This window comes from Bombus pyrosoma, linkage group LG6, assembly GCF_014825855.1.
Source record: "Bombus pyrosoma isolate SC7728 linkage group LG6, ASM1482585v1, whole genome shotgun sequence".
Lineage (NCBI taxonomy): Eukaryota > Metazoa > Arthropoda > Insecta > Hymenoptera > Apidae > Bombus > Bombus pyrosoma.
In genome coordinates, this window is record NC_057775.1 from 1,006,878 (window position 1) to 1,077,979 (window position 71,102).

At 30.5% G+C, this 71,102-nt stretch overlaps 9 protein-coding genes and 1 long non-coding RNA gene across 20 annotated transcripts; 5 read left to right on the forward strand and 5 right to left on the reverse strand.

Moving 5' to 3' along the window:
- Positions 1-11,579: 11,579 nt before the first annotated feature.
- LOC122568050 (chymotrypsin-1-like) lies at positions 11,580-13,809 on the forward strand. The gene is made up of 4 exons (XM_043727360.1): positions 11,580-11,735; positions 12,012-12,343; positions 13,060-13,311; positions 13,590-13,809. The coding sequence occupies exons 1-4, from the start codon at positions 11,687-11,689 to the stop codon at positions 13,728-13,730; spliced, it is 774 nt and encodes a 257-aa protein (XP_043583295.1). The 5' UTR covers positions 11,580-11,686; the 3' UTR covers positions 13,731-13,809.
- Positions 13,810-14,114: 305 nt separating this feature from the next.
- LOC122568053 lies at positions 14,115-17,290 on the reverse strand. Of its 2 annotated transcripts, XR_006316955.1 has the most exons (4): positions 17,169-17,290; positions 16,534-16,635; positions 16,357-16,451; positions 14,115-15,280 (listed from the first exon to the last, which is right to left on the reverse strand). It is a non-coding gene; the product is annotated as an uncharacterized LOC122568053 (long non-coding RNA). The 2 variants fall into 2 exon arrangements; XR_006316954.1 differs by lacking the exons at positions 16,357-16,451; positions 16,534-16,635 and having other exon boundaries at positions 17,169-17,287.
- On the forward strand, positions 15,274-23,219 carry LOC122568047 (protein EFR3 homolog cmp44E). Its single transcript, XM_043727353.1, has 16 exons — positions 15,274-15,438; positions 18,458-18,534; positions 19,042-19,157; positions 19,395-19,557; positions 19,721-19,873; positions 20,000-20,106; positions 20,190-20,333; positions 20,452-20,530; positions 20,625-20,760; positions 20,832-21,103; positions 21,191-21,363; positions 21,459-21,819; positions 21,904-22,103; positions 22,185-22,284; positions 22,361-22,516; positions 22,584-23,219. Exons 1-16 carry the CDS (start codon positions 15,357-15,359, stop codon positions 22,734-22,736), a joined length of 2,472 nt encoding a protein of 823 aa, XP_043583288.1. The 5' UTR covers positions 15,274-15,356; the 3' UTR covers positions 22,737-23,219.
- Positions 23,220-23,440: 221 nt separating this feature from the next.
- Positions 23,441-25,380, reverse strand: LOC122568052 (peptidyl-prolyl cis-trans isomerase Fkbp12). 2 transcript variants are annotated; one of them, XM_043727362.1, is made up of 4 exons: positions 25,136-25,374; positions 24,763-24,810; positions 24,382-24,568; positions 23,441-24,039 (listed from the first exon to the last, which is right to left on the reverse strand). In XM_043727362.1, exons 1-4 carry the CDS (start codon positions 25,170-25,172, stop codon positions 23,982-23,984), a joined length of 330 nt encoding a protein of 109 aa, XP_043583297.1. In that variant the 5' UTR covers positions 25,173-25,374; the 3' UTR covers positions 23,441-23,981. The 2 variants fall into 2 exon arrangements, with proteins under 2 accessions (XP_043583297.1, XP_043583298.1); XM_043727363.1 differs by lacking the exon at positions 24,763-24,810 and having other exon boundaries at positions 25,136-25,380.
- Positions 25,381-25,880: 500 nt separating this feature from the next.
- On the reverse strand, positions 25,881-28,521 carry LOC122568049 (transmembrane protein 68). Its single transcript, XM_043727359.1, has 6 exons — positions 28,053-28,521; positions 27,619-27,754; positions 27,454-27,548; positions 26,998-27,359; positions 26,715-26,918; positions 25,881-26,593 (listed from the first exon to the last, which is right to left on the reverse strand). The coding sequence occupies exons 1-6, from the start codon at positions 28,099-28,101 to the stop codon at positions 26,486-26,488; spliced, it is 954 nt and encodes a 317-aa protein (XP_043583294.1). The 5' UTR covers positions 28,102-28,521; the 3' UTR covers positions 25,881-26,485.
- Positions 28,522-29,219: 698 nt separating this feature from the next.
- LOC122568048 (E3 ubiquitin-protein ligase MARCHF5-like) lies at positions 29,220-32,935 on the forward strand. 4 transcript variants are annotated; one of them, XM_043727358.1, is made up of 7 exons: positions 29,220-29,308; positions 30,340-30,565; positions 30,794-30,956; positions 31,046-31,254; positions 31,400-31,718; positions 31,775-31,940; positions 32,022-32,935. In XM_043727358.1, the coding sequence occupies exons 2-7, from the start codon at positions 30,388-30,390 to the stop codon at positions 32,178-32,180; spliced, it is 1,194 nt and encodes a 397-aa protein (XP_043583293.1). In that variant the 5' UTR covers positions 29,220-29,308; positions 30,340-30,387; the 3' UTR covers positions 32,181-32,935. The 4 variants fall into 4 exon arrangements, with proteins under 4 accessions (XP_043583293.1, XP_043583292.1, XP_043583289.1 ...); XM_043727357.1 differs by lacking the exon at positions 29,220-29,308 and adding an exon at positions 29,470-29,613; XM_043727354.1 differs by lacking the exon at positions 29,220-29,308 and adding an exon at positions 29,478-29,737.
- A 582-nt stretch (positions 32,936-33,517) lies between these two features.
- On the reverse strand, positions 33,518-35,173 carry LOC122568051 (2-aminoethanethiol dioxygenase). Its single transcript, XM_043727361.1, has 3 exons — positions 35,113-35,173; positions 34,585-34,921; positions 33,518-34,445 (listed from the first exon to the last, which is right to left on the reverse strand). The coding sequence occupies exons 2-3, from the start codon at positions 34,882-34,884 to the stop codon at positions 34,053-34,055; spliced, it is 693 nt and encodes a 230-aa protein (XP_043583296.1). The 5' UTR covers positions 34,885-34,921; positions 35,113-35,173; the 3' UTR covers positions 33,518-34,052.
- Positions 35,174-35,819: 646 nt separating this feature from the next.
- LOC122568230 (uncharacterized protein C2orf42) lies at positions 35,820-39,816 on the forward strand. 5 transcript variants are annotated; one of them, XM_043727746.1, is made up of 8 exons: positions 35,830-36,013; positions 36,478-36,522; positions 36,627-36,866; positions 36,946-37,269; positions 37,348-37,567; positions 37,644-37,849; positions 37,930-38,845; positions 38,950-39,816. In XM_043727746.1, the coding sequence occupies exons 3-8, from the start codon at positions 36,780-36,782 to the stop codon at positions 39,117-39,119; spliced, it is 1,923 nt and encodes a 640-aa protein (XP_043583681.1). In that variant the 5' UTR covers positions 35,830-36,013; positions 36,478-36,522; positions 36,627-36,779; the 3' UTR covers positions 39,120-39,816. The 5 variants fall into 5 exon arrangements, with proteins under 5 accessions (XP_043583680.1, XP_043583677.1, XP_043583678.1 ...); XM_043727745.1 differs by having other exon boundaries at positions 35,820-36,013; positions 36,478-36,866; positions 37,930-38,841; XM_043727742.1 differs by having other exon boundaries at positions 35,828-36,013; positions 36,478-36,866.
- An 816-nt stretch (positions 39,817-40,632) lies between these two features.
- Positions 40,633-43,733, forward strand: LOC122568231 (transcription factor BTF3 homolog 4). Its single transcript, XM_043727747.1, has 4 exons — positions 40,633-40,862; positions 41,418-41,789; positions 42,358-42,484; positions 42,564-43,733. The coding sequence occupies exons 1-3, from the start codon at positions 40,785-40,787 to the stop codon at positions 42,466-42,468; spliced, it is 561 nt and encodes a 186-aa protein (XP_043583682.1). The 5' UTR covers positions 40,633-40,784; the 3' UTR covers positions 42,469-42,484; positions 42,564-43,733.
- Positions 43,734-60,537: 16,804 nt separating this feature from the next.
- LOC122568251 (5-hydroxytryptamine receptor 1-like) lies at positions 60,538-70,963 on the reverse strand. Of its 2 annotated transcripts, none has more exons than XM_043727796.1 (2): positions 70,924-70,963; positions 60,538-63,625 (listed from the first exon to the last, which is right to left on the reverse strand). In XM_043727796.1, the coding sequence occupies exons 1-2, from the start codon at positions 70,930-70,932 to the stop codon at positions 62,990-62,992; spliced, it is 645 nt and encodes a 214-aa protein (XP_043583731.1). In that variant the 5' UTR covers positions 70,933-70,963; the 3' UTR covers positions 60,538-62,989. The 2 variants fall into 2 exon arrangements, with proteins under 2 accessions (XP_043583731.1, XP_043583733.1); XM_043727798.1 differs by lacking the exon at positions 70,924-70,963 and adding an exon at positions 69,277-69,326.
- Positions 70,964-71,102: the final 139 nt, after the last annotated feature.

Sequence of the window (71,102 nt, forward strand, 5' to 3'; positions counted from 1 at the left end):
ACGCCAAACAACTGATAATAACAGTAAAGATAACGATAACTAACGTTTTCCTTTTTGGCATGCAAAATTAAAGAATTAACTAACGTATAATTTCTGCTGAATTGTTATGACTACCATACTGCTGTCTTTATAACTCAACTCTCAAACAATTGTCTTCTTCATAGCATAAGTTGTCGTCGTCTCTACGATATTTATCTCGTCGTTGTAACTTTGATCTCTTTCCGAGTTCGATCAAAGATAGATATAAAATTAAAGAAAAATATACATTGAATGTCATTCATACAGCTTTGTCGTCTGACACGTTCGGATAAATAAAGTTCTAATAAAATCTCCCCATCGAACATTACCTTAAATTAACAAATTTACGTTTTAAGGAAAGTAACCTTTTCCATAATTGTTATTTTTTCATATATTATTTTACACTTAACTACACTTAACAATATTGTATCGCATTTATGACACTATATTAAAGGCAAGTATCACGCGAGATTGTTTATTGCACGAAGAAGTCTATCCGGTTGCTATTCCCGTGCTCTTCACATCAAAACTTCCATCACCACTTTCCAACCCTGCATACCAGCTATATTACTTTTAAACACACACACACACATATAATTTGACTCTTCTGTACTAGAAAAACGTCCTTAATCCAGACACACGTAATGAAGCAAAATTACAACGTGCCATCGAACGCAATCAACCCAGTACTACCAATTTTTCCAACGCTGTTCGCATGCTATAACTTTGGCCAAACTAAAACATGAAAAAAGATCTTCTTGATAAAGAATTCTCCTAACAAGAAGCTAACAAACACACTTTACATTCCCCGCTACAACCACGAATTACGTTAACAGAATTTTTCCCGAGCAAAGTAGCTAACATTGAAACGTCTCTCGCAAACGAGGTTCGATAAAAGGCCCTCGTTCCAGAGAATGCGTCTTTGATCGACTACTGGTATATACGTAGTTGTCCAATGGTCACAAAGGCGAGCAAACGTGCTGACCACGAGTAATGCAACGAAAGAAACGCTTTTCACAGTTGCATTACATACTACCGGAGGGTTTTATCAGCTAGCTGCCGCGATGGTCCACCAACGGTGGCAACGATCGAGGTTTTAACCTGTCTCCCTAATGAGCGAGCAGCCATTATGCACGGTCGCGAAAAACGTCACAGAGGTGTCAAACCAAATGTTTGAGAGTGGTTTCCCGGTAAAGGCTCAATGGGGCCCGTCCATCTTTCTGTCATCGTTGGCCTCGTGAATGGCGGGCAGCCGAGCAACGCTCGTCTTCTCGCTTGCGTCAGTGTTTGCGCTCGCGTTAATTTGTTTGAGGGACCACGAGCGATTCTCCCGCGTTCAGCGTCGGTCGCTTTGCGCACCCTGCCTTCGAAGATTACGAGTTGTCCACGACTGACCTGCTGTTTGCGAGATTTCTTCGTCATCTCAGATCGTACAACTCGGACAACTCACCTTCACTTAAATGACAGATCGATTGAATTTTTTCCAACGAGACAAATGCGTCGTGAAATTTAATCTGTATAGATGATAACTAGTATGCTGATCGTTTCGTTACGTAGTTGTAGGTAGCATAGTGGAACCATAGAAATACTCAGGAATTTAGAAATTACCAAAAAGTAAGAAGAGTTAGTATTGTGAGTTAATACGTATTATTTTATCTAAAGATGGTTAGCAGATATTGAAAAAAGTTAACGAGATATTGAAAAAATTGCTAAAGTCTGATAAACTTTAGATTACTACCCAATTGGGAATTAAGTTCTGTTTAAAAATCATGAACTACATTTACACGCAAAACACGTATTTTCGTCTCATTTTTATTTTCAAGGCAAATATAAGAATTTCATTATCTTTGATGTGTTCTCGTGAAGTCGTTATTACAGGCTGTATGAAAAAATGTCTAACAAAAAGAATGTTCAACAAATATCTTATCTTCTTTGTACTCCTATGTAAGTAAGGAAATATAGAACACTGTCGGGTAAATACAATTTTAACCTCTTTTAACCAAATATTATTCGCAGATGTACAAAAGTGTTCCCACCATTTTTCATTTCGTTCCACCCAAATATGTCCATCAATATTTGATTTCCTTGCGATACAATGCACATTGTTCTGCGTACTTAGCGAATAACCTTCCTTTCGGAAGTGGTTTTATATTCTTCATGCGCTTCGTGGCCTCGTTAGTGGAATAGTACGAAAGAATATAGTCGTAAAACGAAATGTAAAGATAGATAAGGCAAGTGCTAGATCAACGTCTAACACCTACGTCATTGGTGTTTCAGGAAGAATGAAAAGAGCGTAAAAATAAAGTACCATTTCATGCTAGAAATAATATTTGTTCATATCTCGTGTTAAATATTCTTATATCGAATAAACTATTGAAGCAACTATTTACATATAACTGACAACAAATAAATTTATGGAAGTAACGTACACCGTATAACTTTACACTTTACAGTTATAAATCGTGCATGTTTATCGTGCATTTCAGCTTTAAAGGAGTCGTTAGCATCAAAATATTACATATTTCAAAAGATAATTGGAAAAACATTCGATTTTTTCACTGTTCACAAATTATTTCATTACCGTAATCACATGCCACGGTTTTAAAAAATCCTATAACGCTTTATTCAAATTTTATTCAAATTGATTAACTACTATCTCCTCTTTTCATGATCGCTATAATATATCGTTCATGGATGTTTCATTACACGTTTCGGAAGCTCTCAATTTCAAAATTACATATTAACGTTTACATATCACTAGGATACGAGACATGAATCGAGAGAAACTTCTTATTAGGGATGCTTTACAAGATCGCTGATGATACATACTAGTCGACGAGAACGACAACGATCGACTTAATTAAACAAATTCATCAAACTGCAAGATAGACGCGAACATGCGGTTAAGCTCATAAGTGCACGGACACATTGATAAATTTGTAATAACGTACACAATTTTTATCAGGGTATACAAGTCAATAGCAAATTAATAACTACAAACAGTACTTACTGTCTTCGTATAAAGTCAGCACAAACTATAAATTTAAGTTACTTATTTGAAAAATTAGCAATAGTGTGTACTTTTTACGATTAAATATGCAATTCGTTAATGTACCTACTGATTTTGTAATATGAAAGAATATTTATATAAGTCATAGTATACAGTTAGCGCTGTACAATCTTAAACTATCTAACAAATGGAGATGTTCCTGAAATATCCTGTAATCTTCGTATACGTGTTCAGATTCGTTTCAAATTTTACTATTATAATCACGATAGTCGTGTCCCGTTACGATGCTAACGAAATTTCAAAAAAGTTTCGTATAACGCACATAATATATTCATAAAAGTATCTTGTACTGCATGTGCAAAACAGAGCCGCGCTTACTACGACAGACTTTATGCGAGTATCTTCGAATCACGCTCACGATCGACACCTTTCTCCATCTTTCTACATCCTTAACAATATCACCAATAGATTATCTGCGAGAATCGATGTGTGATTAATTATCGCGGAGTCATTGATACTTAATGAACCAAACGTGCACGATATATCGAAACGCAACACATAAGTACTTTTCGATACAGGAAAACCGATGCATCTCTAATTGTTCCCATGTAATGAATTTCATCCTTTGTAATTTGTTTAAATGCATTAAATATAGGCGCTCGATAGTGTTAAATTTATCTGTGCTTTATGAATTTTGTGCTTAATTTCATTGCGGTCAAACAAACGCAATTAGCAAAAGTTAAAACGCTATGATCATTGAATCGTGTTTGACTGAGTTTATGCTACTTCGAAATACGATTATTCCAAGTAAGAACAAGATTTTTGCACGATGATATCTTCGGTTGGTTTACTTTCTGATGCGGTTTAATCGTTTCCTATCCTATTATCGTTATTGAGTTAGAAAGTAGAGAAAGCTTGTGATCTACTCTAAACGCCAGCAACTTTAATAAACTTCGAATACAGGGTACTATTGAGGAAATAGTTGCATAAATCATTCACGGTGTTCCTACATTCGTGATTTTACCTGTTGAATCTATGAAAGGCCAACGTTGTGTTAATATAACATATCCATTTCAAATTTTCAAACTTTCATATTTTCAACGTTGTCAGTGTGCAGTAATATATATTTTTCATATATTTATATATTTTTTTATGCATTATTTCGTTGCTTTGTCGTTAACAAGCTAACGCTAGTACCCTGGAGCCAATCGTTTTGGAAGTTATTACTTTGCTATCCTTAGCATTTAGTACCTTGATGCTGATTAAAATTTTTTTAACAAATGATTCTGATATTGAATACACATTTTTGTTGAAATATCGCGTATACAAAATTTCGTAATTCGTATGTATATTTTTAAGAGATTATCATATAATCTATATGAATTCTAAATTACATGAAGTGTATTTGTATAATATAAATTGTATAAAAGAAACACTTCATTTATGTATTCTACTAATACAAATTCTCTTTGTGATCATCTAAAATTACGATTTCTTTCTAATTTGTTATCAATTCACTTGACATAGGATTTTAAGCGATACTCCTTAATTACTCATTATTTATACATATACCACGTTATATTGCTCATACTTTACATTTATATATGATAAATATCTATATGATAAAAGGAAATTGTTGATAATGGGATTAATGAAAAAGATTATTGATAAGATTAAAATTTTATACAATGGTTCATTAAACTCTATCTTTCTGTTTATTTCTTTTCTCAAATTAAAGAAATAAGAATGTCAGATAAGATTTCGATAAGATTTTATATCCAAACTACTACAACTTTCTTAATGAAATGAAATATTTCGATATTTTTCTTTACAATGTTTGAGCGTATCAAAGAATCATAAAATCAATATTTTCCTTGAGTAATGCACACTTTGTACGATTATTTCACGCGGATATCGCTTTATCATATACGTTAACACGCATTCATCGGAGTGTTTTACAGTCAAACGTGGTTCTTTCGCAATTGACATGTAAATTAACAGCGTTCTACGAATGCCTTTCGCTCGTTTTCCCACGTACGATCATATCGCGAGTTAATCCTTAACGCGTCTGCCAACAATGCCAGGCCAATGGATCGTTAATTTAACAACTCGTCACAGGACGATTGACACGAAATAAACATGCCTAAACCATTCCCACGATCGAACAAGCATATCCAACATTAGTTTACTAATCACTAATTTCACGTGTCCCACGATTTCTGCATGTTTATCATCGAAATCAACTTATATTTAGTAATAAATGTACTATTTCCTATTGTACACTAAACTACTATATATGCTAAATATACTACTTTTATACCTCTCGTCATAAATTTTATGTAGTATACAGTAATTGTTCTCTTTGTATTCGTTTGTTCGTATCACACTTGAATGTAAGTAGATGCAAACACGTAAAATATGTTATCCAAATAAGTTTTTTAAATACTTAATATGCTGATAAACAGTTACAATAATTTAATTATTACATACCTGACAGATATTCCCGATAATCTCATATATTTATTGTGCAATGATTTCTATAGTGATTTTCGTAGTATACGAACATCTTTCTCTTTTTCTCAATTCTATTCGTCAAATATATCGATTCTCGAATACCTGAGTTCCAGGTATTTGCTTCTTTACATAAGTGACTGATCGGCAATGTGCAAATTAAATGCACGTGTACAAGTTGCATTACGTTGATTGTGCAACTAGTTACTTTCGAATTCTAGTTCGACAGATCCTGGAATTTGTTGGCTTCGTTTTCTCCTTAATTTTAGCGATTTAACATGGCGCGTTTCCCGGTGAATCTTCGATTCTGAAATATCTCACGTAGATCGAATAACTCGCCAAGAATCCACTTTCATTCGACTGCCGTGTTCGAGAAATTGGGAGTGAAGCCTGAGGTACACAACTGTACGCGTGGTGTAAGAAAGTTACTTTACGTTTCTGGCATTTAGGTGGATCAGAATATTTTTAGAAATAGATCGCATGGATCGTATACATTTGTCGTAATGCCAACGTCCTAACAATTTGGCATAAAAATCTCGTAGATCATACGATATTATTTTTCGTGAAATAACCTCGTAGTTTTACATCTTGAAAAATAAAAAAGCTACTTACAAAAGCTATCAAAATATGCCCTACTATGCTTATACTACCGTGTATAAGTATTTGAACACTTCTAAATTACTGCAACTATGTAAAATACACTTCAAATAAAAGTCTTTAACCTAACGTTTGCCTCTGATCTTATTCCAGGCAACCATATGCATAGTTAGTAGATATTCGTGAAAACAATAGTTAATATTAATGAATATAAATTAAAAAGCAATAATTAAGAGTGCATGAGAGATTTTGCCAGAATTAATTCTCAGGAAGATTATCTCAGAATGATCAAGATATATGTTCCAACCACACTCTGAAAGTTTATATAGCTTTTTTCTATTGTCAGTTATTTATTAAAGATGGATATGAATAACTTGATCGATACAGGTGTATTCGTTGTTTCGATTTCAACGTAGCAGAAGATTTGATCCCAGTTATGACGAAAAATAAGGAATTAACGTAACTTTTATGGTAATATTAAAAATATAATAAAAATATGAATATTTTGAATGAATTGAGCGTCCAAATTCTTATGCACAGTCGTGTATGTGCCATTAATATTCGAAGCTTCGAGATTCCAAGTTTCCGTTTGAATTCCAACGTTGTTCGCAAAATTTCATTGTCTCTGCTGTTCCCACAGAATCGGCAGCCTCTATAATTCTGCATTAACGGTGTTATAAAGCACACCGGTCCGTGGCATTGCAACAGAGAACGTATACTCGGCTGTAGGTGAACATTAAATATCGCCAGCGAAGAAGCTTCACCTATATCGGAGAACTCTGCGAAAGCAGACTGAAAACAATGCGATACGAAGATTTCACGTGTCTGTGAACAGCATAGCGTGCGCGCACAGAACACAGATCAATGCTCAGGACGCAATCGTAACGAGAGTGGCAAGTTCTACCTTCACACATCACCGGATGGTATCAGATAGAACCTGTAGATCGTACGTCGACCTCAGCGGGGCGCCTTCGAATCCTAAAGTTCTGCGAATCTGATGAATGATACGACTGGAAATCGAGCGAATAAACAAGCACCGAATCATGTACGCCGACGAAGCTCGGCTGAATCGTATTGCAAACCAGGATCGATTTATTCGCGTTCTGTTCCATTCATTGATGCTGCTGTAATGCTCGCTAGTCGAGAAACGGATAACAATGACATCGTATGAAATAATAGTAATATGGGGTGACTAAATTGTGGGGAACCTACACAGGGTTGCTTGTAGAAGTCAATATAAGACGAAAATAATGCATAAAACTAGTTTGAGGCTTCGTGTACTGATTCTTGACATTTAAAAACCAGCGTGCCTTCTTTCGCTTAAACCTAGTTTAGATTAGTCAAGTTATTCGAATTTAAGTCGTTGACGACCTGATTGGAGCGTAATGGATCTAATCTAATCTAACAGAAAACGATACCCAAGGAAGTGGTTATGTATGTATGTAAAATGTTAATTACCATGTTAATTACTATTGTGAATATAATAAAAACATTATGTATATGGAGCATGTTTGCATCGAAAGTTAAAAAATGATCGACTCGCTTTAGGCAACTAATATCAATAACAAATGCGCAACTGGGAAACTTTACGTTATTTAGCAACGTAGTCGGAAATAGAGAGTAATTGAAAGCACTTCAACTTTACTTGCGACTGGAAAGCATATTCCAAGTTAATTAAAACAATAAACTCACTTTAATAAAATGTTCTATATTATTTGAAATCAAATGATTTGATTAAATAAGAATGAGAGTAGAAATTTGAAAAAATAGTTCAAATAAATAACAACTTTTCAGAGTAAAGGGATTTTATGTAATTTGAATTAATATGGATGATTCTTTGGGGTGGTGCACGTCAGGAATATTTTGGTCAATTTTTGTTTGTCAATAATTAATAAATAAAACCTGAAAAGTAATTTCTTTACTCTTCATTTTATTTTGTGTTATAGAAATAAGTTATTACATTTTTTACCATCTGTTATCGAACATCTTAAAGTATGGAGAATTTTAATTGTAGGAGAAATTTGACTTGTAGAAAGCTGGGAAAATATTTTTAAATTGATAATATTCTTCTTATGCATACAAATTTTATTGATAGAAATCGGTATATATCCTTCTGTATAATATCCTTACACATTGACATAATAACGCTACCGGTTCGCAATTTGAATATTATTATGTTATCTCCTGTTTATATTATCATAAGAAATTAGAAATTACAAATATACATGTGTTTTAAGAAATCTAATTTATCAAAGTAGTCGGCAAGGTATGGAAATATTTGTTTACCGTAAGTGTAAATGACACTTGTGAGTATGCTGTACCAATGACATTCTCAAATTTTAATTGTTGCCCATCGATTAAACTTTGTTATAATACTACCTTACGTTTATGAGCCAATATTATAGTTACAGGTTTTCAAACTTGTATTTTTGTATTTATAAATATTTTAGCAAGTCAGGTAGCCAATCGACATATATCCTTCATTTTACAATCTCAGCTTTCTATCAGTTTCTAAATTAATTTGATAAATTAATTTTTAATTTTCTCTTTGTTATTATCTATCGAGCATTATTCAAGTACTTAATATGATTTATCTTATCGATTGCTACATTTTCATTATTTCTAGCAGGCTTAATTTTATCATTCTTCCAACATAAAAAGTTTCTGTTCCTACATTTGTTTCTTGTTATTACATTTTTGACCCAACTTTTTTTTTAGTACCTCGATAATTTTATGTACACTGAATTATCACTGAAAAATTATACTTTGTCTAAATCCTAAGACATTCTTTAAGACGAAAATTTATAAATACAAATTCGCACATGTCAAAAATGTGTGTCACATATGGTTTCAGAATTTTTGTACGAACAACATTAACTATCTTCAAGGTTGATCAAATCTGCAAGATGTTGTGTATACATACAAATAACATATTCATATTTTATGAGCTGTAACACAGAAATCGATAGAATAAATTTTTTAATTATGAATCAGCATAGAAAATAAAGAAACAGAACTGTTTACTTCAAATGTAATCTATTGAAAACATCTCTGTAAATAACCAATGTTGTTTATAACATGCATATGTATACAAACTGCGTATTTAACTGGAGTTTGGATGCATAATTTCTATGCATATGTTATCTGTTTTCAAGGCTAATCATATTTATTGAAAATCCTATATAGGAAAATCACAGAACTTTATCATCATATCGATTTCATTGTTACAATGATTCGTCTCGCGTTAGTTGTCATTTTCATCACTGGCATTGTCCTCAACAGTAAATGAAAAATACACGAAACAAATTACTATGAAACGTAATACAAATCATTAAATTAATTAAAACTTCATTTGTTTCAACGATTACATTTTCTCCATATATGTACATATAGATTTCATAACTCGTTTCGTTCTTGCAATATGATAGCACTACATACTTAAGATTTATAACAACTTATTTTTTAGTAATTACGGCTCGAAATCAGAATAAAAATTATGCAGTTTTAATTTCAAATCGCTAGTAAAAACATTTAACTTTATACTTATTACCATGCAAAAATATACTTTTATAAATATAACTAAAAGAGTGAAACCTACGCGGAGATTTGTTTCGCCATCTGAATATTAGAATCAGGTGTTTATTCGAAAAATTTTGTATATTTTTGCGTATCCTGTGCACTCCATTATATACGCATACTTTTTTTACACATTTAAATTTCCCATCCGCATCCAAAATCCGCGATCTATTCATAAACTGTCTTCACTTATCCGGTGCGTGGATTGTAACGAACACCAAGGAATAGAAAGAAATTTATATATCAACAAAAAAGTGGATATTCCTTGTAAATATTTTCACCTAAACTTCTGCCGATGATTCCAAGAAATTGCTTGGGGCTAATGACGCGAGCAGTGGTCAATTTTCCTGTACTGTATCCCTAAGGGTGGACAATCATCACGTCTATGGTGATGGTATTATTAGTCAACTTCACATCTTAACAACATTCTTTGTCGAGATTCGTACTCTGCTCTAGTTGGGTTACGTATTTTTTTTGTCCATACAAATATTCTACTTTCTTGTAGCTACATGCTCTTCGTCTAAATATCGTCACAAATATCATACATATGTACCTCTCGTAGGATTTGAAATGTTTGATAAAAAGAAACAATGCTTTAGAATTGTTTGTTATTATTCTATATTGCTTATTGTTTTTTCACCTTCTCAGACCCATCGAATTTAACAAATTTCAAAAGGCTGTTCCACCTCGAGTTGCCAGACCAAAGGCAAATCCTAAAAATGGAAAGGTTCCCGACGTTTTACCATATTTGGTGGTTGGAATTGTCGATCCGAAGAAATATCAAAAGTTCTATGTTGGAGAAGACGTTATTTGCACATTCCGTAGCGTTGGGCATGGCACATGTAACATACACATCGACAAGTTTGCATCGATATTACGAGACGTGTCACGAAGGTTAAACCCCTTATCAATTGATAAATGCCCTAAATGAAAATTCAGAAAAAAGTGAAAAAATTGAATAATTTACAAAGAACAGACAGAGTCGATCAGTCTGGTTTTTGAGAAGCTTAAATAACATTAATTACGATCAATAAATAATCAAAATGTTCCATTATTAGATCTCAATATCAGTGAGCGTGGATTGCAAAATATAAAATCACTTTTTCTATTTCCTTTCAGAAGATAATTATTAACGATTATCTACGAAGATAATTAAAATCCTTTTCTTACAGGGTGACAGCAGTAGTCTATTGGTTTATAGGACTCACGTGGTTGCTGTTGTATCTCGTGCTATTTCTTACACAACTGATAAATTTGATATTTCCAACCAGCGACCATGACACCTTTTCGCTTATGCAACAAGCCATGAAATGACAATTTTAACAAAATTCATCCTATGTACTGTATAAAACCTTATAAATAAATAAGCAGTAATTTAAATAACTAAATTGTCAAATTTATTGGTAATAAACTCATAATATAACGTAGATATTATTTCATAAATAGTTTCTATATCGTATTCAAACATAATTATACACATTCTTTTTATTATTAAACTTTTCTTAAAAGTATTGTATTCGTACAAAACATAAAGTTGATAAAAACATATCAAGGTAAATATGTGATCTTTTCTAAGGTACAGAAACCATGAAAAACGTAAAAATATAAACATGACAGCCAGTAACAATAAAAACAGTGGAAGATAATCTTTACAAGAGATATCGAACCGAAATAGAATAACGTTATTTTAAAAGCGATAATTGTATTATTATAATACTTCGAATCGCATTAAATTATTTAGTACGCGTACGGTCAAGAGGTACAAGTGTTTGCTTCTAAGTAATCACTAAAATAGATAATTCAAGTACGACGTTGCTGTAATTTTTCTGTGTTTATGTGATTAACTTTCAAGCTTATCATGATATGTATCGATAACGATATGTATCCAAGTACCTATTTCAAACATCGATTCATATAAAAGGAAATCATTCACTTGTATCATTACACTCCAGTTTCAAAATTCTCCGAGTTACAATGACACGTCTCGCGTTAGTCGTCTTCATAATCGGTGTGGTTTTCGGCGGTAAGTAAATAATAGAAATTCAAAAAAATTAAATTCTAATAAAATAAATTAAAAAATTAAATTCTATTAATAAACTCCATTAAATTTGACTCTTTTTTAATAGTAACAAACGTTGAAATAATCCAATTATAATTCTCTTGTCTGTTCTGAATTCGCTAAAGTTGAATTTCATACTTTGCATATTACCTGAATAGAAACGAAATGAAAAAATAACAAGTACGTTACTGTGCATAATATTGTAATAAGAAAAATTAATTCGAAATTTTATTTATATAGACGTCTTCGCCAACAACCAAACGAACGAGATTGACGAGCAAATCGTCGGTGGCACTGATGCTCGCCTTGGTCAGTATCCTTATCAAGTATCGCTGAGACAAAATGGAAGACATTTCTGCGGTGGTACTCTCGTTACCAATAGACACGTAGTCACTGCTGCTCACTGCATCCACGGTATTGTGTCTCCTCCATTCAAGGATTTCACTGTTGTAACTGGTACAGTTACCCTCTCAAGTGGTGGTCAAAGCCATACTGTTAAGTCGGCCGTCTACAATCCCGATTTCAAGCCTAGCTCTGCCGATTCTTACAGAAATGACGTTGCTGTAGTCACTGTAAGTAAGAAATCGATATCGTTGAACGGAATAATATTTTACAACGTACAAAGTTCTTCACTTTTATCGAAATACAGCGTTAACATTAATAACGATAAAATACTTATTTCTAACTGTGAAAATAAATCCACGCCAACGATACAACGGTACATCGTCTACATCAGCGATATTATAATTTCACCCTCATAGTTACCTTCCTGTATAGTCATTCAAACCAGTAGTCATTGTTACGTTTCAGGCATACGCACTCCTTGTTACTTTATTTCTCTCTCTCTCTCTCTCTCTCTCTCTCTCTCTCTCTCTCTCTCTCTCTCTCACTCACCTACTCTTTTTCTTTTACACTATATAAATAGTTGTATATAATACACATTAAAATACTTTATTCCAATTGATTGTAATAACGAACGTATCTGAAAAGGAAAAAAAGATGCTACTCGACCGTTTCACAGTGAGAAAAATTGGGGCAGACAGTCAAATATGCAACATAATTATCGATATTTATTCCCTATGTGTATAAAGTTGAAAATGCATATATTTTTTTGTATCTAAAATCTTGTAGATAAAGAGACATGTAATTAGTTGCTAAATCATTAATTCTAAATTCTACGTCATCTTGTTATACTGACAAAGGGTTAAAACGCATGAAAACTCAAATAAAGCTGTTTCCTTTAACAAGATTTCACTTGCAAATATATCAATATTTGTAATAATTTCAGCTCGCTAACCCAGTTAGCGTAAACGCTAACCAGAAGCCAATTCCTCTCGTTTCTTCTGATCCACCAGTTGGTGCAACATTGAGAATGACCGGTTGGGGAAAAACCAGTGCTAACGCAGCCAACGTGCCTAATACCCTACAAACGACAACCGTAAATCTTCTAAACAATGCAGATTGTCAGAAGCGCCTGGGAATCCACATCTACCCTGGACAATTGTGTACCTATAACAAAAAGGGTGTTGGTATCTGTATGGTACGTACTAAATTTCAATTTTATGTTCTTCAAATTAATATGATCACATATCACAGCTAATATACACATTCATCGATATTCTACTTCAAGTATAAATTTCTAAAACTAAAAAATTGAATATATATACAACATTTCTTTCATATATATAATTTTACAAATACTTACACTCAATTCATATAATTCGCCATATAATTGTATGGTTATTCAAGGTATGAATTTAGAATCTGCTTATAATTTTCCAAAATTAGTTTCACGAAAAATATTTGTTCTGCCTACAGGGTGATAGTGGCGGTCCCCTTGTCTACAATGGCCAACTTGTAGGTATCGCTTCCTTTGTCATTCCATGCGCTGAAGGCTACCCTGATGCTTACACTCGTGTCTCTCAATACAAAAGCTTCATCAACAGAAATTTATTTTAATTTAGAGTCCAAAACTTAGATAATAATTATTGTACAATTCCTATTTTCTTTTTGTAAATAAACAGAACTACATTCACTATAGTGTCAATCGATTAATTTGATATCTTGTAAATTTTATTCTTTAAATTTATATACAATGAGATCAATTACTATCGTCAGTGAACGATGACGTCATCGACGCTGTTCCACTGTCCTCGCCGTCTTTGGTATCGCGGAACGTGTGGGTCAGTCAAAAGGCCCACTCGATTGCGAGGTTCCTTATAGAACTTTTACTGTATATCATTAACTCGCGCAATGCTTTATGTCAGGTATTATCGCCAAAAATTAAAATTTGATGTAACGACATTACAGTTCTCAGAAATAATATATAAATTCATCGGTTAATTTGCTTTATGCATTTCTTTATTTTACCTTCATGTTTGCTTTTACATATTATTCTTGTCCTGTACTAAAAATTAATTTACCTATTAGTTTCTAGTTTTAGTTTCTAGTTCTACAATCTACGTACAAATACATCGAGCTATTACTGCTATTCTAAGAATATCAGTCTAAGGTCTAACAAACTCAAGATACAATTTGTGAACTAATTTCGAAAAACGATGTTTTATCTCTTAAGAAAATACTGTGTACAACCTAGATTGTAAATAGCATTAATTAGGTATATCCTCCGGCTTGAAAATTTTTAGTATGTCTCGGTCTCAAAAGATCTTAAAAGACATCATAGAGATCATAAAAGATAATGACTACCTTTAGTAAATGACTGTTTTATTCATAATGTTATTCTTTGATAGTGTTGGAATTATAATTGGAAGACTGCGAATGTTTGTGCAAATTCATATTGCAGAGAATACAATTAGAAACGTAGATCCTCGATAGAAAATTGTTTCATCTGTCAAGTATTATAGGAAGCGCTATACTTTGAATATTTCATACATCTGTTCGTATTATGTGCATTCTGTGCAATTTCGTAATTTCAAATTTGTTATAAATTCATAAAAATTCGCAATCGTTTCAACGTAAAACAAATTCGTAATGATATTTAGAGATGAAATCTATAATTGTAATACATGCGATACCTTCCTCTTGTTTCTCGAACAGATATACGAAAACGTTTGTCGAAAAAGCAAAAGATGTTTCAAACACTCGGGCCGGATTGTATACACAGAGTTTCTAAGACAGTTCACATACTTTCGTGAGCCGCTGTATTTGGTCAGCCGTGACAATATTCCACCCTCTTTCGGCATTGATTTACATGGACCGCGACCCTGACGAGGATAAGCTTTATTAGCAGAGACGCCACGGGGTTGTTCTCCTCCCGCACCCTGTTCCACGTCGACAACCCTCTTGCACAGGCGCGTGTACATCGCGTGACGTAGTCAGGAAAAGTATTGCCAAGGGTAGCATCGTGCACGAAATGCGGGTTAGTAGGGCACGAGCGTCGCGACGCCGAGCGTCGACGTCGTGTCAGTACCACCCGTTCGGTTTCTTGCATTCCTCTTCATTCGTCGGTCTTTTATACAAAAAGTTACGTTGGCTTCAACGAATTAGATCTATAAAACGATTGAAAAAGGTGGAATTTTAATATTTTGGTGCAAATACTCATGGGATGTGAAGTTGGTGGAGGAGATGGCTATGATCAAATGCTGCCTCGAGACAGAGGTGCCTGACGTTTTCGAGATTCTCGCACGAAAGTGCACTGACCCAGGCTGTGAGTACAAATCAGTTGTTTTACGATAAAATGATAAACATTTTAGTTAAAAGTAAAAATTTTAGAAATGATATATGGTCTGCAGTATGTACAATAACTAGAAACAAAACTTCTATACAGCTGTATTTATCATAGCCGGTTACATATTAATTAATTAGGTTCAGGTATATTAAATTTCGTATCGTTTTGTGGCATCTGCGTGTGACTACAAAAATTTGCACTAAGAAAATGAAGTGTAAAATGTAATAAAAAAAACATTTTATTGGAAAATAACTGTATGTGCAAATGCTTCTTGCAGGCACTTTAAGTACGTATGTATTAGGACACTTACTTCGTTACATTTGTTAGAAAGTTAAATAAATTGTTAAAAAGCTTCCTCGATAAAAATAAAGTGGAAATTATCCACAAAATCGGTCAAAATCTGATTAATTCATTATCCATAAAATACATACTTGAACTTATTCAGTTGAAAGTTGTTAAAGGAATTACGATTGATGCAGTTTAATTTACTTTATATTTTCGCATAACATTCTTGGTAATTCCATAAAATTAACTTTTAGACTTTTATCTAGAGAGTTCACGAGTCAATAGGAAATTGACTGAAGCTGTGAACACGTGCTTTCGCACGGTTGTTATCGCAACTCGCAACAGTTTCCATGTAGTTTGACAAACCCACATCTGCGTTTATCGCTCTTTTGATATGACATTCGCAATCATAAAATTGTGCATGAAAAGCATACAAGAATTATTATATAAGTAGTTTGACAAGAGAGTTATGGAAGTAATGAAAAATAATCAGTTGTAAAGCTTTTCATTTCTTTGAACTTCTGCAGCTTTGTAGCGAAAATTGTGTATTTATGACGGCATTAATATAAGTCTATCGATTTATCGATGGTGTATATAAGTAATATTCATTACTTCGTATAAACTTTGAGGATATCCTGCACACTATATTATCTTGCAAGTGTTTCATGTTTCAATCAAATACCTCCGTACGACCTAGTTTAAGTGTCCTAAAAAGCAAACTGTATGTTGCAATATTTGCAAGAATACATAATATTTGAAATAAAATTTATTCGTATTATTTATATTTACTTATCTCGTAGTATTTTTACTATCGTAATTCGAAGGATGTTTCCGTGGCTCAGAATAAAACGAAAACCAAGAATGACAAGATTACATTGTAAGTTGCGTTTCCTGAGAAAATCAAATTTGAAAACTTGTTAAACACGCGTGAATTTAATTCATTTCCGACTGAACAAGACTAGACGATCAACTGAAAATTGTTCTAAAAATTGTGTAAAAATAAGTTAAGAATTTCTAATCAAGTGATTCTATAATTTTGTAACAAAATATTCGCTAAAAAACACACACACACACACACATTTGAAAATAATACAAAATTGTGTGCAATTGCAAAACAGCGTATAATAACCTCAAAATTTCAAGTTGATGTTTGACCAAATTAAACGATGACCGTGTCTTTATTGCATTTTCGTAATCAATTTCCTAATTTTCCAATATGTAACATTAATTTTACGACATAAATAGATGGTATAAATTGATTTTGGTATACTAAGTATGATAGAACAATTTTCATATAACCCTTATTTGCAAACGTGCAAACAGATAAACGCGCGATATTATATTGATTTTCGAAGCGCGCTGTCAACATTCGGAACATCTTGTCTTCCTGAATCGGTTTAGCTGACAGGCGTTCACGCTTTTACCTTAAAATAGTTTTTCCCCAGATAATGCACGTATATGTGTCTCATAAAGGTGAAGAATGCAGTTCGTTTATGTTTGTGCACAGTACACTGATTACGTTAAAGTGGAAGATCCAGATTCGTGGGTAACTAACGTTGATAATTGCGTAATTAATTTCTTTAATTGTTGGTAAGAATTGTCAATTTTAGTAAAAAGAAAGCGATTCTCTTATCTTCGATCCTTTATTGCATTTCTTACAACAAGTAAGTGCAAATTATGGACACCTGCATTTAGAAGTTTGAAGAATAGCGTTGACACGATTGAATACAGTGATTGGAACAATATACATTTTAATGGAATTATTTAAATATCGATGAGTATGTTTCTTTATTTTAATTGATTTAACTCCATCGTTTCTTTCATGAATAATATTTAAATCTTCTAGTAATTGATATTATTGTATTTATATTCCATATTATACTCATAATAACTGTATGCAATGAGGATAAAGATATCGTAGAATTACTAATAAATAGCGATAGTACTTACGTGTGTAATAATATTTAAATCTTCCAGTTATTCTACTTTTAAATAAGATGATGTTAAATAAATTGATATAAAATTTATAACTATAAGAAACTATATCTACGCTTCACTTGAAACGTAGTTAAAAACATAATATAATTAAAAATCTTTAAATAATATATTTCTTTATAAAATGAAAACAACATGAAACTTTTTCAATATCTTTTTTAAATTAAAATTCAAATGTTGAAAAAGTAAATCGTACTGCCATCTTTCGACTCTTACCTACATTTTGAAATGTAACTCAAGTCGACAAAAACGAAATAACTCTTACCGACCTTAAATTCTTCGTGACAAAATTTTGTCATGAAAGATAAATGTAAATTCGTCTATGATAAACTGTACAAAATGCTTATTTATAACTTAACTCATACACATTACAATTACTGTACAAATTAATAAACTCCATATAGTAGTATTTTACACTATTTTATAAATAAGAATTGCATATAGAGCAAATCGCATAATGATTTTTGGTAGCGGCTTAAAAGTACACATTCTATTGGTTACATCAGTCGATCGAAGTTTGTTCGAGTGTACAGTGGTTGTTCGATCGTAACGAAATGTTTGGTAAATATCGTGATTTTGTTTTGAAGCGTACAATTTTTTCGTGAAATGTCTTTTTCATATTTACCTACGATTAGTTAGTTTTCACCTATCATCCGATATATTTCACGGAAACATATTTTTCGCCCGTGTATATTTTCTCTCCTTCTATTTCTGTCAGGTTGTTGCTGGTGCTGTTCAGCTTTACGCCCACGATATAAAAGACTTGTTGACAATATTTTTCCTGTAAATCCTCAGGTAAACTTTATATTTTTGATATATTAACAAACTTTCATAATTATTTTATATTATCTGTCACAATAAATATATCATATCGCAGTTTCATTACGTAATTCATATTTTTCATGTATGTATTAATCTATATCATTAAATTCATTTAAAAAGAATATTGTTATCTTATTGAACAATATAAGGGCGAGATATTTGTTGGGTAATTAACCATATTTATTAAAATATTAATTGGCTTACTCATTTGTAATTTCTTTTTTCTAAGTGAACTGAATTTTGTGTCAATTCTCACATAGTATACAAATATTTTGTTTATGTACAAATATGTTATTATTAAAAGATTTATATGTATAAATACAAGAAGAAGTGTATCATGATAAAATTATTAATACACATACGATTGACATTTAGTCTTGATTTTATTGATTTTTAAATTTAAAACATCAATCTTGCTGTCTAATATTATAGAAATTAACATTTAGTACTTTTTATATACATCAATATTTTTATAATTAGGATGGCTTAGTAAAAAATAACATGGAGAAACTGACCTTTTATTCATTAAGTAGCCCTGAGAAACTAGACAGGATTGGAGAATATTTGTTTCAAAGGGCTTCCAGGGACATTTACAGGTATGATACAAACAACTTAAGTGATAGAGAATTGCATATAATTAATTTAATAACTGTGAAAAATGCACACTCATGTGATCAATGTAAATTCTTGTTTACTTATGCTATATGCCAGTCATATAAATAACTATATGTCATTCATCATTATCTTACAAAATATTAATTTCTTATCTGGATGTATTAGGTATTTTTATATTTGAATAAGAAAATATATAAATAAACATATTTATAATACAGGAGAAGAAATGGATTTGTTGTCATTGCTATGGAAGCAATGGATCAGCTTTTAGTAGCATGCCATGCTCAGACTTTAAATTTATTTGTTGAAAGCTTCTTAAAGATGATACAGAAATTGTTAGAATCTACTGATCCGCAATTACAAATACTGGCAACCCAATCTGTAAGTTTCATTAAATAATTTTAGATACTTTATATTATTATATTTATTTATATTTTCTAATATAAAAATTTTTTTAATGTTACCTTATCATTTATTACTATCAAAAATAATTGTATTTTTGGCATCTTTCAATTCAGTTGAACAAAGTGCTGGCTTCTTCCAGTTTGTCCGGTTTGCAAACATCGAGCAGGATACGCCGTCTTATCACACACGTTACGATTTCTTTGTATCAAAATACTCTGCAATGTGCCACTCCAACCACAATGACCATGCAATCCGCAAACAGATACGGCTTGCTGGAATTCAGGGATTGCAGGCATGATCTTTATATAGTTAAATATGTATAACTAATAGTTTGATCAAAATTATTTTATTATAAATTGGAATTAATTACATATTTGTTGTTTTTAAAAAATGTTTTGTATTATATTTTCTAATATAGGGTGTTGTAAGGAAAACACTTTCTGATGATCTAGTAGAAAACATTTGGGAACCTGTACACATGGATAAAATTGTTCCTTCATTGTTATACAATATGCAAAACTCAAGGTGATATATACAGAAGAAACCAGTGCATATGTACATTATGTAAACTGATTATTATATATATATTTACAATTTCATTTTGATAGATATTCTAATAAAGAAGATGCAACACCAGATAGCCCAACTGAAGAACGATCAGACCCACCACAATTTGCAGAAACTTGTATGCGAGAACTCGTTGGCCGAGCATCATTTGGTCATATAAGATGTGTTATTCGACCCGTTCTAAGGTTTGTATGTTACATTTTCCATTTAAAGTTTAAGTCAATGTATACCTTTTATTGTGAACAAAAATAATTATAGGTAAAATTTTAACGAACATATTAATACAATAAAAATTATTTACAGGCATTTAGATAACCATCAGTTATGGGTCCCTAATTACTTTGCTATTCATACATTTAGGATAATTATGTTCTCCATTCAGGTTAGAAGAAAATCATTAAATATTGTTATTACTTATCAATAGGTACTTAAAAAAGGATAATCAATAAATATCAAAATATATCAAACATTTTTAGTCACAGTACTCTTATACAGTTGTGGAAGCATTAATGATTCATCTTGATGATCATTCAAAATCATCCCCCAAGATCAGAACAAGTATTGCAGATACTTTGTCCAAAATTATTTCCATTGCAGCTGGTGAAAGTGTTGGTAAGTTTTAATACATATCAAAATTTGTTTATTTGTATTGCAGAATTATATAAAATAACATATTTTTAAAGGTCCCTCTGTGTTGGAGATAATAAATTCTCTGCTATCTCATCTTAGAGTTAGCGTAACAAGAAATCAATCTTCAAGTAATGATGAACAATTATATCAAGAAGCTCTTATTAATGCCCTTGGAGAGTTTGCAAATCATCTTCCAGATTATCAGAAAATAGAAATTATGATGTTCATAATGAGCAAAGTTCCATATAGTCAACCAGATCGTATAGTTTCAGTCGGTAAAGGAGATGTACTACTCCAAAGTATTCTTCTAAAATCTCTTCTAAAAGTAATTATACATCATTAACACGAGCAAAACACTCACGCTACTTAATACATACTTTTTTTTTATTACATTTGTGTAAATACATTTCAGGTTGGCACAAAATACCAAACTATACATTTGAATACAACTTTTCCACCAAGCTTTTTGGAGCCATTGTTAAGAATGTCACTTGCAGCAGATGCTGAAATGCGGCTTTTAGTACAAAAAATCTTTCATACTTTAATCGATAGGCATCAAAATATTACGAAACTTGCGAAACCTACGTAAGTTGTCAATAATAGATTGTTTTAATTTATATTATTTTTAATAACATTAATTAAATCTTTCCAAATATAATCCTATCATTTTTATTGAACAGAGTAAATGTTGCACAACTTGATCTTACAATCGAAAAAGGATCCAGACCAGATGTGATATTTATTCGTAAACATGGCCCTGAAATTTATTTAGCGTTATATGAATCGTTGGAATTGGCAAGTAACACGGTGGAAAACGTAGGATCTATATATACAACATTGGCATTACTTGCCGTGGAATTGGCCTCAGAAGAAACTGTGTTGGAGTTACTAAGATTAGTGCTGAGTCTTCAGGATTTAGCTTTAACAAGTGGCCAAATCAGTATTTCACTCAAATTTAATTTGCACGCTATTGTCATCAGTTTGCTTGTACTAATATCTTACGTTTGTAATATTACTTCACTCATGGATTACGCAAATAAAGTAAGTTACAAATTGTTTCGTTTGTTGGTACATATTCTGGTCAATAAGAATATATTCTAGTTCCTTTAATTTTTATATTTTAAGATTGTAGAAGTACGACGAAAGGAAGCACCTCACCTTTTGCCTGATTTGCAATCTCAGTATGATAGTGGTTTATCTTCTAGATTAGCACCCGCTCTATTAGTTGATCAAACTGTTTTAAGCGAATGTTTAAAAGGAGCTGGTCTTGACAGTGGAAAATTGCAACAAGGATCTGGTTATAGTAGTATTTCACTACAACATCGGTAATAGTAATTACAGCAATTTTTAATTTTCTCATCTTATTAATTGTGTAATCTTTGTAATTATCAATTTCATATTTTTAGGCACTCGTGGGTCGATAGTGCTGGACGAAATTCGTTAGCCGATATTAATTCTGGTGCTACTGAATTAGATAGTGGTGGCTCATCTCCTGGTGTTCAAAAAGTACATCCTTTATATATAGTTCTAATTTATTTATAACCTTCTAATAATCTATTTTTTGTATACCTTTCATTCTCAGAAATTACCAGGAGAAGAGCTAACTTTTGAGAGTATGAAACGAATTCTAACAGAAAATAATAATAATCATGTCATAGAGGAAGAAAAACGAATGCAATTATCGCACTTGTTTAGAAACGCACCATTCCAAGATTTGGTATCAAAGACACAACCAAAGGTATAAAAAAAGTTAATAAATTTCTTATTGGTAAAAAACATAAAAATAATGATAAATAATTTTACAGCATGATGTTTTACAAAGTAAACTGTCAGAAATATTTAATACATTATCCGTTGATCCACGAAATGCAACTCAACCAGGTGGACCACCAGCAGATACCAAACCAAGTCAAGCTCCAGCTTATGAAATACATTTCCCAGAATTATTTGTTTATTAAAATGACAAGTTTTTTCTTGATATGACATTTTTATTAAGTTGAACATTACAATTGCCATATGTCAATTATAATCAACTTAATTTATTTGTACATTTTACGTTAAAAAAATGTAGAACAATTTGTACATATAACGCATTTTGATACCGTTTAATGTGTGCAATTATATTTGCTTAATATTAATTACATTTGTGTATATATATTTCTTTTTAATATTTATAAATAATTAATACTTATTATTGTTATTTATTTCTAATTATAATAAGTATTATTTCAATTTTGTTAAATTTATTGCTCGTTATGTTTGCAAAAATATTTAAAATAATTTGAAATTATCGTTTCATAATTATTTGTACTATGTAAATTAACGTTGCGCGATTCATAACACATTCCTGCTTGTGCAACCCGTAAAAAAAGTAGTGACACATTTATGTACTAATACCCTATTATTGGTAAATTATGTAATATAATGTCAATGCTATGTTATTAACAAGATTTGTTTTAATATTCGCATATCACTGGTATAATATTGTATAAAAATGTAACAAAATTTTGAAGAAGTAATGTATAGTTCAAAGAAAATATTGTAACGAAGTTGAAATATTCAAAACAAATTAAAGTTATTCAAAATGATATATGTATATATAAACAAAAAATTTAAATTGTAATAGATAAATATTAACTGTGGGCTAATAAATATATTCATATACTTGAAGACAAGACAATTTTTTTATTGAATTTTTCCGTGTAAAGGTTCATACTATTACATTACCGATACAATTATTTTCTTTTGGATCATTGAAAGATTTTGTACAAAATACCCAGATGATTACTTATCAAGTACTAAGTAATTGGAATGAACACAGATGTTGGATTACATGTTGAATGCTTCAAGATTTATTTAATTCAATTTCTTATAATAGGAATGCTATCAGCCTCAAAACGAGCAATGTAAACTTTAATATTATTATGACGTAAAAATGTGAGAAACATGTTCTGATATCTCACGTTAATTGGTCATTAATGATTTCTGTACAATTGTAATCTGTAGTGTATATAATTGTGCAATAGTGTAAAACAGAATTAAAGTCTCGATTTTATTTTTTTGTTTTTATGAGCAATCAAATTAAAGTTAGTATGTAAGACATACCACTCATGCAATGACTACTTAACATAATGTAATTTGAAGCGTTTAATTATCTGTGGTTCCGATGTGTGCAGTCAATTTGATACACTCTGGAAAATTCTTCAAGGCTCCACCTTTAATAATTCCACATCAAAGATAAGGACAGCATTTGGAGGAATAGTGTGTCTATGTCAAGGATAACATCGTAATATTATTTATATAATTATTAAGATTACTATTTATGCCCCATTCTTCCTCCATTCCTATATTCTACTATTAAAAACAAAACTCAAATAACAATAGTAATTAAAAAATATAATTATTTAGTAATAATGACGTTACTTTAATGTATTAATTTCATTTACTCATAATATGCAAATATTGTGCAAAATATAAGAATTTACAATAATTTTTTTTTAATTATAATTTGAATTAATTATAAAATTTGGTTTTATACTTTTTCCTTAGATTCATCCCTAAAATTAATAATACTACAAATGTTTATCTTATATTAAAGGATATACTCCAGGATGTCCTCGGCTACCATAGGCAAAATCTGGTGAACAAGTTAACCTAGCACGTTCTCCAACACACATTTGAGCAACTCCTTGGTCCCAGCCTTTAATAACTTCACCTTTACCGATTTTGAACTTAAATGGCACTCCACGGTCCCTACTGGAGTCAAATTTTTTTCCATTGTCAAGGGTACCTATTGTACATTTAATAATTAAAATTTCACAAAATTCAAAGTACTGCAAATTATAAACAGCAATATTTTACTTAATCAAAGTTAATAATGTAATTTAATAACAGTAATAATTGTCACATTAGAAATTATTTTTTATTTTTAAATCCTATTATCAATGTATACGATTTAATACGAATGACTTGACAAATATTTACCTGTATAATGAACAACTACGGTCTGTCCGGTTTTCGGATATGTCTGGCCTGCACAGACATTACAAGAATGGTCGCATTATAAATGAAAAGTACAAAGTACTAAAATTTCATACAATACTAAACGTATTGAATAAAGATCGAAATCGCCTTATTTGGAACGGACCATCGCCAAAGCATGGTTTTCATAGATTTTCAGGTTGTAAATAAATCTCACCGACTAAACTTTCCGGCATATTTTAATCACAATAGAATTAATGGGATTTAGTCGAAGTCGAACAGGAAAAAAAACACGAGGTGTGACTCGAAAAGAAAGAAACAGCGAATCGAAAAAGAAAAGTGAAAGATCGCAGAATATCGTGTACAGAATAATTACCATCTCCAGGAGAAAGAACTTCTACATCCACGCCCATGGCTATGTATTTTATGTCACAGAAATCGGATTCCTAACGGAGAAATAAGTAAATTTTGTTATACAAGATCGGGCAGCTCGTATTGCTAAGCAGAATTCACATAAATGTGATTCTCGTGGGTGCAAAAAACGATGCTAGATCCAATGCCGTTCGATGAATATAACAAGGTAACTGAAGACTGAAGATACCCTCAGGAAAGAAATTTTAACTGGAAAAGCCGCCGTTAGGTTCGCTGCATTTCGGATCTTCCGGTTAACATACTACGATCGATATGAATATTTCCGATTCCGCAAAATTTGAAATAAATATTGTTTCCTTGATTTTTGCACTTAATATGTTGTATGAAAGAGCTATATAATTAAACTGCAAATTTTTATGCATTCATAAGAAATTTAAAAGTGTAAAATTGCACGAAATGCACATAATATGAAAAAATGTATGAAATATTCAAAGTATAGTGGCTTTTATAATAATTGGTAGGCACTACCTTCTTTTATACCTTCTGCATTTTTAATTATATTCTCAAAAATATGAATTTCATATGAATAGAAATCCGCAGTCTGTATACAATTTACGTAATTGGAATAAGTGATAGTTATTTATATATTCGAATTATAAATTCTTAAACTAGTCACATTTTGAAGAAGAAAATAAAAAAGTTAATTATTCTAAAATAACATTATGATTAAGTAATTTATACAGAATAAATGTAGAACTCTGATGTCCTTTATTTTTCGTGTACAAAGATAGCAAATAAGAGAATGAATATAAGTACTCGTACAATATTATATGGAATTATTCAGAGCTTAGTTACACAGCAAATTCTTATAACAGAAAAAATATTTACAAATCGCTTACATTAAGAGTTCTAGTTGCAATAAAAATATATCGATAATACTTGAGAAAAAATTAAAGACTGGTTTCAGTTACGTGTAGAGAATAGTAATGTCATTTATATATATATCAAATACGTATAAATATAAAAACAATCGATATAGATATAAAAAAATGTATTGAAATCTGAATAAATTTAATTTATACTTTCATATCAACAATGAATCAAGATAAAATATATAAAATATTTATGTAACAATTGGAAAGACAAATAAATTATTATACTTCAAAAATAAGTACAATTACATAGTGGCAAAATTAACCTTAAATTTAATGGAATTTATCATTACTAAGAATTATTAAATAATCAGCACCATAAATTAAAAGTATAAATAGTCTAAAATAGTATAACATTTTCAAACATTTTTCTATCTCATATGTAAAATGCAATGTAATAATACTTGAGTAAATGCTAAAACTTATGATTCTTCTTTCCCTGCAACATATATTCTTTCTAACAAAGCTAATGATATACTTCCTGGTATTCTTTGATGTTGATTTATTAAATTGTTGAGTGCATCAGCAACCTGAGAACAGAAATAGTAAATCTATAGTATCTAACTTTTCATGTACGTATATTATTTTTTTTTTTTTTTTTATTTAAACTATAACAACACTAAAAAATATTTGAACATTTACGTTCATTACCTTCATTTGTAACTCTTCTGGTGTTAGATTCCCATCATACAGAATTGGTTTACCAACATATGTTGTCAACTTTACAGGAAAACCACCATAGATAGGTACAAAAGGAAATCTGGTGGCAGCATATATTCTCAACCACATTCTCCTACCCCAACTTATCGTTCTAAATGCTTCTCTAATATTCTTCGTAAATAAAGGTATTATGCACTGTTACAAAAATATTAATATTTAAAACTTGTACAAATATAAAAGGGAAGTATAATATAATAACATAATAATATAATACCACTTTAGCATCCAATGCAACCTTTGCAAAACCCACTCGCTTTTTCCACATTAATTGGTAATAAGAATCTCCAAACTGAGCTTCATATACACCACCAGGTGAGATTGCAAGCATATTACCTTCTTTCAAAATAGTAGAACATGTTTGGATTGTACCAGGTATTACTTTTAATACATCAGAAATTATAGACCACCCAGGGCATTTGAAAAGAAATCTATCTGCTACTGTGTGAATTAACTTAGAATTTAAAAGTAATATTTTAGATATAAAGTAATAAAGGTCTACAGGTATAGCTCCATGATAGTATACAAAAAGTACTGGTTCATTTTGTGGTATATTTTGAAGTCCAACTACTTCATATCCTATAAAAATACATATAAAATTTCAAGTTTTGTACTTCACAAAAATTATATTATGTAATTCATTTTATAAAAATTAATTTCATATGTAACATACCATACCAAATCCAGCCATGAGCATCCCAAACTGCAGCTACTACATTGCGTGCAGCATTTCTCCAGTCTGTTTCATATGCATTTCTTAATCTAACTCTATGAAAATAAAATACTTAGATTGTATAAAATTTATCACAAATATATGCTCAAACTAATAATAACCTACCTGTGTAACTTATATATATACAATATTAATGCAGTTAAATATAATAATATCCCAATCAGAAGTGGAAGTAAAAATGTTAACAGAAGTGGCATCAAAAGCCATAACCATAATGTAAAGTCCACGTCGATATATTCAACTAAAAAGAATAAATACATTATTTATCGCATATGATTTTCACGCAAAATTTTCATTCAATATAGTATGCAAATAAAAAGTAAATATAACTAATAATATACAAAATTTACAAAAGATTTATAATCTTCCTCTAAGATACTGGTAAGCTAAATATACCATCACTAACAAAATCTCAATTATTTAAACATGCTTATAATACTTTCATTTGCAAATTGTTAATGTCAGTGTTTTATACTTATATGCAAATTATATTATACATATAATTATATATGTATATGTATATAGAATTACATTTTTACCTATAGTATCTTCTAAAATTTTCTGTAGGTTAAATATTATGGAAAACATGTTTAGATTACGGGAAAAACAAAAACAATAGTAAATCTATAATTACAAAAAATCTGATACTTCTTTATCAAATATCCACATATTCTATTCACTGTTGGCAATATATTAAACAACAGTCTGCAAATTCTGCTCCCGTTTTCCTCACACTACTCATTTATATTCCTAAATGACTTGTTCTTAATTGTTAGTATTATTCATAAATATTTTAATATGGATTGTTCACGTAATGCATTTTCACAGAACATTTATTACAGTTTGCATAATTTATAAATAATTTGAACTATTATTTCAACAATCTTATATGAATTATGCATGTTGTTTGTTTAAATTTAGGAATTAATTTTCTTTTTAAATACTGAAGGTAAACAATTACAAATCCAATAAAGAGATAATTAGCAATATGTACGTATTAGTACATATATGGTATATATGTACATACATTGTACATGATACATGTATGTTAGTTAACTATATACATTCGTATAATGTCAGGTTGTTACCAGCTAACTTCATGTACATTGTTCTCAATTTACGGATATACATACTAAATATCTCTTATTGTATTAAAGCTTTTCATTTCTAACATTACTATATATTTAAATATCGATATATATATGTAAATATATATGTAAATACCTCATATATATGTATATTTAAATATTTGTTATTTAGAGCTGAAGTTCTTTAACTTATGATATGTTTAAATCATTATGATTTTTATTAAAACCTGTTAAAAATATACAGAAAGTATATAATATGCAAAGGTATTCCAGATATGCAAAGCAGGTCTTTATTCAGGTTCCATTCATATAGTTATACTCATAAAAATTTGGACTTATACAAAAATTTACAATCCAATATGTAATTTAAATGGTATAGTTCGTTACCAATAACGAATTATAATTTGAATTATTTTAATTAAGTCTTTTTGCGGTCAAATAACATAATTATGTACAACTTCACATATAAATCTTAATCAATATTACAATTAAGTATAAATAAGTTAAAACAATTTTTACAATGTATCTACATTAATAAATATAAATAAATAAGTAATCAGTTTGTAACAATATACATGATCATTCTGAAGATGGCGCTGAAAATTGAAGAGAATATAGAAGACAATATCAGAGAGGAATAATATAAATCACGAATTTTAACAAAGAGCAAGATTGATGTCTAAAAGATCGAAGTGAATTATATAATTGTAAATATTTACATTATTGTAACATGTACAAATTTTAACAAATAAATTCGTCTAAAAAATTGGGTAAAATAGTTAAGCAACCATAGAAAAAGAAGTTTGATATTGGAATGAAGTTTGGCGGTATATTTCATTGGCGAATTTTCGCATTAATACATACTTATATATATCGTCACTATAAGGAGCAATTTCACGTAACTTTTAATCGTTGCCAATAAGACTGAAAAACGAAATTCACTTTATAAAGTGAATTTGGACACATTTAGATTTTTTCTTTAGACTTGCAAGATATTAACGAAGATTACAACGTAACTAAATTATTTCTGTACACTCCGTGTTTATTTTATATTGTACTTTAAAAAGAAAATGTCTATGGTCTCGTCATTTCGTTGTAAATGTGTAACAGTGAATTGTTTATGAATGTTGCTTCAGGTAGAGATTATTATTTTCGATTTTAATAATGTGCATATTGCATCATTGCTAACATAGTGTGTGTCAATCTCTTGTACAATCTATATTTTATTAGAAATATTTCCTTGATAAAGTTTGTTATGATAGAATTATTATCCTAATTTGTAACGACGCGTAACGAACCAATGGACGGTCAACTTCACTACGACGTGTCAATAGTTAATAAAATGATTTTGCAATGTATCAACATTTTTTTAAACTAGATAGTATCAATTTCATTTGATAAAATAGTAAAACTTGATTAATAAAAGAAAGACTTACATAGCTGTACTATTCCGATATATTTTTGAAATTTATTTTCATCGCTTTATCATAGAAATAAGAATACATAATGTGCTAAATAAAAAATGTCTGAAAAGGTAAATGTCCTTTAAATAGAAAACAAATTGTATCAGTGTAGTAATTATTAATGATTCTACAATTTTTTATATAATGTATTTTTGTATAACATTTGTATGTGTTTCATAACTCCATTGACGTTGTCATATAATTACATATGTTTGAATTGTTGAATAAATTGATAAACTTTATGATTTGTGTAAATAATAACATTCTTTTTTCAGGTATAATACAGTAATGCAATATTGAAAATCTTATTTTATTAAGACAAAATGTCAGATAACAATTTGCCGCACATATTCTATGGATTCGATTCGCCTGGTAGGATAGTACGTATAGAATCTAGTATTACCACACGGCCTAATATTGGTCTTTTAACTATAGAAGAAACATTAAGAAGACTTAGCACAAATCTAAGGCCAGAAAGACAAACTAATGACTCAAATAATGGTAAGATCATATTAATAACTTTTTTTTACTAATAGTATATATTTATATAATTTTACAACTTGTAGAAATGTTGCAATGCATATACAAAGAAAATTAGTGAGTTAATATTTAAACTTGAACCGTTGTCAAATACAATTCATTCTAGAAAATTGTTATACGTTAATATCACTTATATTATGTGTTAATCAATAATTAATTAATTAACTAATTAATTAAACTTGATTAAAGAAATATCTGATGCTCAACCTCCAGCGATTTTATCAAATGAGGAACCAGTACCTATTGTGTTGTCAGAATCTGTAAACATTGCACAACCAAATGATATGATTGATGGTGCATCTTCCCCAAACCAATCAGACATTGATACATCAATAGCAAATACAGAAGATGAGTATGTATATTAATATATATTATAATTTTATACATAAAAGATAATATTTAAATACATGCTTCTTAACAAAACATTTCTGTTCAATACAGCAAAAGATATTGCTGGGTATGCTTTGCAACGGATGAAGATGATGCAACTGCTTTATGGGTAAAACCATGTCATTGTCGTGGTACAACAAAATGGGTACATCAAGGATGTATTCAGAGATGGGTTGATGAAAAACAAAAAGGACATGCAGGTGCACATGTAGCATGTCCACAGTGTAATACAGAATACATCATTGTATATCCAAATATGGGTTAGTTATTTTAATATTTATATATTTTGAAACAAGCTCAGATAAATTTGTTATTAAAATAAGCTGTTACAATTGCTATAAAGAAATATACTATAAATATATGTATATTGCAATATGTATGTTAAATGTGATATATTTATTACAGGGCCGTTAGTAGTTGTACTGGATACTATTGATGGTATGGTTTTTCGAATTTGCCCATTTATTGCAGCTAGTATAGTTGCTGCATCTGTATACTGGACAGCTGTGACATATGGAGCAGTAACTGTAATGCAAGTAGTTGGTCACAAGGATGGTCTAGCTATAATGGAACAAGCTGATCCTTTGGTATTATTAGTTGGTTTGCCAACGATTCCAATAATGTTAATTTTGGGAAAAATGCTCAGATGGGAAGATCAAGCACTTAATCTTTTAAGGCGACATGCATATAAGGTTCCTATTTTGAGGCATTTCTTGCCTAGTAGGTATGTACAAAATTTGAAGTAATTATATCATGTGTTTCACATTCATATTATTTTAGTTGTTCAAGTGCTGACAGAGTACAATCCGACGATCTACCACCTATGAGTGATCCAATGTCAGCAACTCGTATTCTTTGTGGTGCGCTTTTATTACCTAGCATTGCCAGCATATGTGGCAAAATATTTTTTGAGAGCATACATTCTAATTTTCAAAGAACATTGCTTGTATGTATACATATATTAAATATATTTATTATTAGTTAAATAATTGTCCTAGATTTTTATGAAATGTATGCATTTCTGCAGGGAGGTATAGCATTTATAACAGTAAAGGGTGCATTCAAGATATACCATAAACAGCAACAATATGTAAGACAATGTCAACGTCGTATAATGGATTATACAGAAAGTAATATTTCATTATATAGAAGACAACAAAATTCTGAAACCAACCAGACAAGTTAAATACATACATGCAAGAGATTCTTGGAACAATACACTATCAAACGACATCTCAGTTAAAAAAAAACTAAACCTCATAATATACTTTTATCACGAAAACAGATGTCCAGTATATTACTTTTATGTAATAATATAAGTTTGTGGGTACTTTAATCAAGTCTAACAAATACGTAAGTTATATATACACATACATACAAAAATAATAAAGGGAAATTATCATATACATAAATATAATTAGTAAGTTATTATCTGTCTAAGGATAAACATTTAATTGAAAGAAAATGGGAATGTTACATCTCTTAAATTTAATTATCAGTTATACTAATTAATTATAACTTATACTAAGTTATACTAATATCAACTCATCCTTCCTTACGTATAAAATAAGAATTGAGATACGTTAATGTCCGTACTACAATTCAGTTTTCCTTTGTTCAAAAGAATCATGCAAGAAGAAAATAGTAAATCTGTAGTTTATTAATGACAAATTTTATGAAGTTAACACAGCACAAGTTTTCTGTGCTCTGACAAAAAAAGGCATGGTATGTTTTTAAGAGTTATTTACATTTTGATTACGAGTGTAAAAAGAGATACAGTCTTTAGAGAAGAAATTTATTTCTATGATAGATAACTCTTGGATTAGGTATTGACTATATTAATATATATAAAATAAAAAAATTTTGAAATAAAAGTTTATTTTATGTAAATGCTTTATTTGCTGTAGATATAAGAAATTAGTAAATATCAATTTAAATCAATAAACCGTGTTTTTTTATACCTTGATAAATATAAATAACCAATAAATTAACTAATTTGTTATTTATAATTTTTTAAGTTCTCCAGCTAAATTATATTCGCATAATTAATATTTAAGTTATTACTGTCATTATGTTTTAAATATTCATTCAAAACAAATTAAAAAGTATATTTATACAATAAGCTAAATATTTAAATTTACAATTTTTTACATATAAAATTGTGGCCTTTTTTAAATGATAAAAGATATATTCTTTTGTGAAAAAATAATTATCACCATTAATAAAATAGAATAAATATATGATGAAAACTCGGGAATTACAGGAATATTTTAAGGAAGACTGTATGATATATAAATATATTTATTATTAAGCTATTTGTAAATTGTATTGTTTAAGTACAATATAGTATATATTTTAGAAATATTAATTATCTTGAAAAGATTGAACTTCTTGGTCTGTGAGAACTATGTAGACAATTAAACTGAAAGGATTATAACATATACATCAAAATATAATGCATATCTTTTTACAATAGATGTGATAAACCTATTTCTTAAATATTATGTAATATAAGTAAGTATATATTTTTTATACAATTAAAATTTTTGTTTTTATTTAATAATTATCATATGCCTTTGTTTATCACGCATTACATGTAAAGTGTATTATAATACATTCTTTGTTTACATCCTTATTCTATGTATCAACGAAATAGTAAATATAATGTAATCATTTCACATTCGTGATTTTTATACAGATAACACTTTTGTATACAAAAAATCAATAAAAATGCAAAGAGTTACAGATTACAAATTATATCCAATTTCAGTCCAAAATCCGTAATAAATAAAAATAAACTATAACCAATATAAACTAATGTTATAAAATATAAAATTTTTATATCACTTTTATATATAGAGCTTATCTAAACAATATATATGTCTTCATAAACTTACATATCTGCAAAAAGGTACAAGAAATAAACACCAATAATATACATTCAATTAGAATTTAAATATTCTTAAAAGTTTATAATATAATTACAAATGTAAATTAATTCAATAAAATGCAAAACTTTTTAACAAACAGAACAAGAAATATTTTTTGATATTTCAGGTCACATTAAAGGTGGTCCTGTGTATTTAAGGCTTCCAGAATAGAAATCTGGTGGACCTTCAATAACCACCAATTTAACTTCTTCCACTATATCTGAATCTGTACATAGCTTGGAACTACTAACAGTTTTGAAAAATGTGCATGGTCTTGGACCTTTTCCAGAATCATCTACATCATATGGAGGACTAAGTATATCCAAAAATGCAGCGGGTCCTTCAATACACGTAATTTCATGTAAATTTTTGTCTTTTGGTGTAAGAGTACAAGCAGGTGAATTGCTGTGTAATGATATTTGTTTATGTCTATATGCCATTACTTCTTTGTTTAATCTGATTGTATGATCTTCATTTGGCTTCAGAGTATAATTGTTTACTTGGACTACACCACTGATTACCTATATTTTAAAGTATAATAAAGATTTTAATCCTATATAGTTTTAAAATAAAATCAGAAATTGATATATATAATTATTAATAATATATATTATTGATTATGATACAACATATATGACTAAAATTATATTTATATCATACCTTTAAAAATCCATACATTCCAGGATGATCATGTATTGGCATTGTAAATCCATGTTTCAATATAAAAATTGAAATAGCAAAGTCTTTATTTTCAAATATATCAATTACCCACATCGGAGCATGCTGTACTTGAATAAAATCAAGGATCTGTTTATTTAAATTTACATCTTCGGCTGTAATCTTGTTCATCAAGTACCGCAATTTGTCAAAGTTCTTTTGACAAAGCTTAAATCCAACATTACTCCGTTCTTCAAACGTATTTAATGCTTGCTTCCATAACGTTTTAATTGCCGCCGTCATATTTATTTACTTTATAACACAATTCCTATGAATTCACCTTTTGTACAAATTATATTAATATATCAGTAACACACTTAAAAAATTTTAAGATATGTATATAGATATAATATGTAATTTCAAGATTTTGTTAAAAATTAGTAACGCGTAACCTTAATAATTATAACATTGAAAGTTTACTACAAAAAAACATGCTAATCGCTTAAATCAAGTAAATATTTTAGTAAATACCATTCAATTCTTGCACACAAATATTATTTACGTTCAATCTTTTCTTTTAAAATTTCGTTAAATTAGGTTGGTTTCGTTAAATTGTTTCATATTTACAAGTTAAATAAATTGTGTATTTTTATGTTTTATCATATATTCTACAGTTTTTCAATTAATACGTCTCTACCACTTTTTAAAGAATAATACACGTTATTAACTGATTATTCTTTAATTAATCTGGTCCCTGCAGATACTTAACGTTTGATACAAAACTTTGCTAAACATGGCTATGTGACTTAATACCAATACAGATGACATTGTAAACATGAATATGAGTGAAGTTCCGAAATTTAAAGCACTATTTAAGTGATCTTTTTATTTTGTTTTTACATTGAATGTGTAATATCAGAGATAATACGAATGAATACTAATATATAAAAATTTATTTGAATATTTGAATAAGATAGTTTATGTAGTTAACTAATTTTTTACCGCAATAAATAAATAAATAAAGAAAATATAACTTTTAAATGTTTAAAAAAACATAGCTATAAAAATGTATATATTTAATGAAATAATAGAAAGATGAAAGTGTGAGAATATTTTAATTATCAGAAAAATAATAAAGTTTTACAATTATTATAAATAATTTTAATTTTTAATAAATTTTAATAAATATGAACTATTTTTATTTTATAAGAATGTTACGAATTAAGAATAATTGGAAAATTATTTGATTCTGTGAATTTGGGTTAATGTTGCAGAGAGAGTAATGCCCTCTATCGTAAATGCTAGCAATTTAGCATTGAGATGAGCTTTATTTATTTACTATTAGAAGCAAACTTTTCTATAATATAATTATTAGTACATAACTTTTTTCTTCTATTATAAACATTAATTCTGTTGTAAAAGGTAGGAGCAGGTAAAAGTTTAATGCCTTTAATTTCTATACCAATTAGAATTAGCAAAATGTGCCATGTAAAACAGTGCTTGAGTGTTTGGTAAAAATATTCCCTTAATTTAATATTTTTTAAATTGGCTTTTCATAATCTAAAAATATAAATGCTATTTATTTCTTTTATTCAATGATCTCTACATATTGTATATTATAGAGGTTTGTATTAACAATGATAGTGTCAAGTGTTTATAGCAGTATTTTTAGAATATATAAATATGAAGCTCAAAAACAGATCTAATTCACATTATATTTATATTTATATTTATATTCACATTATATTATATTGATATTATTATTAAAAATTACAATAATATAGCATTTAAACAATATAATATCTAAAATTAAATAACCAAACCTATTCTGGGAACATATTTTATTATTTAATAAGGTGATTCTATATATTACTAATCAAATATAACATTTTTTAGCTATGTCTAATGAGGAGCGTTTGAGGAAGTTACTATCTGACTTAGGTAAAGCTACATTACGTGGAATTCGTAAATGCCCAAAATGTGGAACTTATAATGGATCTCGTGGTTTGTGTTGTAAAAACAAATATTGTGATGCTGTATTTAAGGAACCTGGTGAAAAAAGGAAACTATCAACAGAAGCATGTAAGCTTATTACGGGCACAACTGCTCAAGTTTTTTCTGTTAGAGTACGTGATAAAGGCCCAGACTATCGTGGATTTGTTCAATTACCACTGATAAATGCCACAATTTCTAATGAAATGATAACACTTATTTCACAATCCACTGCGTTATGTTTTGTTGATAGTTGTGAAAGAAGTTTTGATACTAGTGTTCTTAAATGTCATGTAAGTTTCAAAATAATATAATTGTCAATAATAATAGTTAATTTAATATTAATAAAACTTTAATGCCCTTCTCTTATAGGAAAAGAATTCGTCCGATACGCCTGTCTCTGCATGTCAACATATACAGGCTGCCTTAAGATGCTATGCAGAGGCACAGCCATTAACTTTAAGGAACTCTATTCTATCATCTTTAAATGTAAATAATGAAATGAAACAAGAAATTTGGTTACTTGCTACTGAAACTTCAGGGCCTTTAGTACAACGGGTGTCCAAAAATATAATGGCAGTCAAATGCAAAGCTTCACCAAAACATCCATTAGGTTATCTTCATTTTTCTTTCTTTGTTACAAAATTGAAAGATAGAATTGAACATCGTTATTTTTGTTCTTGTTCCACATTTAAAGTGAGTATCAGTAAAACAAGTTAAATTTGTATTATTTATAACTAAAAATATTATTCACGGTACCAATAATTAATTTAGGGCATAGGGAAAACAACAGGAGACAAACCAGATGTAGCACAGTCTTCTCAGAATAAGCGTTGTGTACATTTTTATGCTTGCATTTGTGCATTTGCTAGCGATACAAAATTATCAGAAGAATTTAGTTATTATATTAACTTAGATCAGAATGATTTAAGTGTATCAAAACCACTAACAACAGTGTTACAAAATGATGAACAAGATAAAATAGTAGGCATTGGTAAGAAGATTTCTATTGTTCATAGTTTGAACTTAGTATAACAAGATATTTATATTACAAAATATATCTAAAATAGATCTTGATGGTTTAACTACGGATGATACAGATACACATCTTTTAATATTTCGAGATGACACTTTAACAGTTCAAAGCTTAGATGGAAATAGATTAGATTTGGATTCAATGAATTTAGAGTCTACAATTCTACCACATAGTATTGTTGAAAATATTGGAGTAGAATGTGATCGTACCTTATTAGAAGATAATAATATGGTATCACAAGTAAGATTTTATTACATTACTTGCTTGCTTATATAACATAGGAAGACGAATTAAAATATTAAAATTGTTTTGAAATTTAGGTGAATAATTTAGAAGTAATTAATGAAAATGGTGTACAACTTGGTGGAAATACCGTTAAGATAATGGATGATCAGACAAGCATGGATTCTAAATATAATGTGCTTAATAATAGCCAATATATATTAAATGATAATATAAAGATATTAAATACTGGAACATTGAAAGTTCTTGATACAAATGCTATTTTAGATGTAAATAACATGAAAATAATTGATACTAATACTGTTTCAAATACTACTGGTGTAAAAATAGTAGATAAAAACATGTTAATACAATATGATACTGGCAGTATATCAAATACGGAAAGTAATAGTATAACACAGCCAATTTCAACAAAGCGAAAGAGAGATGACAAACCAACAAGCACGAACACCACAAGTCTGAATAATTTAAGTTCAATAGAACCAAGAAAAGCTAAAACAAAATTACATATTGTTAAGAAGTATCAAAATCCTTGCGAAGATTTGGATGAAGCTAATATAAATTTACCTTTCATTAAATGGCTTGCATCGATAACAGAAAGAATAAATCAAACTATGCATTTTCAGTTCGATGGAAAACCAGATCCTTTAGTATTTCATGTACCACAAATATTTTTTGATTGTTTACGAGAAAGGATATCATGTGGTGGCAAAAAGAAACGTTTGCCAAATTCAACAACGGCATTTGTTAGAAAAGACGGTGTACCGTTAGGTACATTTACCAAATACACGTGGCAAATTACTAATATTTTACATGTCAAAAGTATTTTTGAGACGCCTCTTATACCTTTGGAAATCACAAGAAGTTTTGTTCAAAACGCGGATGGTACATATGAATTGTACAAAAGAGAAGAAACGGAAATAGATCGATATAAAAAAACCAATAATAACGCATTAATTAAACCCTTAGAATTAAAAACGTATTTGAAAGTTGGTAAATATATGTATAAAAAAATATAGTTTACAAATTACTAAATGTTTAAAAAAATATTAATTATCTATTAGCATCATAAAAAAATATTTCATTTTACTTTACAGGAAATACTTCTCCAAATCAAGTTGAACCAACACCATTTTTGATAGAATGGATACCAGATATTTTACCAATATCAAAAATTGGTGAACTTAGAATTAGATTTGAATTTGGTCATGTAAAAAATGAGACAAACCATAGATGGAGGAAAATAGCCCTACTAAAAAATTATTAAATTTTGTATATTTGTATTTATATTATCAAATTTTCACTTTCCTATTATTGATCAAATAAGATACAATATCTTTTGAGAAAATGTTATCACTGGACAAAAACAAACTAAAAATTATTTCATAAGTAATTTGCTATATTTTGAATACTAAATAATTTAATATATAAAATTTTTGTTAAAAAATTGCAATGAAAAAATGCTTTAAACAATGTGATTCCATCGCATTACACTTTTTTATTACTTTACATATGATTAAATGTGATTAAAGAACCTGTAAGCAATTTTTATTTGGGAATAGTTTCTAAATTAATTTTAAAGAATTAAAGACTGATCTTATTTTATTGTATCCTTTTATAAAGGTAAACATTAGAGAAATAAAGATTTCTTATAGAATAAATGATTCATATTTTCATGATATGGAAAATGGTTATATTATATCGTATTGCAAAATCAGTATCTTCTGTGCATTGAATGAATATATGATACAATATATTTGTTAATTAATTTATTGGACGTAAATATAGCAAAGATTATGTTATTATTATTGTCAACAGTGTGCTAAATTATTATTGTATAAGAATGTGATATATTGTAAATATATAGTTTAGATCGAATGCTGTTATGTAAGAACCAAAACGTATTTACATTATTTAACGAAATTTCCTTTGTTTGAATCTTAAAATAAATTATGTATCTAAAATATTTGTAGTTACAGTTTTTTTCTTCAATATATCTTTTAAATTTTAAATAACTATAGAGTTTCATTGAACATATACAATACAATATAATTTATATGATTATATAACAAAAATATCATTCTCATAGTACTTTGAAACGTAGAACTGTCTTAAGTCTGTCTTCATATGTTAATATACATATGTAACAATTGTTATTAAAAAACAATATAAAAATGTTTTAATAACAAAGTTTTAAGTAATTGTAGTTTGTAGTGTAGCATGTGTCTTCATCCATTGTCGTATTTATGTAAGCAGACACAAGTTATTAATTAGCTTGAGAAAAACGATATGTTAAATATAATTAACAGTTTTTAATTTTGAAATTCACATTCGCGCCGTACGTTGCAATAAATTTGATCAATTCTTGAATAACTCGGGCAGTTTTCCATTGTTACATTTATTTGGTAATTTATTTCAACCAAATTATATCGATTTTTTCAAATTTCATAATATAACATTTCCAAATTCTATTATAAGATCATTTATAAAGTCTTTTTTCTTCGAAGTCGTATATTGTAACACGATGATTTCCATAACCTCCATGTTCAGACGAACTATTGTTGAAATGGTGTACTGTAGATAAAACAAAGTTTTTTGGCTTAGCAAAATGTTTCGTAAGAAATTTCGATTTATCGAATCGTCTTGTACATGCTTTATATACGAACAATATGATTCACAATTAATCGGTGCAGTGTTTTGAGTTAAGATTCAAACGGAAGCATTGCCCTGCCGGAAGCTATCTCTGACGTAGAGAGCTACAGAAGCGTACACTTCCATTTTCTCGACCCTTTCGGCGAACAGAGAGCACGTGTCTGCTTGCCGGTTACGTTTAGCTCATTTTATCGTATAAAACTTCGCGTCAGGCTTGTAGCTTGTCGAAGCTTGGTGACTAACAATCTAAGGATTGTGATCGTCGTATAGACAGGTTAATATGAATCCTGAAAAGTTGAAGAAGCTTCAAGCTCAAGTACGAATCGGCGGTAAGGGAACACCCCGACGCAAGAAGAAGGTATATAGATTTATTTCGAAAGTTAACACGAGTTCACAGAATTCTTAGGACTGTTGGCGTGTCGTGAGTTTAAAAGTTTACGAAAGTGTATATTTCAAGTGTCATTTAAATGATTTTCCTACTTCTGAAAAGTGTTGTTCGTCTCACGATCACCAATTGCTGTTCTTGTACGATACCAAAGCTTTGTAGTTCGTGCAAGACGCATTTTAATTGCTTGACTAAATTACTTTCACGTGTTTTTTAGATGCAATGTTGTCCTTTTGATTTCCATTTTCTACTTTTATTATGTCATTTGATTTAATTTTGTAGTTTTCTCATACTCCAAGTTTAAGTTCGATTTTAATTTTACATTTTATATTAGTCCAGACTAGAATTATTAATATCATAATGTTTATAATTTCAATAGAAACTGAATCTTTGTATTCTTTATGGATACACTGTAGTGGAGTATAAGAATTTACAAGGAAGAAATTTTACTAACTAAACAATATATCTAGCTGCATATACATATACGTGCAATCTATTAATATTTAACTATATTCAATATATTTTTAGGTTGTTCATGCTACTGCTGCTACAGATGATAAGAAGTTACAAAGTTGTTTAAAAAAGTTGTCTGTGAATACAATTCCTGGTATAGAGGAGGTTAATATGATTAAGGATGATGGTACTGTCATCCACTTCAATAATCCAAAAGCTCAAGCTAGTTTATCTGCTAACACATTTGCCATTACTGGTCATGGTGAGAATAAACAAATAACTGACATGTTACCGGGTATAATAAGTCAGCTGGGTCCTGAAGGTGTTACACAGTTGAAACGACTAGCAAGTACAGTTTCTGGAAGCACAGTTGGTAAATCAACCTTGGAAGAAGATGATGAGGTGCCAGATTTAGTGGAGAACTTTGATGAAGCTAGCAAAGAGGAGGTAATGAATCAATCTAAATAATATTAACTGTTATGTGTTTGAAGCTTTAAAATTTATATATAATGTATAGAAAACTACAAGAAGAATATTGTAGTGCGTGTATCTTATTACTAGGGATACGATGTATCATTCGTAGCTAAAATTATTTTTAATGGATTACAAAATATGAAACTTATATAGATTGAAATAATAGTTCATGATGTTTCAATAACATCTTAGTTTGATGTTAAATTTTAGTTGTAATGTAGGAATTAGGTCATATGGATTAATGTCTTATAGTTATATTTCATATCTTGTAGATTTTCTAAAATGTTGCATATAAGCTATATAAATATTGGTCTAGAATTATTCTAAACAATTCATTTGTATAACATTTGATTTATATGTAGATATATAAATATAATGTATATGTATCATAATAATACAATTAAATTAAATTTTTTATTTGGACATTTGTACTATGTTATTTTTAAGATCATTTTAGTTAGAAAAGATTATAAACTTTTTTATTATTTGGAAATCTTTTACATTATCGTTTAATGTACATATATAATTACATACATTTAAGGTTGCTCCAAAAAAGGAAGTGGATGAAAATGATAAGGCAGCTGGTGATAAAAAAGAAGCTGTTACGATTGATGAAAAGAAAGAAGCTCCCTTAGCTACACCTGAAGCTTAAAGTGTTCAGTAACAAGGTAATTTTCTAGTGCGAACTCACATGAATTAAACTGTTGTTACAGAAAAATAAAATTGATTCTTTTCCCTTTTTTACAGCTATTTCATACAACCAACAGTTGTAATTGACAAGTCGAGTAATACAAGTTGCAAAAGCAATGCGTAAACGAAGTATCACTATACATACGTTATAAATATTTGACATACACTATAATAATGCTATATGAGTAACAGTTAACAAGAAATAAAAAAGGCTGTTACAGAAATCAAAAGTTTCTACAGACAATGTTCTTTACTTTGTTGCATTTGCTAAAAGGTAGACTTTGCTTTGAAACAGCTAAAATGATCTTACTTTCCCTGAATTAATATTTTTTAATATTATGCGCGAATGACGAATGGTGTTTGAATTTTTGACGCTTAATTCGAATATTCATTCACGTGAGGCGCAGCGTGAATTTATAATTTTTATTATGATCATATAATACGATCATATCTTTCTCATGGTCTCACATTGTGTTCGCAATGTGTTTTTACTTGTCGAGAGTAAACTCCAAGAATTTATAGAAATATAATTAGAGAGCGAAATGAAATTCCGGCAAGAGATAATAATAACTTTCCGCCTATTCGCAGTATAGGGGAAAGAAGTTTATATGCATTGTAGAAAAAAAGAAAGACGCGCGAAGTACTGATGCACCTCTATTTTAATCGAAATTGATATACGGATAAGGATAGTTTTTTGCAATAGTGTTCCAGCGTGAAAAAATGAGGTGTAATATTTTGTAATGTAATCTGTGAAATAAATTCATTTGCTGGAAATGCGGTTTTCTACTTAAAATTCATGTTCTCTGAATAACTATAGTCGTACTTTGCCGATATTTATATCTTCTCATCCATAGAATAGATCTGTAATAACTGTAATTATGAAAATATAAGTACTCTCTGTATAGTAACAGTTTTTCTTAACATTTTCCATTAACAATTTCTATTTTACACTGTTTGTAACTATAATTATGTTCATTTCTTTCAAATATTTAGTGTTCCTTTTAATCAATTATGACGCAGATTAAAAAGAATATAATGGAGGTAACATTTTTAAAATTTTTACTAACTATATCTTAAGCACAAAAATATTGATTTCCTTTTATTATTGTACAGTTTTCTTATATCATTTAGCAGAAGTAACATTTATTTGGCAACTATTTGTATATGTCTCGATAGGCATGATGTTCATTACGAAACAAACGAACAAATAAACATAGTATAAAGTTATTTTGATTATTCATTTACCATTTAAGGCTATTCTTATTTTAAGCTACTATTCAAAACGTAAAAGTGGTTTACATGCTAAATAATAATATAATGTAACAATATATATCTTCTAGACACAGGATAACAAGTGTGAATAAACTGACTAGTAGTAATTGGTTCGATTAAGTACTCTTTCTTTATCCACTCGAATTCATCTATTTAGTAGATTTAAATTTTAAATGATTTCTTCTAATTTCAATTTATTATCTTTTTTATATTTATACTTTCTTATATTTGGTTCAGATTTGAAAGATTTCCGTTTTGATTCCAAATCAAAAACAATAAGTTCTGACTGATTTTATGACTCTTTAAGAATTTTAAACTCAAGTTTGTAACTTCATCTTAGAAAAGATCAAGATTGTATATTATGTAATATTGCAGAACTTTGTAGTGCATTTCTTTTTATACAATGATATCACCTAATAGTATTTATATTACATGTTATAAATACCGTTATCTGTTAATTATGTGCAACTGAAATACAGTTTATATGAATTACATGAATTTATTATTAATAGTTTGAAGGATTAAATTTGATGATCTTCATCATATATATCTTTGTTAGTAAATAATGTATTGTGTAATTATTCTAATACTAGAAATAATTGATTTTAATAAAGTATTCAATCAATTTTATACGAAGTTTCTTCTTTAAAAACAAAATACATAAATACAATGGCTGCTGAAAGCTTTTTTTATTTTCAGAAACTTTTTCATAACGATATAATAAAATTATATTTTGATTGGAAACATTTAATTACCACTGTATTATTTCCATGCTATAAAAATCTTGGATAAAGTATAGTATCTGGACTGTAAGATTTTTGATCTGAATGTGTCTTTTCGGGGTTATTTTAGGCCGCTAAAGTCGCAAATGATTTTTTTATAATTATTTTAATGGTTATTTTTCACGGAAATGAACGGTTTTGAAAATTCGGCCTTATGGTATTTGACCAACAAAGGTCTTCTTAACACTTTTAACTGTATAAATCCACGTAAAATCGTGATCATACAGAATGGTAAGCGATAAGCGGCGAAACAAATGATAACAGTTAATGCCAATGCTCCAAATGCCAATTTTACTTACTGCTTATCTTTTTCTACGTGATCACGTCCCTAAGGCCGGAAAATAAAAGATAACTCAAACCTAATCCAATACTCACGATGCAAATGTATATGTCGGGTTAATGTTGGAATTTTGGGCGTTCGACGAATCTTCACTCGAATTGACCATCGTGGTTATGTATTCTAGCTGATCGTTATTGGTACCGAGGTGATGATTACGAGAGGTTACAGATAATGACGGCAATCGGACAAACGAGATGTCGATGACAATGAATTTAGGTTCGATACGAATCCGCGGCCACAGGAAGACGAATCCGATATGATACACGATCCTGGTGTGACTCAACGTACAAGTCGTACTTCTCTCAATAACTCTCTCAATAACTAACTCCATAACTTTCTCAATAACTAACTAACCCCCAGTACAAATGGAACTGTCATTATATAGTCGTCTCCCCACCTCTCGGGTCAATCTTTGTTTTTAAGGAGAGCTGCATAATTATTCCATACCTCTGTCATTACACGTCCCTCCCGTGACCGTGGCTACGTTCGGTGATTTATTATGTCACTTCGAGCCCAAGCCCATCGTCATAAACCTTAAGCACCCTTAATCGGATTAGAACATTACAACTATTTTTTAGTTTTATTACTTAAGCGTAGCTACAATAAAAGTCTGGCCTGGGGTATTGGGGTTTTTTCCCAAACATTCCAAAAGAAAGGCCTCGATGTTCTTTCATCTCCGACATATAAGAGTAAGCCATACAGCAGGTTAAGAACATCAAATTTTAAGAAAGTATCGTCAAAATCCATAAGGATGTCACACATCAACAGGTTGATTGAAATTTTTTACGCATTATTTCCGTGAATAATGATTCTCATTTTCGGCTTCAGCGATCTTACAAATCCCTAAAAAGTGTCATTTTAGCCGAATATTTTGCAATCCGGATATTATACTAGAGACAAAATCGTTTTGATTTACATAAACATTATATGTATAATTTATAAAATTAGAAAGTCATTACTTAGTGTTTAGTTAAATACTGGAAGGCGTTATCTCAGAATAATAATTGTTCGAAAATAATACAATACTAAGATTTTCGGTACAATAACAATAATTTAGAATTATACCATATACGCTCTTGTTTTGTCACATTCAATTTTTTTTCTTGAATAATGATAACATTAGTTTCCGTGAAGATATTGCTTAAAGTTTGAGGATGTGTTTCGGTCACGTTGAACCGATGTCTCGTTAACGGATATTTTCTTTCAGAAACTTCGCGAAGCTTACGTCTTACCAAAGAAAAACTTCCTCCGCTTTTCCTTGGCTTACCGCGATATTTTCATCGGTAACTTTTTCCCTTTACTTACTGTAACCCATTCTGTTGGCCAATAAAAAGTACAGCGATCCGATAACAGCAAAAAAAAGCAGCGCTTCGTATCCGTTGATATTCGTTTAGCTCGTTTTATCGTTGTATATACGTTCTTCGCTTTATGAGATATCTTCTGAGGCGAGATAGTTCTTAAAGGGCTTTGTTTTTACTATGTATATCATATTAATTCAGAAGTCCTTCTATTTTGAAGTAAAGCGTACTGACTTACATTGGAGAAGACACTTTAATAAGATTTATGGATTTTGTTGAACGTCGAACGTTGTTGAGAGTTGACGTTGCCCGTCAAATAGGCAATTGATGGTTTTACGCTATGATGGTTTCATTTCTTACAATATTATAATACGATTTTCGACGTTAATAATGTTCTATCGATATTATTTTGAAAAATCCAATTAATAATGATTGATAAGTGTAGATAATGTTCGAACTGTATCTTTCGAAAATTTAAATAAATTGATTAGACAGATTGACAGAGTTAACAGTGGTAATATTTTACACCTTTAAGTCAATATTTTATCTAACAATAGAAAATTAATCTTTGTAATTTTCTGCAATTTGAGTATAGTAACATTATATTATACGTGGAAAAATGTATAATATTGGGATGTTACATAAACAAGTTCGGTTAAACGCAATATTTTCCTTTATTTGACAGAGCTTATTTATATTATAACCCAAGAAATAGTATACACAGTTATATGATATAGCTGTAACGTAAAAACATAAAATTTACCTTGATAGAAATTTTTTTATCAGAATTAAAGAAGAATTTCTAATTGAAATGACGTTTTAAATCCATTTGGTATTTCGGTATAGATTTTTTGTGTGAGCGGAATTTTTTATTGAATATATGTATGTATTAGAGAATCTATTATATCATATAATACTACACTGAACTGGAATTCCAGCTGCAAGATCATATGTACGTCGATTTGAACCGTTATTTGGAATTTTTGAGATCTTTATCTGGATTCTATTAGACCGCCACGCGAATTGTTTATTTTAACCGAAATCTATACGCAGAAAATAGAAGACTCGAATAAAGTCCCCGATTAGAATCTATTATTCATAAAAGTATAATCCAATACATCAATCGAACGTCTATCAATTAAACGCCTGATATTTTTTATCTAAGCTTTGTTTTACGATATTACTTTTAAAAATACTTGCATCTCTAAAATTATTGCGATATTCATTAATCGAATTTTTCCTTACACGTTTTATATCAAATTCTTTTACTTTTTTAAAGCTATTTTATAAATTGTATTATTGGAAAATTAAAGAGGATTAAAAGGATTAAAAAAAAGATCATTTTTTGAATGAGCTTCAGTGAAAAAAGACCTTAACAAAACCCTGAATTTTAATACCTTTTTTCATTTCTGGTGAATGCAAGGTGATATGTATTGTCAGCCTTTGACATATAATCACGCCATTGTCACCTGCGAGATTAAAAACGAGAATTTAATAGTACCTCTATCGCGAGAAGCCACTCTTCCGGATAAAAAGGAACCGTCACGACCCCGGACTTTTTCCTCCTCTTTCAAAGGGTCGTTTGCATTTTTTCGCTAAACCGACGCGATATTAAAATCAGACAAAATGCCGGCATGTCTTCATTTGTTGCATTTCCGTTTTTCTGTTCCTGCTTTTTCGTTTTTTTGTTTTATTAGCTGCGCATGGCATTTAAAAAAATTCCCTGCGTTCCTTTATCATAATCGTCGCGAATTTACAACGCTTGATAAACATGACCATGTCTTATTTCTCCGCATAAGTTAACATCAAGCAGCAAAAATTATAGTTGTGTACGAAATGCTCTTGCAATAAATTTTACGAAGATTTATACGCACTATGAAGGTGCACGTTTCAGTCACTTTATTTAGTGTCTTTTATACTTTTATTATGGTGCAGTTATTTTTTAAATTCGCAGGAATACAAAAACACGGATGAATTTACGATAAAAGCTATTAGATACAACAATTTTTAACATTTCTTGCTAGAATTCTATACTTAATATTATTACCTCAGATATTTATTCGATATACTTTTATAAAATTTATGTTTGCTTAGCAGTAAATAGTTTGCGGATTTTTATATAAATTCATATTTTTATGAACATAATTAAAGAAATGAAAGCAAAGTAGAGAGTTCATTTGACTCGCTAAATACTATAACAAGTATTTTATAGATATTTTATATGTTTTTGCATATTCTGCACATTTTTTTATTTTGTTTACATCTTGCCTTTAAATTTCCCATAAATATGTATATAAATATTCGCAGTCGAATAATCATTTACGAAACTACTACTTTTCATACAACTCATAGTTTCATATTTTTCAATGATTTCGACGAAGTAATTTTCTCATGAATAATATTTCTCTTACAAAAGATTTAGATTGCATTTTTAAATAAGGTAAACCGTAATACGAAGTGACTGATTTGCGACACGAGTATTTTCCTAGGTAAATGGCGACAGTCAAACAGATCGTTTGAATCATAGGCCGCAATTTGTCGTTTGCAGTTTACCACAATGTCATGTTTGCGCTTGAAATATCCATCGTAGCACCAATCTCGTACATTATAACGCGTCGTATTTACAATTGTTGCGCCGTTGTTGGTTTCAGTGTAGATCATACGTATCATAAATATGCTGTGTAATTTTTAATCGATAGCACCAGAATATGATATAATTACGATATGGTAACTATTTACTCGCTCGGTTTTAACAAAAATTTGTTGAAATTTAAGGAAAAATGTAAAATATACAATAAATGTGAATCTAAAACTCATACTATGCAACGCAATTAAAATAGCAACGTAACCATAAAAACTAAATACGAAGCAGCAGTATAATGTTTCTATTTGTATTTATTTATTTATTTTATACTCATTTTTAGTAACGCATTTGTAACATATTAATGTTTGACTGATTTCTGACTCAAGAATACTTTATACAATTATGCAATATTTTAAAGAACAGAATTATATGTACAATGTTTGATCGCAAAGGTCGAAGGGTAAAGGTCAGACAGGGCTACTACACGATTTTACAGAGTAAAAGAATGGAAAGTAACAGCTATGTGATGCATAGTAAGAACAGAATGTTTTATGAGAATTAAAATGTATGAAGTATAAGTAGATCATTATAATTTAAACATGATTTAAACTGATTTTAACATCAAGGATATTGTATAATTTTTTTAATTCAATGAAGTGATTTGAGCTTCAGTGAAGCTTCCTCTTCCTCGTGCTTCTTTCTTCGTTTCCAATTTTGATGCATTTCGAACTTATCGTTTATTTATTCAAAACATCTCATTGTGTAGCCATGCTGATTCAATTGAATATTTAAATTGGAATTTCAAGAAACGACGAAAGACGTAAAAGCGTTTCCGCGTCGATGTACATGCAGTTTACTGAATAAACTGCGAATGAAGCAGAAATATTGCAGTTTCAAATGAAGTTAAGATCAATTTTATTGTAGTAATATATTTCGTTATTACAAACAGTACAAGAAGGAAATCGAAAAACACGTACAATGATATTTGTAACTTTAATAAAATTACTTTTCAATTTTGATACGCTATATTTTATCAAGTTCCATTTTTTAATATCGTTATTTGCTTTAACGTCGTTTCGATCTTCAAATTTCGATCTTTATGGAACATAAATTTTGTAAGACTTTTCTAAGATAATTTAAACTTCCAATATCGCTTTTATAACCAAACTTAATTCGATAAATAGGAAATGACAACTTGAAATAACGAAAATGCAAATTTTCAAGAACTTGCAAATAAAATATGTTGTCACTAGTTATTTTTAAATAATACTCGAAGTAATATAGAACGTTCTAAAGAGTCTCGAGTCATTATTCTTCATGTAATCGGTGAAATGTCCACTATAATGTTTCAATTTCGTTCGGTTTTCTTAGGATTGTAATTTAGTGACTGCACAATTTTTATACTACAATAAACTTGAATTATAACAAAAATTTACTATGCCGCCTGCTGCTTATTACCTCGCGTCAAAAATATTGGTGAAAAGATAGTGTCAAAAAATTTATAGCGTTTTAATGCAGAAATATGAACCATTGTCAGATGCATCGCAATTTTCTTACACATTTCTTCGATGTTAAATTAAAAACAATTTGAACATGCTACATATAACCAAGCCATCTCCAAATAGTATATGTCAGCCTACGAATATTTAAAAAAATCTTTAGCAAGCTTGTAACAGTATTAACATATAAACGAAAATAAAGGAAAAGATATTTTTAATAAAAAAAAGGAAGGTTCCAAACTATTGAGAATTAATGAAATTTCAAATAGAGGATAATGGTCAAAGGGCCATAACTGTTCCTTCTATAATGTTCTTGTAAATTAAATTGTATATTTCAAACAATAACTCACGAAAACAATGGTTTTGATACTTGAGTGTTTCAAGCTTGGAATTCACACGTCTGGATTATTTATTCACTGGTGACTGAGAATACCATTACTCACGGAATCGATGGTTACGTAAATATTGAAAGAGGATCTGCTCCAGTGAAAGTTCTTGCTCCTATTAATTCTTTAGTATGATCTCAGCGATGTTTAGTATCTTAAAAATACTTTATAACGAAACATACATGAAAATTTGTTTTACCTTCTATTGGGACTATATTAACTTTAACTTCTTGTGTTTAATGAGGTTTCTTTAACAAACCTTTAACAACATTCATAATTGTCTCTGAGGGAACGGTTAAGATAACTTTTATATTAATACTTTTTATATTATTTATGTGTCTTTTTGTATCTGGGAAAAAGTGTATTAAAACAATGAATTAATTACTGTGCAAACTGAAATCTTACTATGTAACAAGATTTGTATAACCATATGTGACAACTAATTAAGCAAAGTAATCTAAACTTTTTATAATTCTATAAATTCTATAATTATTGCATGACGTGCGAATTTTCGTATTAAAAATTCACAAAAACATGGATTTTTAGATAAAGCGAATGTACAAGAAGCTGACAATAGTGAGATAGCGCTTAATACCATACCTAGAACGTGGAACTCTGTCTGGAACGAGGGCAAAGTTCTAGGATTGTGTCTAATATGCCCTAGGGTTGTGAGACATCGTTCGGCTGGATCCCGGCATTTTAGGATGTCTGGTATGACTATGGAGTCGTGGAACTGCGATCGATACGACCATGGAGACGTGGAAGTAGTATCGATCCACTCTGAGACCAAAAGATTTCTGATGATATCATCTCGTGAATGTAACATCTTGCTAGATAATAAATGCTCTAGGAATGCGAAACCACGGTTGGTCGATTTCAAGGATACAGAACTTTAGTAAACAGCGTTATAGATTTTAACTTCGTGCACAGCAGAAAATTCTGGATGAAGTCTGCTTAACTTTTAAAGTCTTCATATCTCATAGCGCACTAAGATAACTGTTTGAATCATGAAAGTTCCCACACACTATATTTATTTTTTCGGATATATTATGAGACCATCATTCAATAGCATAGTATAGTAAGTGTAATAGTTGAATTACAGGTGCACGTTAACGTGTAGACTACTGTAGAGTATTCGCAGTGTTCGTGAACTTGAAAAATTAAATTGCGAAATTGTTTCAAAAAGTAGCGTTTCGTTTTTACAAATACAAATACAAGAGCTTCAGATACCGAGTATTATAATACAAAAGTATTTTTATGTATATTACACTAATTTCCTATATAAGGTATTTAAATATTCATATGTATAATTTTTCTACATTAGCAATAACTACCTCGATATATTTATTAGAAACGCTTTCAGTTCCGAAAATAGCATAGCGAAAAGGATAATAAACATCGAAGATATGTCAATCAAATTGTTATATCGTATTTCATTGTATTGGATAAAAACAATCGAACTGAAAAGAAATATTCCGAGAAAGAAAGGGTCAAGATAACAAAGTAATCGATCTTGTTCAGTCATCACAATATTTATTTTAGAATATTCGTAGTCCCTCGCATCGACTCGGTCTACACGTTGTCGAATACGAGGTCATACATAAAAAGTTTTTGTGCTCTATCTTTATGTACAGAGAACGATCACGTTGTGTGTTCGAAAGTTATTACATTCACGTAAGAATGTCTGGCCACCGCCGGCCAAAGTAAATCGAGTTGTTTCGCGCGAGGTACCATCTTCAATGACCGTATTCGTTCTGCTTCTGGCGTACATCGAAAAACTGAAATCGCGAAGTCTCGACGTGTCGCTCGCCTACGCTTCGACGTCAACGTAATAATGAAGTTATCGATTGTAGTATCAAAAATACACGGTGGACAAAATTATACCTTTTGTGTTTTTCTATTGTATTGGTTTCGATATCGGGACCGTCGCTCGTATCATCGGGCAAAAAACTTTTGTGTGTTTCGGATCATTTTTACCGCCGATCGAAAGAAATATCGGCGACACACAGCTCTCTGTTATTTCTAAATTCGGGTCACGCATTTCTACCCATTGGATTGTCTTCTGTGTGAATCACAATGTACCTTTTGAATCGAAATATTATTTGTAGTACCTAATTCCATTCAGCGTCGACATATCTTTGTCTCGTATTTTCGTATGCGGCAAACGTTTCCACACAGCTAATCTTCTTGTTTTACGGTCATGCTTTATTTATCATCTATGTCGTGGCTTTTGTTCAGCTAAACGAAAACGAGGTTCTCAAGAGTATATTAGTTTCTTCTGGTCTATTTAGCAAATAAGAAAATTAACATAATTTAGTAAGTTTATTCGACTTATGTGAAAAGTAATAATTATATAGGGAGAAGATTTTTGTGAGAAATATAATTTTATAAATTATATCTTGAACTTTTACTTTTACTTCTTGGTCTGACTAATTAAAGAGCAAGTAGGATTGTTCAAAGAATAATTCGACTCTTTACTCCTTATATTACTATAGTCGATTTTATTATTAAATAATTCAATAAAATTTCTTTAATTATCATATCCTTACGTATTCCATTAAATCGTACTTTATTTACTTCATTGATGAATTTTAGTGTATTCATTTTAATGTTAGAGTTTTACTACATGAAAAAATTACTAAATTTAAATTACACTATGAAATTTACATTTGTATATATCGGTTTAAGTTTTTGTCGATTTATCCACAATTTGGATACCGTTTAATCGCCCGATTTTACGAGCGACTCGACAATGTAAAATGACATAATGCAAACGTTCGTGAAATGATCATACATACTGTAACGTTGATCGTTTCTTTTTTTTTTGTTATTTCTCCAGCTAATCTTCACGCGCACGCACGAAAGCAGAGATACAATAGAGATTTATGTATTTCCGAGTTTCTAGGAGACGGTGTCCTAAAATTGTTACGCGTTATTCTCTAATTTTTATTCCCTAAGACATCATTTTTAACTATAACGACATCGATGACGTATGTTATTCTCGTTTATCGCATGATTACAATGCTTATCTTCTATTCTGTTGCCTTCTTTTTTTTTTGCTTTTTTCTACTTTCCTTTCTGCCGTTCTTGATCATTCGTAACAAATCCGAGAAAGAAAGCCAAACTCAGATGCTTCTTAAAATTTCCGCTTGGAAACATCGTTATTGCTAGGATCAAACGAATAGGAATTCAATTAGCAATTTCGTCGCAAATATATGTATTTACACCGAATGAAGATTCGTCGATAGCGATTCGATTATCGAGGAACAACGATATCTTTTAGGATAGCAATTTCTACGCTTTGAATAAGAACGTCGTTTCAAAGAATTCAATATAAACGACCTATCTTCGCAGCTCGTAGACAGCTTAAAGAGATTACAGGGTATCAACCTTTAAAGTACTTTTTAAACTTTCTTTTTAGCTTCTCCTCTGTACTTTGAAACAGCATTTTATGACTTCGCCATTTTTCTGTTATTATTCTACGATTCTATTTTATCTATCTCGTCATTTTGCCTTTCTGCGTTGAAAATACGACGTATCTGTTTATTAATCTCTCTTCGAATGGAATCTATTATTTCTATTATAAGCGAAAATATTGTAGAATCCGTTTATTTTCATATTTTTCTCCATGTTAATGTATGTTACCGCGTCATATAGAATTATTTACAAATTCTCCAATATTAATTTTGCAGTATGAAATTACCACCATACTATTTGCGTAAATTGCAGCGTGTAATCTGATCTTTTAGCAAAATTTTTCCTGTATCTCATTTCGCATTAAATACAACACGATGAGTACTTTTATCGTGAACATATTTATCTCATCAACTCCATTTTGGTCATTAACTTCTTGATATTCGTACTTTAAAGGTTGTATCCAGCGATTTGCAATTTGAAGGAATTCGTTCAGGTGAATCGAAACGTTAATTCTTGTCTAAACTCTTATACTCGATTTAACGCACATCTAAAGCAGCGATTTCCAAACGTACATTTATTTATTCTTTTCTATCGACTTTTAAAATTCTCGTGTAGATACCATTTTTCCTTTGATTTGTTTGGAAATCTCTGCAAGGGAGGAAACAATCTTCTCCATCAAAGAGATCGTGTCCTTGACACACGAGTGATCTTTACCGACAAACACCCTAATATATGTATTTTTGATTTATGTCACATACAAACAGTTCGCATAAGAAACGTCTAGGATTGTCTAGCTAATGATACGTTTTCCATCCCTGGTTCGAAACGGTGTCGAACCGTTCGCGAAATCGAACGAACAATGAGCTTGATAATGTTGGGCTTCGCGTGGTACGATTTAACCCTTCGTTTCACGCTATTAACGTAAAATTTGTATTCGATTTATCAATGAAAACAACTACATTTTGTTAATGGTAAGAAACAGATTTCAAATTTTGTAAAGAATAATACTGTCAATTAAATTCGTTTAACTTTTATGCTTGCACTTTAGAAATTTCTATTCGAAGATCGATCGATGGTTAAGAATTTGTGAGTTAAACGATAATTAAGATAGAGAAAGAATTTTCTAACTTAATATGGTTGAAGATAAATGAAGGCGATGGTAGAGGATCTAATTCAAGAAACTAAAGATGAGGTAAAGGAAGAAGTCTTAGATTGAACAACGTCAAAGTATTATTATAATGTGTTGTTAGTTCGAAGAAAATACATAGAGCATGAGAAAAAATTAAAATATACGGAAATTTTGTTAATTGAGAATAATTTGAGGATGAAGAAAAGATGCAGGTTGAAAAAAGAGGAAACAGTATCCATTGAGACTGCTTGAAAGAAGAAGGGTGAAATTAAAAGAAATAAGAATACAACGCAATCTAGCTGATTCGGTACATTTGAAAATGTGAAGTAAAGTAAGAAGTTTAAATGGAAGATAAGAGGGATGAAACTTAAATTTAAAAAAAATAAGATTGCAATGAAGCCGTAATAATTTGAAATAATTGAATATGAAAATGAGAGAAGGTAGAGATATTGAAGAATGTCGAATTAAGATAGAAAGATATCAACTTAAAATCCGAGATGCAGAAAGTTTAAATTGATTCAAGATGATAAAAATACGGAAAAGCTCACTAATACCGAATAACTGAAGATTTAAAAAAAGCAATTTAGAGAATCTTAAATTCAAACAAACTTCGGATAATCCAAAGTAGCTTAGAGAGGGAGAAAAAGATTCAAATTAGGGGGATTGAAAACACTGTAAAACCTTTTTAATCTGGAAAATCTGTGAAGGATGGTATAGGAAGAAGGCTAAATTACACGAAGGGAAGAAAGTGCACATTAGCTAATAATGATGAAGGAGTTGAAGGTAAAATAAATTGTAGATTTTGCATAAATACATCATAAATTTTCTTGTAGGTGTTTTTGTCGATACGAGTTTATAAAATGAATTTATAACAGAAAATGTAATGTATGTATTCACATATCATGTATTTTCAGTAACAGAACCTAAATATCGTAAAATTCGTCCTTAATAAAACATATTTAATTTGTAAGTTTCATATTTGTTTTCGCTCTTGGAAAAAATTAAAAAGTTTAAAACAATTTCTCCATAATTCATATTTTCTAAAAAAATAGTTAAATAATTTGTTTTCCAATTAAATTACTGCCTTGAAACGAAGGGCTAAACGAACAACACGGCAATTATCACGGTAAATTGTGATAAATCGTGTGGAAATAGGTAGAGCTAGTAGCATTCATTACAATCTATTCAATTGATGATTTTACATTGTTTCCTAGGAATATGTATTTTCACTGGGCTCCATTTCGTAGATCCAGGTAACGTTCCTGGCAATTACTGTGTTAATTTATGCTAAGCTTAATTTTCCATCGGGTCGCAACTTCAGAGAAACATCGCTGCGCCATAAATAATGATTGCAATTACAATTTTTCATCATCCACGTAAGAAACTCCTTAAGTATGTTCACAAAAATAACAGTTTTTCTCGAATTTATTTTATTCTATAATCTATAAAATTTTGTGAAAAATCATAAAACACGAGTCTTATGGATTATAACAATTGAAATTAATGAGTTGCTGAGTATGTGAAGCAAACATGTTTAGTGATATATTTATAACGATTATGCGCAACTCTTCCCTTTAATTATTATTATTACTAGTTTGAGAATATACATATTTCTTTTTAAAGTGATTCTATCTTTTTCTAAAATTTCAAGTTTATTTCTTTACAATTAATTTTGTACTTAAATTGAATATCAAAAAGATTGTTTGTACATTTCAAATTATCCTTCAGATTGTTGCTATTAGCTGGTAGGTACTTACCAGCAAACGTTTACAAATATGAGATATTTTTAGCTGCTATTCTAATAAATATTAGAGACACAATAGTTACAAGCAAGTTTTTAATGATTATAGCGATAATTATTCAGCAGCTATTGATAGTAGCTGAAAACTCGTACTCATAATTTTTAACAACAGTCGCTAGTTTCCTAATCAATAATGGTCATCAGTGAATATGATTGCGATTAGTGACAGCTACAGATAATTACTATTGATTTGTTTAATTCCTTCACTGTTGACCACCAGCTTTTAACGTCTAATACAATTTGAATATAACATAACAAATATACATATTTTACGCAAGTAAATTATTATATACGAAATAAATAAATAAAAATGTAATAATTTTACAATACTAGTAATCATAATTAATCTTTGGTATATGTTACTATGCTACAATTTATATAATAATTTATTTTTATAATAATCATTCGATTTTCTAAAATGTAACACATGGTGCAACATGTATTATCACTCTCACTATTATTACATGTGTAATAAATACTATAATATTAGTAAAGTACAATAAACTTCTTGGTAGGATAAAATACTCAGAGATAACGTAACAATACGATCGTATACAAAAATATCGCTTCATAATACTGTCAAATATCATTTCTATAAAGTTTCGACCCGATCGCGTCTAAGGTATTTGGTTCTATAATCGAATTACTCTCTCCATGAATTTATAGCCGTTTATTGGAATGAATCTCTTTGTTAGCACCATGCACGATTATACCTACATAATTACGTAATATTTATATGTTTTTAATAGCACGGGTCTACCAGTGACGGTATATTTGCCAACAATGTTTAGCCACACTAACAATATTTTGCGTGCGTTCAGACATCTTTTGCTCTCATTCGTTTTTTAAATATGAAAGTTCTTGGATGATGTAAGAAATCATAAGAGTTGAATCATTTCGAAGTGTTTATTATAATAAATTTAAATAAACTTGAAATACTAAAATTCATTTATTTAAATTTATTTAAATTCATTCATTTAAATGTATTTATTTAAATGAATTGAAATAATGATTATTATGTGCATGAGAAACTTGCATGATCGGATGTATTTTCACGAAAACTATCTAAAACTTGTTGTAACACGTTTGTAGTGCAATTTTATTACTCGTCTAACCACGAACCTCCTTTCCTTAGGATTTGATTTACCTTGAAAAGATTCAGGTCAGGATAGTTGAGTCGGCTTTTCTTCCACATTCGCTTCTCGCCTACACGCGTTCCAACGAATTCGCGTTCGAATGGCTGAATTTCGCGTTCACATTTAACTTGTACTATGCTTTTTTGAATCCAGCACGAATATAAAGGTGAATCGTAGCTACTTTCGGCGAGCCTGTTCTGCTGAATAGATGCATTAGCCCTATGTTGATAAGAAAAGAACTAAAGAATAAATTTTTATTCGATTTTGGTTAAATAAATTGACTAAAAATCGACAATTCTATTTATCCTGCTTGTCACTCCGTCATAGTTGTGAACTAAGGTGTGGTGCGCTGATTTTTGAAGAAAAACCTCGAGAATATATTTCTTATGTCAAAAAGAGTTTTTAAATAGAATGAACTGACTGGAAGGCGATGGTGCAATTTATCTTACTTGCCACACTTTCATAGTTCCGAAGTGACTGGTAGTAAACTAGTTTTTGAAATACATATAGACGAAGGTTTGACAACTTAGAAAGGTGTATTTTAACTTGAAACTTTGACTTGAACGTGACATTGATTGCAACTTTCTCACACGATTCCAGTAAGAAATCATTTAACGCTTTCATCTTTTTCAATGAAAAATAAAGAAAACTTCAAAAGAATATCGTAGTTAATATAAGATCTGATGGAACAAGGATAATAGGTTTTTTAGTTTATAATTTGCAATATATTGATAGAATATTAGTAATTAGAAATTAAATCAATTTGACATAAGTATAGGTATTTTAATTGTCAAGAGCTAATAATATTTCCATGGTGTAATAAAAGGTTGTAAAAGCACGGTGATAAATTAAAGAATCAATGTTGTAAAATTAGAAAGGTGTAAAGTTACGTAATATCAACATTCTATGTATAAAGATAACGCGTTGTTGATAAAACTGAGTAATTTGAACATCTCACGCAATGTATACTTATTTTTATCTAGCACGTCGTAATATCATGGTCAGTAAGCTTGTGACACGTTTGTCGATATGTTCCTCTGAAGTCGTAAAGTTTCAAGCGCTTTTGCTTATCAATAATGCCGACTGCGTTGTGTAATGTTAAAGTATCTTTATTGTATGAAATAAACTTAATTGTCTTCTACGTATATCTGTGCGATATGATAATTTTGTTAGCCTCTAAACGAAGGTTGTAAAATAGTGTATCTAAAAATGTTTTATGTAGGACCATGGAGGTTACACTCCATAGAATAAAATCGTAGTTAAAAGCATAGAAGAAAGATACTTCTGCAATATAATTCAGAATTTTTTATTAAAAAAATTCGAATGAAAGTTTTTAAGATTTTAAGATTCCTTAAATTATCACCGAGCCTGCAAATGCAATTACGTGCAATAATATACTAATTATCTATTGAAAGAATTGAATGCGAAATACTTTCGAATGTCTCAGAGTTCAATCGAACAATAATTTAATCCTGTCTAATAGACGAAATGATAATCACCGTCACGATATTCAACAGCTTAAGCGAACTATTACCGCTTGGCTCTGTATCTTTCGATCGACGAGTGATTACCGTGAAGAGATTCGCGTGTGCCAAGCTCGTGACCGAACGCATTATCGACCGTAACCAAAATTTCGGATTAGATTCCGCCGGTTTGACTTCGATCGGAATTAAACCGGCTCTAACTATTCCTAATGTCTTGCAAATTTCATTGCTGCCTCTCTGCACGCCATTACTTGGCCACTATCTAAGAGAATTGGCCACACAACGTTAATAGTTCGATTTGCAATCAGTATGATGCGTTAAAGGAAGTTTCTCCTTCGATTTTATTACTTTCCAATGACTTGAGTCGATCATGCAATATGAATATAGGTACATAATATTACATTTTCTTTACTTTCTTCTGTATTCTATTTTATTGGAAACTGCTTCAAACATGTGCTATTGAGATTTTAAATATCAATTTTATCGAACAGATTTTCTTGAAATTTTATGAAATTTTTATGAAATTTTATTATTCTGTCTTTATTTTCATTTCGCGCTTGAAAAGATTGTCATGACGCGAATGTTTTACCTATTGGTTTACAAAAATCACAGAGCTTTCTGAACTATCGTAAAAATGTGTTTATTTGAGAATCATAGCTTTTTGTTATTTTTTTATTTTTCGACGAGATTGGTTTTGATGTTTGGTTATATACACCGTGGTAGTGGATACGCGCAGACCACGCGGATTTGATTTGGTTACAGTTTGACTTTTCAACTCGAGTTCTGTTGTTGATTTAAGTCGACTATACTCTGGCTATTTTTATTTTTGTTGATTTCAAGTAATTGAGAATATGTATATTTTTTTGATTCTTTCTTCTTATTGATTTTAGTTCTTTTCTAATTATTATTATTCATATTGGAATTAATAATTTTCTCACTTTTACATTAAAATTAATTATTTTTCTATATTTGCTTTCATTTAATAGCAAAAATAATCTCAAAAAAAAGTGATATATTATTGTTTCCATATTTTGTTCACTTATAGTAATCGCATTCCTCTATACAATGCTTTTTCTAAGCATTCCTTAAACTTTTCATCGATCATTGTCGATCGTTTCTCTCAATCATTGTTCACTTTTTTCCATGTTCGCCTTACTCTTTTATCCTAATTTCTGTTTGTCTGTTCAGATGGGATCTACGAATGTGCGATATAAATTTTTCATTTTCGACGTCATGAAAATTCGAAGGCATCCGTGTTATCCCGCTGGCAGCGCTGAAAATTCAATTCTATCGAGTTCCGATCGATCGTGGTCTCCGGCCGGAGGTTACATTTGAAATTCCTCAACGCACGTCGTCATCTACTCTCCTAAATATTTTCACGTTTGTTTCAATTCTGTCCAGAAGTTTATCCATTATTTCTTTACCACTTAATAATTTCATTATGACTCTTCGTTTTGCACGAAAATAATATCTTTATATTTCTTTAAGATCCTATTTTTTATTTTACTCGACGTAGCTTTTGCCATTTTATCATACGATTATTGGTTTGGAACCAATCTTACCATGTTTCAGGATTTGTTTGACCCAATAATTCCAAGGATACTCAACGATTCAAATGGGAAGCACATACTCGGTAATCGTACTCCAGAGATACAAGAAACCATGGCTCTCGATGGTTTTACTGCTCTCGTGTGTCACGGTTAATTTTCCAACCGGTGATTTGTTTTTCCAATTGACATTTCCCACCGGCACCCATTGTTTGTTCGATTTTCTTTCTTTATATATTAAATACTCCCTTTTGTTGGAACACTGTTCTTAAGGAAATTGCATTGAAAAAGTTATTACCTAGTAATTCAGCATTCTGAATTATCACTTTTTAAATCATTCGTATCTTTTATCTCTTGTTACGTACAATTTATTCAGTAACTTTTATACCGGATATTTTAAAGTATAGACTACGAATACACAAGTCCATATCGAAAATTAAATTGTTAAATTGCTATACTGTAATTTCAAAGACTGGCGAAACATCGTCAACTTTATAACAAACTTTTATGTTTCTCTGATTTCATTTATAAGTCGTATTAAGCTAACATCCCTTTCACACTGAATATATGTATTAACCTTATAACATTTTTATTTCAAATTTACATTTTTAAATATAATATAATTCGTTAGAATTAATAAGTACTCTACTACTGAAACAATATAGGGAACTAAATTCAATAAAGTTTCCCTTTCATAAATTACTCTTAAACTTCATTAGTTTCGTGTGTCCCCAATAAATCATTTTATGATCCTTAAAAAGATCGGAATCGCTTAAAACGCACGCCATTTTGCCTTCGTCCTAACCATCTACAATTTCAAAAACCGATTGCACTGGCAGACGCGTTTTCGTACACCTAAATCGGAAGTTCCTATTTTCAAGACATATCTTGTTTTTTTTTCTTTTACTAATTACACACCGTTCAGAATTATCATCGCGACACTACACAGATGAGTTTAGTTTCCTCTGTACAATGTTAGAGACCATGATTTCCCATGGAACATGAATTTCTTTCGTTCGTATATCATGGACATCACAACAAACAAATGTACTTAATATCGACTCGATCTAACCATCCAAGCTTTTGAGTATTTCGTTCTTGCTTCTTCAATCACATTTAAACCCTAAGAGAATTTCTTCGCTAACTTCTCTTTTTCTCACTCTCCACGTGATCTCAGTCTAGTCGAAGAAGCGTCTGTTCCGCAACACGAGTTCTTGCTCTGCGCCTGTCACTCCACGGAGACAGTACTGGGACGACTTCTTTCCTTACCACGAAACAGAACAGATTTCACGAGGCTCTATTCGGACGTCTAACCACGAGACAATTCGGATCGATCCAGCTGAAAACAGCAAATACACATCGAGGACAAGATGTTCAGACTTTTTGACTTGTCCCAAATGATCTAAGTCGCAATCGTTCGCAGCCGCTGATTCTACGTTAACATGCATGATCATCGAACGTACAGTGACGATAACGTTTACTTAAATCAATTCGGAGGGAAGTTCTTCTTAGAAATTAGATCTTTAATTCGTCACGGTTAAACTGGTCGAGTATTTTGATTTCCTCGAGCAACATGGTAACGCGACGAACAACAGGTCCACTGAGTAGCCAGTTATTGGAAAATCGAAAGTAGTTAGTTATCTACCAGCTTACGAAATAATCTACGATCGGTTTCGTTCGCGAAACCAAGAAGATCGATCGGCTATTAACGTGACAGGGGTCTTTTGACGATGAATGATCGATCACGGTCGGTCCAAGTTCGTTTCGAGGGTTTCGCGATCGGCTTGGCGATCGACATTACCCCGAGATCACAGGAAGCTCTCGTTTGGAGCGCTCGTGGCGATATCGATCGCCTCGATACCCTGATTGTTGAGACGCTCAGCGTCGTCCATCTCGCCGGCCTTGATCTCGCAATTGTTAATAGGATCGCCGTATTGGCTCTGATAAAACTCCTCCCTCATCATATGGTTCAAGTTACTGCAGCGGAAGTACAGGATCTCGCGGAATGGCTTCCTGAAGTCTCTGTTCAAGGTCGCGTAGATGATAGGATTCAATAGGCTGTTGCAATAACCGAGCCAGAGGAACAGGCTGGATAAAAATGCTGGAATGGCGTCTGGATCCTTGAGGAATGGCCTGACTAGGGCTAGCACGAAAAATGGTAGCCAGCAGACGATGAAGGCGCTCATTATAATTCCCAACGTGGTACTGGCTTTCCTCTCTTTCGCCAAGTGGAACCTCAGTTTCTTCTGATGAGGCGAATTCGTCACGCTACAGGTACTGTTCAGGTGGTTTCTCACAATCGTCGACTTGGTCGACACCATCGGTGGCGTAGTCGTCGTGGATGAGGAGAGGACGGGCTTCTCGATCTTCTGCAGCATTGGACATTGGGACTCGTTGCTCTTCCGTGGACCACCGGCGAAACATCGTACCGCGTGGCCGCTACACTGTAACAGAAAGTTGGAGATTTCATGAATTTTACGAATTCTTTTCCTTTTCCTATAACATGTATTATTTAATGTCACATATATTAATGAGTTATTAGCGACATAAGAGGTAAGGTTCACAGTTTGTTATACAGTTTAACGTGCTTTAGATATTGTAATATCTTTTATATTGATTCCTTGTTCTTTAATGTGGGTCTTATGTTAAGATCTGCAAGTATTTCCAGCAGTATAACAAGTTAGGATAATGTGTTCTACTGTCAGATGTATTGTACATAGGTCGCATGATGGGTGTTCTTCTCTTTTTCACTTTTGTTTTGTCGTTTGTCAAACATCTTCGATATTCTGTTATTTTAATAATAGACGGCAGTTTTGTGTAGCTGTATTTATCCAACGAGTTCGCGGTTCTTTGAAAGTTTAGCTTCTCCACTGGAACTTTTGAACACGATCTTTTTACGGTGCACGATAGTCGTGCGCGGTCGGATGGATAGCTCGTTGGTATGCGGGGTTCGTGTGTGGTTTGAAGTTCTGTGAGCTTGGAATTTTGAATGAAACGAGTGGGTGAAGAATGGCGCTTTTACCTTCTGAAGACTGAATTGATATCGCCGTTTAAAGGTTTAGTGAACAAGTGGCTCTGTATTATGTTTTACAATATAATGTAGTAAACACCAAATGGGCAATATAATGATGATATATCGCGGGATTTAATATTTAAAGGAATATACATATTATGCGGAATTCTTATTTGAGAATAATTTTATAATCTGCTTAAAGTAAAACTTTTGGATATATCCATATTACGAAAACGAACAAGATTTATTAATTGGGTTGTAGCTGAACAAATCTCATTAATATAATACGATTATTAAAATATAGTAAATTGCTATGAATTTATGTTATACGTTGAGATATAATTAAATAACTGTTTTTAACTACATGTCAGAGTTACAATATTTATTTTATAAAGTACTTGTTTATGAAATCATTCGACATTTCAATGCGTAAAAAGTTGTGATTTTTCCATGGCTTTAATATACGTAACTCTTTGAAGGGAAACTACGAAAAAAAAGAGAGAAAAGAAAAAAGAAGAAAAGAAAAGAAACTCTTCTTTTCGGAAAATCAAACGTTACAATTAATAAAAAAGAGAAGAGTCAAATATCATAATAGACAAAAATTACAGTTAAATTTTCTTCCTCGAAATCAAATGCAATCAGTGTTAGCATATAAAAAATACATATGTATAATTGATAGTGAACATATGTGTCGCAATTCGTGAACGTATTCATGAATCACTCGCCACAGAGTATATTCTCAGATTGAACTCGCAATCTGTGGACATGATAACAATGCGACTGCGGTTCTCGATCCTTCCGGTAGAACAAATCTCCCGTGTATACTGTAGCAACTAGATACTGATAAACAGTTATCATAGTAGGTAAGTACGAAACTTCGTGTTTTGAAGCCCGCTGTAACGTTTCTTAAATTGCAAGTAACTCCCCAACGGAAATTGTACACCGAGTTCATTTAAGTGAAATAGAAGGAAATATTAGGTTGTCCCAAAAATTTCTTTTGCATTATGAGGAAATAATAAATGCACAACATTTTTTGTTTTTTATTATTTTATTGAATTATATATGATAAATTTTTTTCTATTGGAACAAATTCAATATTTCAATAAAATAAAATAAAACAAAAAATGTCGTGCATCTATTATTTCTTTATAAGATGAAAGAAACTTTTGGGACAATACGTACATACATATGCATTTATAAATAGATTCTCTTTGTCTCGGAATTTTTCTGATCCGGATTCAGATTACGTAGTAAAGTATATAAATTGATGTTAGCAAATTCATTTTTTTAATTAGTAGCACTACGAACTAATTTTCTGCTTTTACGTATCAAATATTTTATTGCATTTTTATAAAGTATTTTTCCTTTTCCCCTAAAGTATTTTGTAATTTTATTTTAATATTTAATGCTTTTTAATACTATCTTAACTATAATACACGAGGACAATAGAAAATTAGAAAGAAAAAATCTACGAAATTATTTTTTATGCATTTTGTTAAGATCTAACCATTCTATGTCATAGCATGAATTTAAATTAAATCTAAATGGCAATGTCCCTGCAAAAATTACAGAACGTATACAGTACTTACGTCACACATATGACAACGTAATACCTAAATATATATTAAATAATTTAATTAAGTTATATGTAATACTAATCTATTGAATAAATATATAGTTTTAATGAATTAATATGTACTGAACCTTTTATCTAGTTCTAATACGTATGATATCTCCAAAACATTTATGATGTTTGCTTGAATGCATTCAATATGCTCTATTTTATATGAATATTCTGCAATTTCGTATAATTATAATCCTTGCTGTAATTCTTCTATCTTTTAGAAACTCTTCTCTACAACGTATTACCATAAATCTCTCCTTAATATTATAGCTTATTACAGAAGAATCAATAATAAAGTATCTAAATTTTCATTCAGATAATTTGATTCAATGCAAATATACAATTTATCTCTAAATTATTTCATTGAATATTATTTATTATTAATTACACCCACTTATAATATTTTATTAACAAACATTTATATATATTATTACTACATATGATTCACCTGATGAATCATTATCGATATTTCGACATGGCTTATGATTTAATAATATCCGAATCTTTGATTATTTAAGCATAACGTTGAACTAACCCTCTTCCTTATCAAATATGCATAGACGCGAAGCCCTTAGGGTCTGATCTGCGTTTTGGCTTCGCCATCAATTTCGATGTTCGCGTCAGGGTAATCGGATTGCGTGCGACTTCGACGGGAAGTCGGTGCATCGTTCGATACAGTAAATTGTGCTCGACATTAAGATAATTAGAAGCTCTTTAGTCAAACGACAATAGGTAACGTGCTACTTAAGGTAATTAATAGATCACATGCATAGTAAATGAAGCAAATAACAAAAACGAAGGTAACGAAAGTTTTATTGAGTATTTGATGATATTACTAGCGACATAAATATTTAGTAATTTGAATAATTATTGTGTAGTAGACATAATGATAGTGTAAATTGATATTCGCATAAGAATAAATTAAGAGAATAAGTTAAGCTAATAAGCATTTAGAAATTTGCTAATCAACCAATTCTAGACGACATGTAATATATACTTATATGATAGAACTGTAGCAATTATAGCGTTACTATCGCCATTTACCATTTTTTAATTTCGTTTCTTTCACGTTTTTCTTATTTTGATTCTTCCAAACCAAACACGACAAATAATGAGCATAGCTTAAAACTCGCGTAGAATATCTCTGCGTTTAACGATTCGACTAGTTCGACTTTTTGGTTGGTTTCAGATCGGTTCATTGACCCGAAAATCTAACTAGTTGAATCGTGATCCGCACGAACAGCTAGGACTATATGCCGCTTTGCCTAGGATAAGCAGATTAATCCATCGAAACTCCAATGAGCCTGATTGCAAGGATATTTTACTGTCCACTTGACAATTATCGAACGAAAATCCGTAAATGATTAGTAGATTTGCCGCTTGTTAACCGATTTACCATTTCGTCGTAGCTATTTTAAACGAATTACATTTGTTTGCAAAGCAAATTTTAAAATAGTGATGAAAATATTGATCAATAATTAAGGCTGAAGAAAATTTGATTACTTCCATCTTTTATAATGATAACATTTTCCTTATAGGAGAAAGAAATTCGTTTACGATATAAAGTCATTAGTCTAATGATTAGATATATCTATACAATTTCATATTTTTATAAATGTAACTAACAGAATGGATTTTACATATACAGAGGTTTGTTTTGTCCACTAAATATCATATTGGGCATTTTAGCCTGGATATTTTATATTATCTTTACATATTATGTGCATTGTATGTATTGTTACGCTTTTCACTTTGCTCTAAGTGCATAAAGATCGGCAGTTAATTTATTACTTTTATCTTATTAGATGAAAACATTTTCTTTATCAAGAAAAGGAAATTGTGTCTATTATGTAAAATATATGATTAAAGTGAATTCGGTAAAGAGGCGAGGGACGATTGAATCAAACGCATTTAGATTACGTACTTATTCCGAATAATTCGTTTGAAAAAAGCGCATTATCATAGATTGCATAGAGGAACTCTGTGAGATTTACGACTACAACGTACGCTTGAAATGACCATTGAATATTAATGAGATTATCAGAGTAAGCTAGGTTTTACATATACGAACATGGTTTCCGATATTAACTTTTAGTAGAATTACCTCGACATAAATTGAACGCATAACAAACAAGGTATAACTTTAGGACGATAATCATAGTGAAATTGGAGAAGAAATAAAAGGGTGAAAAGGTATTTTTTTTTTAGGAAGAATATTTTATTTTCGCCGGTAGTTTTAGTATCAATCGTTTTTTACTTTTACAAGCGAATATTTAAATTCTTAATAGCCTATGTAGGAAATCATTAACTATATGTATGTAACATGTAATTTGTTATTATGTCAACACATAACATGTCTTGGGGTTTACTTTAAATGATGTATACTTAAATTTATGACTCTTTTAAAGGAAGGAAAAGGGGAAAAATGAAAGTATGAAGTTTCTATGGAAGAAAAGATAGTAGGATAGGAGGTTGCAAGGCTAGCAAGATGGAGCTTGAAGCCCAGGATCTACTAGCGGTTTCATTAGTAAAGCTTCCCAGTACTGTGACAGTGGAGGCGGAGATGCAGGTCAGAGGATGTACAGTGGTTTAAAAAATGGATTTCCTAATGTTCGTTAAATAATTTTACGCTGACGAATGTTATATTAACAAAAATTATATCCATTAATAGTCTATATTTACATATATAAAAATAACAAATTCAACGACTACTATTAATAATGCGTTATAAAATAATAACATGGTAAGCATAAAGATGAAAAACGTTTGAAAATTCCGTATCATTATAAAATCCTTCTATAGCGACGATACTATCACAGACGCATTATCCAGAAATGACAAGCAGCCACGACCAACGCTGATTGACATTTAAATTCTTTATTGAATTGCTTTATGGTCACTTTTGCCAACAACAACGCGTATAATTAACCGAACGACCGTCACAAAACGCACAAAACTGATTCTCTTGAGTGCCACAAATGATAATAATCTTTGCCCGTAAAATAAGTTCATTTGTGGTATATTCACGTGAACTCATAAGTATCGATGAAAATGGGAGTTGGTGGCGAATAAATTGTTTGAAAAAATTGTCGGCATGCCAAAGAACTGAAATACAGGTGAACTTAACCCACGCCGTCAGGAATGTAGATGACATCCAGGATAACTGAGAGAAGTGAGAAAAGCCGTGGGTGGTTTGAGACCACGAGCTGAAGCCGGAACTAGTGGTACAGACAGAAATCCGCTGGGTCGCGAGCTTAGTTATCCGCCACGAGAATTACCTTCTGCTCGTCTGATTATTTTTATCGCTTCTCCGGTCTTTTTTCACGGCCCAATTTTAAGACAGATTATAATCTGGTGGGTGTTTAAATCCAGGCCACCCGCAGACCAGCTCGGTCCTCTCTTCATGCGAATTAGACTTGCCACTATGAGATGCGATTGCACGAATAACAGAAACGTACCCATAACTTATGACTTTTCTTTTTTCTCTCTTGGCCCCTTTGAAAGATGCTGTTTTTAATGTGACGGCTAGATTGCGAATGATTATGCATCAGCGGGAAGTTTCAAGATGCAAAACTGTACAGAATATACATAATATGTAAAAATATGTAGAGTATTCCAGTATTTTAAACTCTGTCAGAATATTCTACAGGTACAAGTGTGAAAAATTTGTTATTTAAATAGTAGAAGCTTTATATTTTACTTTGCAAAATTGATTGATTTTATGCCATTAACGAACCAATTTAATGAAACAATACAACTTTTGTTGAAGTGTTAATTACATGTTCTAGCTGTTCCATGCAAAAACGGATCTATTAATTAATCAGATTGATCTGAAGATAAATTAATCGATTAATCTTGAACTTTGTTAGGGGAAACAAACTCATAAATTAATGAAACAGTAAACATGAAGCTTCGTAATATAGTTACGGTACTTTGTTTCCTTGATAAATGAATTTCATAATTAGTTACGTCCGAATTATTCTAAAAAAATTACACAACATATCGAATCTGGTACGAAGCATGGCAAAAGCGAAGAATATGATTAATTACTGGGAAGTCTGCTTGAACACTCAATTTGTTTTGTTAAAATAGTTTAATTGTTAAATTGTATTTTTTGTAGAGATATTGAATTACTATATGACTGAGAAGAGATGTACGCAAACAAGCCGTTAAATATTTCAATGATTCCTCGCTCTGATTCTCGTGAATATTGTGACGAAATGGTACATCGTCCAACTGTTTTATCGCGTTATCTCGCAAAATTCATGTTTACCGCCAGTTTCATAATCTTCTTAAAGTCACTTGGAAGTTTTAAACGGAACTTCAACAGAAAAGTCGAAGTCGTTGGCAGATAAAAGGGTTGTCATTATGAAACCGGCTGCAATCTTGTTTAGAAGTGGAAGCGGGGCGCAAAGGGATTGTTAGTTGACTATTTAACACAGGCAGAAGTTTCTGTAAACGATCGACGCTCGACGTTATACTCGTAGCATACACACATCGTGTAACTCAAAACAAATTCAACTTCGCGAACTTTCGTTTGCGTTCGTTTAATTTATAATGCGTTCATAGTGATTGCAAAAGATATTGGCACATATTCTTATTTTCCCTTAAAGTACTTTTTTCATCAGGTTTTTCATTTCGTTTTTACCGTATCAAATTTTTATATTCATTTAAAAGTACTACTATATGATACGAAATTTAACATACCTGAACATAATTAATTATTATGTATATACTAATATTTGGTATGCCAATATCGTTTGTAGCCACTGTACTTGCGTTTACTCTACAAAGTGATTGATGGAAACTGTAATTGCAGATCTCTAATCAATCAAACGTGTTTACCGTGTTAAAAATCTATCGTGAATAATTTTGAAGAGTAAGTAACAATATCTATTAATATTTGTTAATATTAACAACGTACTCATGAAATTTAGAAATTATTATCTAGCGACTGTATAAGAGACAATAATTATTTTTCTCGTGTCAAGTTTATCCCTTTGCACCGGATGAAAAGCTCTAAAGGGAAGCGACTCTTCGACAAATCATCTAACGATCGACTAGTGAATTTGTGATTGGTAGATTGATATTAAGGGTTGTCTTACCGCTCTCATATTATCCTGCGTATCGCCACGAGGGTTCGATCGTATCTACAACAAACGTTTTACTTTCAGACTTATAGTCATGATAAAATATGGGACGTTGTGCTACAAGATGCGAATTCGCAGCGACAGATGAAACGTAAATTCGTCGCGTACAAATTCGTGACAATTCTCGCGTGGCT

Excerpts from the sequence above, each read along its gene's own strand:
- LOC122568230 (XM_043727742.1), top strand. The coding sequence starts at position 36,480 with ATGTCTAATGAGGAGCGTTTGAGGAAGTTACTATCTGACTTAGGTAAA. Across the intron at positions 37,270-37,347 it reads GTTCTTGTTCCACATTTAAA|GGCATAGGGAAAACAACAGG; the intron begins GTGAGTATCAGT and ends TAATTAATTTAG. Across the intron at positions 38,846-38,949 it reads AAAAACGTATTTGAAAGTTG|GAAATACTTCTCCAAATCAA; the intron begins GTAAATATATGT and ends TTTACTTTACAG.
- LOC122568047 (XM_043727353.1), top strand. The coding sequence starts at position 15,357 with ATGGCTATGATCAAATGCTGCCTCGAGACAGAGGTGCCTGACGTTTTC. Across the intron at positions 20,107-20,189 it reads TACAATATGCAAAACTCAAG|ATATTCTAATAAAGAAGATG; the intron begins GTGATATATACA and ends TCATTTTGATAG. Across the intron at positions 21,820-21,903 it reads TCATGGATTACGCAAATAAA|ATTGTAGAAGTACGACGAAA; the intron begins GTAAGTTACAAA and ends TTATATTTTAAG.
- LOC122568050 (XM_043727360.1), top strand. The coding sequence starts at position 11,687 with ATGACACGTCTCGCGTTAGTCGTCTTCATAATCGGTGTGGTTTTCGGC. Across the intron at positions 11,736-12,011 it reads AATCGGTGTGGTTTTCGGCG|ACGTCTTCGCCAACAACCAA; the intron begins GTAAGTAAATAA and ends TTATTTATATAG. Across the intron at positions 12,344-13,059 it reads ATGACGTTGCTGTAGTCACT|CTCGCTAACCCAGTTAGCGT; the intron begins GTAAGTAAGAAA and ends TAATAATTTCAG.
- LOC122568231 (XM_043727747.1), top strand. The coding sequence starts at position 40,785 with ATGAATCCTGAAAAGTTGAAGAAGCTTCAAGCTCAAGTACGAATCGGC. Across the intron at positions 40,863-41,417 it reads CACCCCGACGCAAGAAGAAG|GTTGTTCATGCTACTGCTGC; the intron begins GTATATAGATTT and ends ATATATTTTTAG. Across the intron at positions 41,790-42,357 it reads ATGAAGCTAGCAAAGAGGAG|GTTGCTCCAAAAAAGGAAGT; the intron begins GTAATGAATCAA and ends CATACATTTAAG.
- LOC122568049 (XM_043727359.1), bottom strand. The coding sequence starts at position 28,101 with ATGTTTTCCATAATATTTAACCTACAGAAAATTTTAGAAGATACTATA. Across the intron at positions 27,755-28,052 it reads AATTTTAGAAGATACTATAG|TTGAATATATCGACGTGGAC; the intron begins GTAAAAATGTAA and ends TATTCTTTTTAG. Across the intron at positions 26,919-26,997 it reads TTGCATTGGATGCTAAAGTG|TGCATAATACCTTTATTTAC; the intron begins GTATTATATTAT and ends TTTTTGTAACAG.
- LOC122568051 (XM_043727361.1), bottom strand. The coding sequence starts at position 34,884 with ATGACGGCGGCAATTAAAACGTTATGGAAGCAAGCATTAAATACGTTT. Across the intron at positions 34,446-34,584 it reads GAATGTATGGATTTTTAAAG|GTAATCAGTGGTGTAGTCCA; the intron begins GTATGATATAAA and ends TTTAAAATATAG.
- LOC122568052 (XM_043727362.1), bottom strand. The coding sequence starts at position 25,172 with ATGGGCGTGGATGTAGAAGTTCTTTCTCCTGGAGATG. Across the intron at positions 24,569-24,762 it reads CGTAGTTGTTCATTATACAG|GTACCCTTGACAATGGAAAA; the intron begins GTAAATATTTGT and ends AATGTACAATAG. Across the intron at positions 24,040-24,381 it reads AGCCGAGGACATCCTGGAGT|TATTCCTCCAAATGCTGTCC; the intron begins ATATCCTTTAAT and ends ACATAGACACAC.
- LOC122568048 (XM_043727358.1), top strand. The coding sequence starts at position 30,388 with ATGTCAGATAACAATTTGCCGCACATATTCTATGGATTCGATTCGCCT. Across the intron at positions 30,566-30,793 it reads AACTAATGACTCAAATAATG|AAATATCTGATGCTCAACCT; the intron begins GTAAGATCATAT and ends ACTTGATTAAAG. Across the intron at positions 30,957-31,045 it reads ATAGCAAATACAGAAGATGA|CAAAAGATATTGCTGGGTAT; the intron begins GTATGTATATTA and ends TGTTCAATACAG.